This window comes from Lycium barbarum, chromosome 4, assembly GCF_019175385.1.
Source record: "Lycium barbarum isolate Lr01 chromosome 4, ASM1917538v2, whole genome shotgun sequence".
NCBI classification, from domain to species: domain Eukaryota; kingdom Viridiplantae; phylum Streptophyta; class Magnoliopsida; order Solanales; family Solanaceae; genus Lycium; species Lycium barbarum.
The window spans coordinates 9,744,915-9,817,003 of record NC_083340.1 but is presented as its reverse complement, the minus strand read 5'-3'; the positions used below and the strand labels follow the sequence as shown (position 1 = coordinate 9,817,003).

Below are 72,089 nucleotides of genomic sequence, written 5' to 3'. Positions count from 1 at the left end.
AAGAAATAATTTCTCATATACAGAATGATGGATTCTTTTTTCATCAATATATGAAATGTTTGCTCTTACCAATTTAATGAATGTCAAATTGGATCCTCGAGTTCTAATCATGTATTAGATATAATGCAATGTTATCAGAACAACATTTCTTGTCAAATTTAAGAATGTAAATATAGGATGTAAGGTTTTTCAGATAAATAAAAATGTTCTCTCTATTTTTAATTATCAACTGATATGTGATCCTACATATCTTAAATAATTTTTAAGAAGATCAATGCATGAAGAAGAGATTTTATATTAAAAATGATCTTCATCTATTGCTTATTAGAATTGGACAGATTGATACTACCAATTCAATGCATATCATGATAATAATTGGATAGATTAAAATTCATTAATCTCCAAGCTTAACCCATAAAATTAGTCCTGATACAAAAGATGAATCTACTAAGGCCTTCATGGAGCTTGCAGTTGTGAAACTTCAATACACTAAAATTTGACAGTAGCTCAATCTCCTCGTTAATGATCTTCTTGTTCCTCTGCATCAACAGTTGCAAATTTTTAAAAGGATAAAGCAAATTCAATTGTAAAATAGTAAAGTATAAAAATTCAAATAACCGAAGTAATGGACAAAAAGGTGCAAGCTAAAAGCAAAAACAAAAACAAAAATGACAGGCTAGAGTCATTCAATAGTAAAAACATTTGAAGTAATTATGCAACCAAAAATGTATGTGACTGCTAAAAGGAAAGTAATTACCTTGCCTGATAGTGCCTGCACTTGGTATTATACATGAAACACAAGGAAAAAATAAAACTATATTAATATAATAGCTTGAATTAAGTGTTAAAGGTGACAAATTTCAGTAGGCAGAGCAAAACATTTCACCGAGCCAATAATGTTCAGAATATACATGAAAAAAAAAAAAAAAAAAACCTCTAAGAGTAAGTCATCAGATTTAGCACATTGTTTCTTTGTAGCGGAAGCTATTTAAAAGTGCTTATTTTAAAAAAAGTGAGGTGTTTGGTCAAGTTTTTGAGAGAAAATAAGTGCTTCTGCGGAGTAGCAGAAACAATTTTTTAGAAGCTGAAAAAATAGTTTTTGCCCAAAAGTATTTTTTTTGAAAAGTACTTTTGAGAAAAATGCACTTTTAGAAACACTTTTTAAAAGCTTGGCCAAACAATAATTGCTGCTCAAAAGTACTTTTTCAATTAATTGGCCAAACACAATCTGTTTTTAGCCAAAATTATTTTTTTGAAAAGTCCTTTTGAAAAAAACACTTTTTAAAATAAGTTGATTTTAGAAGTTTGGCCAAACATGCCGTTAATCTAGAAGATCTTTATTTTCAATTCAAATTCAAATTCAATTTTTTTACCTTTTAATTGGAATTCAGATTCTTAATCTCAGTGCAAATATTTTTATTAGAATATGTATTCTACATAGCAACAGAAATATTGGAAAAGGAAATTGATATTTATTTCTAAAATTTAGTCCATCAAAGTAGTAAAACTTTCTATTTGATTCCGCTAGCATCCTATCTTGAAAGAAAAAAAAAATCTTCCTTTTAAAAAGGAAGTACAATAATGACTTTGATGCGTTCCATAGTTTTTTAATGTTTAATTCGTATCGGCTTACTTTTAGGAAGGATAGTCATTTGATTAGATTAAAAAAAGATAACTATCTTTCAATTTAATTCAAATTCTATTTTTTATTTCAAGTTTAAATAGTTTCACCTCTATAGTATGAACTTAGTTTAAAATTTAAAATAGTTTTATATTTTGTTTTTCTCTAATTACGTTAATATTGATTCATTCTATTATTAATTAAAAAAAATATCTCAATTTCGTTTAGAGTTATCACTTTTTATATTCCTAACAGATCACTTACATGGTAATATTTAAAGTGCAACTATTAAACAAATGACTTTTAACCAGGATTTTATAAAAACGAATTTTCTTTCAAATCAAATTTAAATATTAATAAATAACTCTTTTTTTAGAAGATATCTTTGAGTTTTCAATTAAAATAGTGATAATTTATATTAAAAATTATCTTTCAAATAAAATTTAAATGCAGTAAATAATATGCAAATTCTATTGATTAGATTTATTACTATTAATAATTGCTATTAGATTGACAACGTAGTACGTATAAGTATTGCTAATAAGACTTTACTCGTGCCTTAGATCCATTCAATAGAATTTGCATATTATTTACTGCATTTAGTACTCTTACTTGATTGACAATCAAGCAACAAACATGGTAAAATAATATTGTCATAAGGGAAAGAATATATTTTACTTTTTATGTTAAATTTAGAAAAATCATTATCATATTTTTGGAAGCTTGAATAATCAAGTCTCATTTTAAATTTGAAAAGCAAATCATACTACATCATTTTTTCCTTATATGTAATAACCTAATTATTTAATGTAGCATTTAGTAAAGAAATCGCATGGGTCGCCAATTTTCCTTTAATAGGCCAAATCTAAATCTTTCTTTCCGAGCATAATTCTTTTTCATAAATATAGATAATATAACTATTTTATTTAAGATCTTATTTGCTACTTGGAATTTTTTAAATTTTCAAAGTCATCAAATTTTTAATATCTTAAGTAAATTTATTTATTTTTATTTTATATTTTAACTTATGCCGAAGTATAAAAAGTCAAAAATTATCTCAATCTAGATTTGATACTCTCCTATAAAATATGAATTTAGTGTCTCAAGTGAAGATTTAATAACATCATATGAGTATTTTTCGTCATATATTATTATTTATTAATGATAATATTTAAATTATATTTTGTATTAAAAAAATTATGTATCATTTTTTAGTTTTTTTTCAATTGTATCATGTAATATTATATCTTACGATTTAAAGGAGTATTCTTGACTATAAATTATAACCAAGAATATCAATTAATTATAATTCTTCAATCAATTTCACTAAATTAGGTGAGTTCATTAATAATGTTAATTAATTTCATTTTAAAATTGATACAAATAGAATTTGTTGCCAAGTGGCTTGTTCATATTACGCCACTTGGCTTAATATTAAGCTAGACTACCCTCTTTTTATTATAATATAGATATAGATATAGATAATATCGCGAAAAAAGAAACATTTTCGATTTTGTTCGGAATTTGAAATAAAATAGTTTTAGACCTCGTTTGGACATGATTTGAAATAATGATATGAAATCGGTGATTTGAAATCAGGATGATTTGAAGACTAAGTTTTGTTTCGACATGCAATTTGGCTTTCTTAAGGGGAAAATAACCCTCTATGACTATTTAGAGAAAATAATTACCCGGAATAACCCATGTTTGTAAAATTACCCCAAATGGCCCGATTTGTACCGTCACGTCAAAAGCCTATTGCATATTTGTACCCTCACTACAATTGAAAAAATGTTGTATATTGTTGTATACAATTGAATTTTCTTGGATATAAACACCTCTTATACATTATTATACACTCTATACATTATTATACACTTTTATACAAGGTTGATACATTGTGTACTCCAGATTTATAAAGTTGTATAATGTTGTATATTGTGAAAAAGTGACTATGCGGGGTGTAATTTAAAAATATGGCTACGCAAAAGTAATTTTGTATGCTAGATTGTACATTATTGAAATTTCTCCTTTCTTAAGTTGTATTTTTCTCATAAACATAAAAGCCATGCAAGTTGTGAAAATCATCAAAACTTTCTCAATTCTTATACAATCTTACCAAATGAGAAAATCATAGTTCATAACAAAGTTAATACATGTCACGCTCCAAATCTGGAGAGGGGTGGCCGGCACCCAGTGTCGTACACAGCCCGAGCGAACCACTCTATAACGGTGACTCTGGAGGGGTAACCCTCAACTTAGGCCGATGAGGCCTACCTGCAAACAGACAATACCAACTAAGACCAACAAGGTCGTATCCTGAATCATCTGTAAGTAACAATTATAATACCTGAAAGGCGTACACACCCAAAACATATATACATAAATGCGCAGGCCGACGAGGCTACCATAAACGTCTACTACCAAAAGTACCAAAATGAATATATACAAGGGCTGGAAAGCCATTGGACTAACATATGTATCATACACGAATATGTCTACAAGCCTCTAAAGAGTAGTGACTGTACTAGGGTCGGGACAGGGCCCCGACCTACCCATCATCTATATATACACAAAATACTGGACTGGGTAACTCCGAATGACATGGAGCTTACCATTCTAGCTGGTACTCACCAATCTACTGAGGCGGTCTCTCTAGCTGCCTATCTGAACCTGCGAGCATGAACACAACTTCCCCAGGCAAAGGGAAGTCAGTACAAAATAATGTATCGAGTATGTAAGGCGACTGAAACTAATACTGAAATGAAACATAAGATAACTGAACATAAACGATAAAGAATCCGCCAGTACTTACCTGCCTCTGACATCTAATAACTAATAATACGACATCAAATTACGTACCCTCGTATAAGGCTTCTAGACATGCATAATTAGCCCCGTAGGCACTCAATGTAGCCCCGAAGGCAATCTGTATGTATAATCATAACCCCGAAAGCAAGCGCGCATCTGCATAGTCCTAAAGGCATGGCCCATAGCCCCGTAGGCAAGCATCATAGCCCCGAAGGCAAATAACATAGCCGTGAAGACAAACATCATATCCCCGAAGGCAAGTATATACTTTTATAGACTCTACAATCTCACTTTTATCTACTAGCTACATGAGCAAAAATGCTAACTGAAAGTGAACTCTTGACGAGGGAAACTACTATACAAATATCACAAAACGACATAGACATGGAATCTCTGTGAGTGACACCTCTTTGTGCACTTGGTCAAGACTCGCTTGATAAGGAATCATGCCAAACAAAGAAAGAAGGATAGCCTTTACATACCTCTTGTCGTCTATACGAACTTAACAACGAAGCTCGCCTCGAATAATACTTCAACCTATAACAATGGTAATACGTTTGTCAACACGATGTATACTAGTATACGCTGTGAATCAAATGATAACTTGTTTCTATAAAGGACCGGACATCATTTCCCCTACTTTATACACATTCACAACTCAACCACAAGATCAACAAGTAACAACTCAAGAACATATCCAAATCAGTCCAATATACATTATATACAACACTGCTATACATTCTTCCTCTCTACATCCACAGAGTATAACAACAACAACTAGTACACCTATTCCTCATTTCAATCCAGCCACTTTAACAATATTAAAACAACCATCAAGAACAGTCCACACTCCGACAATAACAGGAACGCGATACACGGTATATCTTCCGTCTTTTCTCATCAAACAAGTTGGCTAAAGGTTACATAAGATCAAGTACATCTAGGAGGGATGAAACCTTACCTAAAAAAAGTAAGAACAATTTCAAATTCAGATTATTTCACTATAAAGAAAGCTCCAATCTCAACACAAGAGGGACAACTCACTTCAACAATCACTACTAGCTTGCTAACACTTGAATCACCTTATTTATCTTTGGATTTGACTTAGTTTGATATAAGAACTTGGAGAGAGGGTTTGAGAGCTTATAGGAGCTGTGTTAGGATGAAAATGACATAACAATAGAGGGCCACAAAATATATACAACAAGAACAAATTTTAGCTGACCTGGATCTGAGTCGCATATGGCCATTTGCGGTCGCAGATCCCAGTGCATTTCCAGGTAGGAATCCAAAACTTTCTTGGCCTCAAATGCAGCCTCATCTGATAGGCATACTGGGTTCTCCGTCGCAAAACCCAGTATCAGCACACCGAACTTCGACAAAACATATTCTCTTCGATTTGTTTAGCCTCTAAACCTTCCGATACTTACTAAACATGATTTTAAACTCTCGTATACTTAAGGTCAACATGAATCCCTGCTCATAATAAAAAATATACTCACACTCTCCGAGTCTACGTCGATTAACCTACGGGGAAATTCAGCGTACAAAAGTACGAGGTGTAATAATACGCTACTAGAAGACCTTTCTAAAAAATACAACTATTAATCAAACTTTAGTTCAATAAAAAGAAAAATTGAACATAAGTTGTGGTATAACTACTCTTTAAATGAGTTGCTAAATGGTTGATAAATGTAAATTTATTATAAATATACTACCAACTTGCAGATCTTTTTCTATATTTGATATAAATGGTTGGTAAACATGGTTGTTAAATATATCTACAAACTTATGAATTTTTTTTTTACAAAATATAAACTCACGGGTAAATTTTTACATTTCAAAAAAAATAAATTGAAATCATGATATGAAGTTGAAGCTGAAATTTTGTGCTAATTTCATAAGCAACCGCTGATTTGAAATCATAATTTTGTATCGCATGGCCAAACGTCTTCGTAATCGCTCCTTATAAGTTAAATCTTGCTGCTACCTGAAGAAATATGAAATAGACCAACTCCTCCTATTGAGTGACGTAAATTAGGTAGGAAACGAAATGCACCTATATAAGGCATTAACCGTTTTTATTTTGTATTTTTTCTTCATTTGTCAAAAAAATAGACATGCTAATAACGAAAAGTCCCTTTAATAATTAGACATGATTACAATTTCAATTTACAAGGTAACAAATCAAGTAGATTGATGGGATATCCAAAATTAGCAAAATCAAACTCATCCAAAAAAAAAAAAAAAAAAATAGAAAAATTGTTCAAAGACAAATAAAGTAAATTTCAAAATCTATCCCCACACTGATTGCTCCAGAATTGGTAGTATATATATCCAACTTACTAAAGCTAATGGCTTTCACATTTCTCAATTTCTTCTTTGCAAAAGATTTAAACAATTTTTTCCTTTTTCCATTCCTTTCATAGTATTGCATGGTAATCTTTTATTTTTTCAAACATATATTAATCTTTTACCACGTTACGTTTATTCAAAGAAGTATCATTTGCTCATTAAGAATTATAATCAATATGAATTCATGATATCTTTCTATGTCGAATAAGAGATCCAATATCAATAATTGATATGTATTTAACTCAATTTGGCAAATCCCTTGAAAAATTCATCATTAGAATTTAAGATGATTACGTTTATGAAGGGATTAAACTCATGATTTAGGAACTTTTTTGGAAAATCATATACAATATTGAGCCCTTCAATTTAACAAACGCTTAATTAGTTATGAGGATTGGACTGCTAATATTACACATATTGGATATCAGTTCACTTTGACTAATATTTTAATTTGCTTTGGAGGAAGTGGGCATGTGAACAGTAGAGGAGCCAAAAAATAAAATAGTCATTTTAAATATAAACTAAAATAAAAACATTGCGAAAAGAACAAAATGATTATTCAAAACGTGGTTTTAGTTATTAACACAGGTGGCTCAAGGGTAAGGCCACTAAAGCGTTTGCTTTAGGCCCCCATGAGTCAAAGGTCCAAAAAATTTATTGTTATTAACTCATGAGTACGTATTTATAGTTTATAGTTTTGTATGTAAAATAAATCAGTATCGCGTGTCTTGGTATATAATTGGTGAGGATCTTTCAAGTTAATAAAATGTTAGCCATTTGTTGTAATACAATACCTTTATTCTTGTTGTCAAAAAACTTTTTGGTAGATATTAAGATTTAAGTAGTTTAATTCAAAGTTCTAAAATATCAAAGTTCTACTTTCATTTAACTAAAACACTTTAAAAATTGAAAAGAAAATTTACTACATTTGTAATATCATGACTATATAAGGAAACAGTGAAATTTTCTTAATATTAATTGTAACTTTGTTATACATGTAGTAATTTTCGAGTGGTTATAAGAAGAATTTTGCTACCATCAAAGGATGCGGTGCAACAGATGGGGCTCCTCCTCCCTACCAGAGGTCTCGAGTTCAAGTCCTAGGTATGGAAAAATTCTTGGTAGGGAGTGCTTCCCCCCCCCCCCCCCCCCCCCCCCGAATGGGGCCCTACACGACTCGAATCCGAATATAGTCGGGCTCTAATGCGGGTACCGGACACCAGGGGGCCAAAAACAAAAAGAATTTTGCTAAAGATTATAATTAATTGTGACTTCAGATATTGAAATAAAAACTTGCTAATATCGAAGAAAATTATATTTTTTGCATTAAAAAGACTTGAAAATAATTTTTAATTCTATATACTGATTATCATAAATAAAAGGTTTCATTTTTTTAGATTTTAGTTTGGGTTCTTCAAATGAGTGAGCAAATTAAGTAAAATTTCCTTTCTCTCATTGATTAGTACATAAAGTTATCCTGCTGGATCTGATTGTTCCTTCTTTCCGTACATCTATTCTCTTTTTCGTTTATTTCTTTTTTATGACGGTTTTATATATTGCTTTAAACTCAATTTTTTTTAATCAATTGTTTTTATTTGTACATGAAAAGAAATAGTTGAATGAATAATCCTTAAAAGGATAACTTGCATCCAAAAGGGTTAAAACGGGTGAATTTTGAAAAAAATACATGAACTTTATATAATATATTTATGTTATTTTATTAAGTTTTTGCTTTAGGCCACTGATTACATTAAGCCGCCCCTGGTTATTAATAATATCACGAAAAAGGAAACATTTTCAATTTTGTTCGGAATTTGAAATAAAAAAGTTTTAGGCCTCATCTGGACATGCTCTGAAATCATGATATGAAATCAGGATGATTTGAAGTTGAAGTTTTGTTTGGACATGCAATTTGGATTTCTTAAGTTGTATTTTTTTCTCATAAACATAAAAACCGCACAAGTTGTGAAAACCATCGAAACTTCCCCAATTCTTATACAATCTTACCAAATGAGCAAATCATAATTCATAACAAAGCTAATACGCTACTAGAAGACCGTTCTAAAAAATACAACATCTATTAATCGAACGTTAGTTCAACAAAAAGAAAAACTGAACATGAGTTGTCTTATAACTACTCTTTAAATGAGTTGATAAATGGTTGTAAGAGTAAATTTGTTATAAATATACTACTAACTTGCAGTTCTTTATTTATATTTGATATAAATGGTTGAGAAACATGGTTGTTAAATATATTTACAAACTTACGAATAAATATAACTTATGGGTCAACTTTTACATTTAAAAAAAATTGAAATCATGATTTGGAATTCCAAATCATGTCTTTTTTTGAGAATTTGGAATTTGAAATCATAATATGAAATTGTATATGAAGTTGAAGTTAAAGTTGAAATTTTGTACAAATTTCATAAACAAGTCTACTTAATCACTCCTTATAAGTTAAATCTTGCTCCCTGAACAAATTTGAAATAGACCAACCCCTCCTACTGAGTGACGTATATTAGGTAGGAAACGAAATGCATAAGGCATTAAATGTTTTTATTTTGTATTTTTTTTCTTTCATTTGTCAAAAAAAAAATAGACGTGCTAATAACGAAAAGTCCCTTTAATAATAGATATGATTACAATTCCATTTACAAGGTAACAAATCAAGTAGATTGATGGGATATCCAAAATTGGCAAAATCAAACTCATCCAAAAAAATAGAAAAATTGTTCAAAGACAAATAAAGTAAATATCAAAATCTGTCCCCACACTGATTTGCTCCAGAATTGGTAATATATATATCCAACTTACTATAGCTGATGGCTTGCACATTTCTCAATTTCTTCTTTGCAGAAGATTTAGACAAAGAAGAAACAATTATACATTGAGAGAAAAAAAAAAATAAGAGGAAAAAAGAAGCTCAAATGGCTTATTTATGTTCAGAAACTTTCATTCTCTTTATCATTTCAATCTTCTATTCCATATGTTTTTCTTCTTCTACTCCTTTCATAGTATTGCATGGTAATCTTTTATTTTTTCAAACATATTATGCATTTTATTCCTTTTATTTGTTGAGGAAAGGAGAATTATGAGTTTTTTTTTTTTTCATGGCAGGGCTTGGACAGTCTTGCATTGATGCAGGAAGTACATTTTATACGACACAACTCAGCCTCTTGTCAAGATCAAATGGTCAATGCTTGTATGTTACTAATTTGTTTTCCAGATATTCCTTTTCAACTTCAACTTTTAATATTCTTTTTTTTCTTTTTCAATTCGAAGTTGTCCTCTTCTCTTGCATGAAACAATAATCTAAAATCATATTTTCGCAACTCCCCAAATTCGTTATAGCTGTCATTATTATAAGAATTGTACTTATATGCACTGATAGTGTAATTAAGAATACTTGTTATTGTAGCTAATTAACATGTTTGTGCAAGAAAAAAGTTTGATATTTTTTTGGTAAGAAGAAAAATGTTTGACATTGTCAATATCCATAAGTTAAACTTTTGTTATTATGGTTGTTATTGGCATATGATAATCGCTTAATGTCTACTCTATAATAAGTAGTACTAGTACATATTGTTATATTATTAATATTTCTACTATCATTTATGAGTGTATGGATGTTTTTGGTAGAGAAATTGGAAATGGACCGTATGATTCCTACAACATGCCTCTAGAAAATCAGGTAACAGTTGATATAAAGTAGTGATTCATATTGTTTGCTCGTTATTTTTGATTGGATTATTAATTGCATAAAATTCTTGTGAATTGTAATCCGTGCCTTTGTTTTTTTGCCCATGCTGTACTTTGTAGGTTCAAATTGCGTGTGAAAAGGTAATAACCCTTCACTAGATTATTCTTTTCCTTTCTTTTTTTGGTGCCTCTTCAGGATTTAAAAAAGAAAAAAGAAAAAAAAATCTATTGAAAGGGCTGAATTAAATTACAGGTGAAGGGAATGAAGGAACTTCAACAAGGTTACAACTTAGTTGGTCTCTCACAGGTAAATATTCATGATTCATCTATAATAATAAATGTGTCTCTCTTACTTTTTCCTTGTGTTTTTTCATTTAATGTGTGGCAATCTAAATGTTAATTATGGAAAATCCAATAATTCATGTATTTTCAGGGAAATATGGTAGCCAGAGGGCTTATAGAGTTCTGTGATGGAGCACCACCAGTGAGAATTTTATCACTATTATATTTTAACAATAGCTTTTTCTTTTTATATTCATATATTCATGTTTCATCCTTTTTGTGATTTTTTCTTTTTTTGGAACTTAATTGTACCACAGGTCAAGAATTTTATCTCAATTGGTGGACCTAATGCTGGTGTTGCTTCTGCTCCTGTCTGCGCTGTATGTAATTTTGTAACTTCCAAAGTAGTAGTAAGAACAACAATACCAATTGAGGTCTCGGCCTCTTGGGTACCAGCTTTTAGGTTGGAATGTCTTTGTTAGAGAGTACTTTACTCCTAATGTGAAATTTTCGTGCGAATTCAAATTTAATCAAGCCCTAATGCGGATACTAAGAACCGGATAAAAAACAAAACAACAATAAGAATAGAAATTTAAGTCTTATACATCGATGGTGTAAAAATATATTTACAAAACCAGTTATTTAAAAGGTACTCATTACATGTGACTCTTTGTGATAAGTAAATCAGGTAATCTCATTACAATGACAACTAACGTGCTATCATACGTTAAACTACAATAATGGAATAAAAATTATTTACAATACTGTTAGTGTGTATAATTATTTATAACAATAACAATTACGTATTGCAAAAATAATTTGTGTACTTTAATGGATAGGGTGGTCCTTGGTGTGCCGGAGCTGGTGGTGTATCTGGAGTTGGAATATACTCAGACTATGTTCAAGTATACTCTTTCCAAAAGCTCTCTTAATATCTTTTTTTTTTTTTAAGTTTTCAATTTATTTATTATTTTCTAACTTTTGAGTTTTATATGCAAATTTTAGGCTCACTATGCTCCTAGTGGCTATACCAAGCTTCCATATGTGAGTAATTCTTGTTTCTTTCTACATCTTTTTGTTTTTATTTATCTTATTTAAAATTAATTTTTAAACATTTCCTTAAATTGGTCTTTTATTTATTCTCTCAGGATATTGCTGGATATTTAAGAGGTTGTAGGTATCTGCCAAAGCTTAACAATGAAATTCCTAATGCAACTAATCCCATCTATAAGCAACGTTTCACCAGCTTGCAGAACCTTGTTCTTATCATGGTACATTTTACTCTTCTTGTTTATTTATTAAATCAATTAATTTACTTATTAAATAATCCCATTTTATTTTAATATCTTTACAGTTTGAAAATGATGAAGTTATAACTCCAAGAGAAAGTTCTTGGTTTGGCTTTTATCAAGATGGAACCTACCCACAAATTTTGCCACCACAACAGGTAATACTATTTTCCTATTTGTACTTTAATTTAAAATCGATAACCATGTTACATGTAGGAGTAATATTATATTTTACTCTTTTACTTTTTTTGGCAGACTAATCTTTATCTAGAGGATTCGTTTGGATTGCAAACATTGGATAAAGCTGGAAAAGTGAAGTTCATAAAGTTACCAGGATATCATCTTGGAATGGATATTCAAGAAATGCAACAATATGTTGCCCCATATTTGATTGATGGTGCACCAAAGAATAAAGCTGCTGCTCTGTTCCACTGATTAAAACACTCACAAAAGGACAACGGAAAAAAAGACACTACTACTAAAGCGTCTTCAAGTAATCTGATTAGTTTAGGTTTTGGGATATAATATCTTAAATCTCTATCACGTTTTTTGTTAGATATGATGATTAGTAGTGCTTATCAATGTATTAGCAAGTTTGAGATTAATTGATAGCAAGTTGATTGTTCCCTTTGGCCTTTGGGTATTGAAATGTATGGTGAAAATATCATTTACAATTTTCAATGATGGGCGGGCACAAGTTAAAGGAATTCGGAGCCTAAAGGGCATTAAAATACACAAAATAAACCAAAAGGGGTGTTCCATTCCATAATATACCAAAAGGGGGTATAACGTGGAGGGGTCAACGTTATACTTCCCAAAAAAAATTCTATCAGATCAAAAAAAAAATAAAAAAATAACGTGAACTGATCCACGTTTTACAAAATTTATAATTTATAATTTTGTATAACGTGGATCAATCCATGTTATACAATATATATATATATATATATATATTGTAATGGACTGATCCACGTTATACAAAATTTATAACGTGGATCAGTCCACGTTATACAATATATATATTCCCTCCCACCCCCCCTCCCCCCCCAACGTTTTACAAAATAGTTTGTAAGACGTTGGCCAGATTTAAATCATATCCGGTTATTTTTTTAATTAAAAAAATTCAGTAATTTTTAAATTTCTAACTCAAACATACGCCACAAGTCATATAATAATTAACTCAAATAAATATTTTAACTCATACAATAATTAAATATGTGTTATATATGTGAACATAAAAAAAAATACTAAAATATACGTTAAATAAACGTCATACATAAACTGAGTAGTAAATGTTAAATTACATACGCTTGTCACCTCCAGCGCATCTGTGGTTAAAAGCTCTTCCGAAGGAGAAATGGACATTGAATAAGGGCAACGGCCATAGGTGGGGGGCTATGACAACGAATGTCTCTGAGTCTTACAACGGTTTATTGAAGAAAGCTCGTGGATTTCCCATTACTGCCATGGTCCGTTATACGTTTAAAAATCTTGTTGATCGGTTTGTTGAGAGAAGCACCCTTGCTGATTTGTTGATTGCGGATAAAAAGTTTTGGCCGCTTGCTGTTGAAAAAAAGTTTGATGAATACTGGGAGAGGTCCCTAAAGCACACTGACATGAAGCAATACGATACAGCTGAAGGGGTCTTTGAGATTCTGACATTTGCACACGAAGGTAAAGGCGGAAATATCCATAAAGTCTCTGCCGAAGGGAAAAATTGTTCGTGTGGGAAGTGGAGAAACTACCATATGCCATGTTCACATGCCATTAAATTTTGTGATATCTGCGGAATTCAACCAAAGACCTATGTTAACAAGTACTACAGTTGTAGGTATTACAAGAAAACGTATAGTGGAAAATTTTCACCGTTGGGTGATGAGGCATATTGACCACCTTCTCCCTTCAGTTTAATTGCAAACACTGAATACGAGCGGACTTCAGGAGCGCGGAGTACAACTAGAAGGAGGAATGAAATGGATATAGCTCCTGCTCGCATGGCTAGGAAATGCAGCACATGCAAGTAAACAGGTCATAACCAGAATCGTTGCCCCGACAGAAATCAGTAGTTGTTGTTGCTTGTTGGTTCTTATATTTTTTCCTAAGTTGTATGATCGTTGTTTCCTTATGTAATCTTTCAAGAATATATAATATGTCTTGTGCCGTTTAATAACGTATGTAATTTAACATTTACTACTCAATTAATGTGTGAAGTTTATTTAACTTATATTTTAGTATTTTTTTATGTTCGCATATATAACACATATTTAATTACTGTATGAGTTAAAATATTTGTTTGAGTTAATTATTATATGACTTGTGGCGTATGTTTGAGTTAAAAATTAAAAAATCACTGAAATTTTTGTATTAAAAAAACAGCCGGATATGATTTAAATCTGGCCAATGTCTTACAAACTATTTTTGTAAAACGTTGGGAGGGGGGGATAGGGGGGGGGGGGGATATACATATTGTATAACGTGGATCAGTCCATTACAATATATATATATATATATATAATATGTAAGATGAATAAGAGTGAGTTGTATAAATTATTATTTTTTTTCTTTTTGGTCTGACAGGGTGAAATTTTTTTTGGACGTATAACATTGGCCCCTCCACGTTATACCCTTTTTGGTATATTGTGGAATGGAGCATCCCTTTTGGTTTATTTTGTGCATTTTAGTGCCCTTTAGGCTCCGGACTCCAAGTTAAACTCTTACTGTCTAAATATTCCGCATTGGCAATTTGGCATTGTATATAACTTTCTACGGTTTCTCTATAATTAATAAAGAACGATCAACAATGATTTAGATATATATAAAAAGATTTTTTGACCTTTTACTTGTGTGCATAAATTTCATAAAATACCGTAACTAAAGAATCATAATAAATTTCGATAAGAGTTTCTCTTGAAGCAGTAATCAGGGGTGGAGCTACAGCCTTCGAAGGGTGTTCAGATGAACACCCTTCGCCGGAAAATTCTATCGGGTATATAGGTCAAATATCGTTTATAAGCCATGCCAGCCTGGAGTTAATTCTTTCTATGGACAACCTTTTTTTTTTAAGGCGGTCTTCCCTTATCTTCCCTAACGTGAAGACTCATTATGATTTGAGATGAGAAAGGAGATGAAAAAATATAGCAACTGACAAGGAGTAGCTATATAGGTATCAGTTAGGGTGCCAATTGGCTAAGTAATATATCATGAACAACCTTTGCACATCCAACAGTGACAACTCAGCGGTCAAGGGTGGTCAGAACTCCACGGACGCGCGGGTTCTCGAACCTTGGCGGCTTCCAATTTTTTGTCCTTGATTTTTTCCTAAGCAAAATTGAATAAATAGTGGAGCTTTTCCACTAATATAAAAGTATTCTTGTTAAGGGCATATTCTGTGCTATAAAACATCTTGTCAACGTCTTCTTGTGCTGTTATTGCAAGAATACAATAAGAGAAATATTCTAGTGCTATCTAAATAAGAAAAAAAAGAAAATTCTTTTTCAATTTATATGATGCTTTTTATTTCTCGAAATTCATAACTTTGAAAACTTGCATCAATTAAATGTACTTTTTAATCATATTGACATGAGAAGAATTATAATGTAAAGTATTTTCATATAATTTTTAGATATTTAAATTTTAATTTTAGAATATTGAGTTGATTTAATTCAATTTTACTTTAAAAATTAGTCAACTTGAATCTCGAGAACCAAAGAGTGTCACATAAATTGAAACAAAGAGAGTATTAATTAGTAGGAAAAAACTAGGCACAAAATGTAGACGCCTTTTTCATTATTCGTAAATATTTTGGTGAGAATTCCATTAGTGTCTTTGTTATATTTTGCATTTTTTTTTTTGGTTTGGATTATTAAGTCTTGTAATTATTTTTCTAATTAAAATACCTCTTTATACATTTGAAGTTTAGATAGAGAAATATCTTAAGTACCCGAAAAAAAAGTCTTATAGTTAAAATGATCCACAATAAATAATGAAATTTTAGGTGATTTTGTAGTGCCTAATTTAAAAAAGAGCTATTTAGTACTGTTTTTAATGAGTCTATACAAGAATATTTCAAGATATAGATCTTCTCGAGTAGGATTCAATAATATATTTGGATTATGCTTTCAACAGAAGAATTTTTTTTTTCGTCTTTTACGTTTAGTTTTAATATATACAATTGTTAGTACTATAATCAATGCTTTTATGACTTGCTAAATATCATATAGCTTGACTTAAATTTTCGCTCCACATTATCGATTTTTTTTTTATATATTTACCTTCGGTAAAATCCGGGCTCCGCCACTGGCAGTAATGCATTGATCTAACTACCACCGGGAACCAATCTCTTCACTTCAAAAATCTTCTTGTTGAATGGCATGTTCTCCGCGACCCATAACATAGAGAGATTACCTGAAAAGGGAAAGTTCTTTGGAGATAGCGAGACAAGAAGGATGTTGAATTTTACTGTTTTTTTTGGTCTATGAATTTTAATGTTTTTCCATTTACTCTTTTGGTAGACTAATGTTTATCTGGAGGATTTGTTCGGACTGGAAACCTTAGATAAAACTGGGAAAGTGCAATTTGTAAAGTTACAAGGATATCATTGAATGGACATTCAAAACGATGCAACAGTATGTCGATCCATATTTAGTTGATAGAGCACCACCACCAAAAGCATGCACTAAGGAAGTTGTTGCTTTTAAGTCCTCCACTGAGCCTTAAAAGTAACTCAGTCACTTCAGGTTTTGGTATAGGAACAAGTGGTGCTTTTCGTGGGTTTTCCATGTTACAAACTTTCGTACCAATTCGGTTGATCCAGAATGGATCATCAAACATTCCATTAGGGAACCTGGTCTTGATTGTTCTGTATAGTATTCATTCTCATTGAGGTCCACAATTAGAGTGTTGCCCTCTTTTTTAACTGCTTAATGTAATACACCCACAACAGCAACAATACCTCAATAACAAGCAAGTTAAGTTCAATCATATAAGAAGAGAATAGGTTGAAGCACCAAGTATAATGGCAAATGGTTACTTGCAGTTGCTGGAGATGAAACAGAAAAGAAGTAAAAAAGGGTAGTTCTAGCTGAGTGAATAAACAGACCAAGAATTTATATGCAAACCTTAGGCATATCTATACATGATCTAGTAGCAAATTCCCCGTTAAGGAACCACAAAATATTCTAACAGGTGGTAAGCTACATCATGAAAGTTCAAACTTTGCATAAAGCTATATATACATACACTCTTAAACTTCTCATTTGAAACTTGAGATATATCTCATATTTGCATTGAGAACGTCAAGGTTTTTGGTAGAGAAAAAGCTGAAACAGTAGGCGCCTTGTAGCATCTTTATATACTGAAGAAAATATGTACAACTTTTAACTTAAGAGAACACATGTATATCTACAGTAAAACTTTCCAGCTGCTTGCTTTCTGCATTCAGCTTCTGGTTCGGAATCTTCTGGTCGGTGTGGCAGCGAAGCCACATACATGATAGTCTTGCTAAGGCTGCCCCACCAGCAACTCGAACCCTGTAAATCAAATTCAAATCAGCCCAAATCTCAGATCCAGCCACCCTAGAGTCAACGCTCGAATCATATCCATCTAGATCTGCTTCGGTTATCACAACTACAGCACCATCATCGAAGGCTAACAAATTCCGTCTAGCCAAGAACTTTGAGCTCCGTGAGATCAGACTAGTTAACGGGTTTGAACTGTATGTCTTTTTCACCATAAGATGGTAGAATTCTTCGACAGCCTGATTATTAGTGGAAAAACAGAGTCAGCAACAATAGCCAGAAAAATAAAAACCAGGTCAACTGGAGTATCTACCATCAATCTCATTAAGGGAGAAAAATCATGCATCTAAAAGAAAATGGATCAAAATATGAGGCAAATCTCTGAGACACCTGTCGCTGGGTAGAGGCCAAAAGCACCCTTGGACGAATCGACTTCACATAGTTATATGCATCATTTGGTGTCATCTGCTTGTACTTAACCTACAAACCAAAATAAACTTTAGAAAGAAAATGGGTAGTGATCTTTAAATAATCCATTCAAACAAGCCTTAATTTACCAACCAAGTAGCATAAGACAATGGTCGTGCTACGTCCTCGACCAGCCTTGCAGTGCACGTATGTACTTTGTCCATTGGAAGCGTTTTCTTCAAAACAAACAAGAAAAGTTTACTTAAAGGCTTAATCTACTAGTAAATCCTCCTTTGGCGGTACTCTAAACAATCTTTGGATTTTTCTTCAGTTTATGGCGGGGGAAAGGTAAAGTCAATATACAAAGTGACAGATACCTCAAAAGTACTAGATCCAAATAGAAGACAAACAACTTAACAAATGTACTACTTCAGCCCCATTTTTAAGTGACATAATCAGAATTTTGTAAATCAAACAAATATAGACTAGACCACAGTTTTGCTGACTTTTCCTTAACCATGACATGACATTTGAATTTGTAAAATATTTTTTATTTAATAAACACGTAGTTTAAAGTACTATTGTCTAGGCTCTAACATAAAATTTGATTATTGAAAGATCTATATCAACCCAAGAATTGGACACTTCGACCCTCAGACCGTGTGAGTGTCATTTTTGATATGATGGAGACTGCGCTCATAGTTCCAGAGTTTGGACATATTAGATGAATCTCAAGATGGTAAGTGACTGTGATGTCATGACAAAACGGTAAAAGCATCCAGGAAATTAAGGTCAAGAATGTTGACAACAGTGTAAAATCAACAAATTAATAAAAAAGGGAGACCAAGTGATGAGAAAGTACTCACCATGGATGAACTCTACTGCTTGACATATATTGTTCAGTGATGGGGCAAATAAGTAATCTCTTGTGGGGAGAACCAAATGACGAATACCATGAGCCTGCAAGAAGTAACAGATAACACTAATGTGAAAAAAGAAAAGTAACACTTGATTTTTTTATAGATTTAGATAAGGAAAGGCTGACTTATGTTTTAAGTGGAGCATAATAGAAAGATCAAAGCAAAAGGGTACAGAAGAAATAAGGCGAAGGGGCATGAAGGTGAGAATTGAATGAAGGCTGGCTGCCTTTTTTGGGTTTTGTTTTAGATAACTTATCTTTTAAGAGAGCATTAAAAAAAAAAAAAGATTAAAACAAATATCATAAGTTAAAAACCTAACCTCATATAAAGAAGTTGGAACTAAAGTCTCATATGGCTCATTAAGGGTGACAACACCGGAGACACCAAGCTCCCTTAGCCTTTTCACATCAGATTGGAAAGGGACAGCACCTAATAACACAAACTAAAGAGGAGATTAAGTCAGTAATACAATCTTGTTATACAGTAAATATATTGGATTACAAACGATCAACCAATTATTCACTATGAATGAATTGAAAGAACATGAACATCAAATCAACTTATATCTGGTCTTCAAAGATGGTGAACACATACACCACAAACTTAGTCTCCAATATGAAGATAGATGCATATGGAGTTACGAGAAAAGCATTGCAGCTTCTATCATATAAGTTTAAGATGTAAGAGAACATTTCTTAAGATCCCTACAAGCACCTCATTTACCTCATTGCACATATACTAGACATGCTACAACCTTGAACAAATAAAACATGTAACAGATATGAGCAACATCAATATCACTATACGTACTCCCTCCAAAACCAGGCCTCTTCATTCGACCAGGATGGAATTCTGAACATTGAAGTTCTTGTATTCAAGAGGATGTCGCTATAGAGTGGGGATAGAACTAGCATTCTGATCAATTTCAACTTGTACTAGTATGAAGGAGAATCTCAAGTCACCTTTTTGGTGCATGACATTGCAAACTAATTAGAATATTAGAGAAACTTCCAGGCCAAAGAAAGTAAATAAATTTTCAGGAAACCAAGAAATAAATGTGAGAGTAATCTGGGAAGACGATAGTGACAGTAACTAAAATTATAGCAGGGAAAAGAAAAGAAGAGCTGAACATGTTTACTATTGGTCCATCTTCCTGGATAATTAACTATGCTTCTTTTGCCACCTGTCACTGATCAGTGATTAGAGGCAAACTTCTTTAAGCAGATTATAAGAAAACATATTACATCCCAGGTGTCATCGGCTTATCATTCCTAAGACAGACAAGTTTAACCATCTTTCTAATGCATTTGATACAGAGTACTATAAAGATCTATAACATGACTTTTTTTTATTACTGACAAGAATGTCTAACGACATGCTCTTTCAGATAGAAATTGAGCGATTGATATTTCTACAAATTCAGTTCCACCCCTTATTTTCTGAATAATCATGCATATAGTACTATTATTCATTATTCATGACTTCGAAGTTCGGCAAGATGTTATAACAGTTCAGAATCAGCAATCAACCTTAATATAACTGAAATTTCCAGACAAAGCGTCAGATGACAATTAATTAGCATGAATTTCTAATATAAATAGTTCAAAAATTTATCAACACATTACATGAGTTAGCATCCGAATATGCAATATGGATTGGACATTGTAAACAAAAAATCCCAACTTATCTAAACTGTTGAAGCATACTGACATCATTTGCACATCAACATGGATCAAGCTAAAAAGACCACAAAATTCACTACAAGTGTATACATTTAGGTTTGGGGGGTGGGGGGTGGCGCAATAACAATAAGACATTCAATACAAGTGTGTACATTAAGCCAGGCCGCCAAAAAGTGTTCTACCTCATCAATCCAGTCCCACCAGCGAAACTCCACCTGAATCTTGTTCCTAACAACATTATACAGAAGTGTCGGATAAAACAAGGCCCGAGCACCAACTCCAACCATGACCCTCCTTACATCCACAACAATAGAATTCTTTCCACTAGTACACAACACCTTACCATCAGTAGTCACTTGCTCTGCCTTCTCTACCACTCCACCCACCACCTCCTCCTCCTCCCTAGTCTCCAACTCTCCTCCCTTCTCTTCCTCTATATACATGATAATACTTGGAAGATTAAAAAAAATAAAAAAATCTATCCAACCGACTGATCACAAAAAAGAGAGAAAAATCAAGATTCACACCCCACTTACTAAAGAAAATTAAAAAAAAATAAAAAAATCTATACAACCCGCTGATCACAACAAAAGAGGGAAAAACAAGATTCACAACCCACTCACTAAAGGAAATAAAACAAGAAGTTTTTACACAACCCACTGATCACAAAAAAGAGGAAAAACCAAGATTCAAACCCCACTTACTACAAGAAAATAAAAAATAAAAAGATTTTACACAACTTACTGACAAAAAAAAAACACAAACTTTGACCTATAATTCAAACAGAAAACATAAACCCCAATATCACACTCCTGACTATCTTCAAAATCAACACACAAACAAATCAACCCTTTTCTTGAATTTAGGTAAAACTATCTGCCAAAAGGATCAGAAACGCTAAAATTGCAATAAAAATTTGAACTTTGATTGAAATTGATGTAGGGTTTGCAAATTTCAACCATATTCAAAGAAAAAGGTATCAATCAGACGGTCAAGATCTTGTCTAGATGGTTGAGAGATTTGATTTGTAAAAAGTAATTGGATCGGAATTGAGATAACTTGGAATTTAAGAACCCTAGATGATACTCTACTTGAGAATTCAGATTGTTCCCCGTGTGACACGATATTTCAAACTTTTTAAATATAAAATTACTTTAAAGTGAGATTTATTGGAGATGGTGACGTGCAAAACCCAATGGTTTAGATTCACCAATCACGTTTAGCCTAGTATTTTATTTGATTGGATGACCTGCTTGTTGCCACATAATTATTCCAAGTGTCACTTAGGTTCCTCATATACTCCTCTTTTTAAAAAGAGAAAAAAATTATAAATTATTTTCATAAATTTCGGTATTATTATTTAGGTAGTAAAACTTTGTATCAAGATTTTTTGAGCAAATTTTAAATTTTATTACAACAAATTGAGGAATCAAGTTTCGAGTTCGTAAGGTTACTAAAGTCATGGAAATTTTTTATTACCCGTTAATATTGTCCAAATAAGTATTGTAGTGGTAAAAAATTGTCTGAGCTAGACCCATTAAAGATAATAATACGACTCGACGCTCCATTTTTTGACGTATCATCTTGTCCCAATCATACAAAAAGTTAAAAGACATTTTATAATGTTGTCAGTTGGATGGTCGCCCCCCCTATGTACAATGAAAAATCATTAACCTTGATCATCCGCCTTCTTGATTTTCCTATCGACACCGCCCCCAGTTAGTATCACAGAGTATAGACTCTCGTACAATGAACCCTATTATTATCTTTTCTTAAAAAGAAAAAGAGTTGAAAGATTATGCATCGATATTCAATATAGTTCCTCTTGATTTTTTCATACTACTGAGGGATTTGGAAAAAATAAGTCATTATCATCTTATATAAATTGTATTGCTTTTCTGTGTAGCAAACTTGGTTAAAGGTTGAAGAAAATTCACGTTTTAGGAAGTGATCATAAAGATATTATTTAGCTTTAAAGAGGGGTAAATCTACTTACTTGGAAACAACAAAATGTTGGTAATTTGTTTTGTTGCAAAATCTTTTAATATCTTGTTTGCAACATTTGAGAAAGAAAAAAAAATAGATTGCCATTTGACATGGAAATAAGCTTGACTAGGAGTTGAACATGAAGCATGGTATGTTCCAGTATTGTCATAGACAACACTCACTGTCCTACTTCTCAGTCTGTTTGAACGTGACATGGAGAGGATCAAAGTATAATGTGTACTTATGCAGTTGCACTGTTAGGTAAGACTGCGTACAATATACCCTCTGCTAACTGCACCGAGCTACCCTTTATGCAGTTGCACTGTTGCAGATATAAGTTTGGTTCGTAGATTCTCCCTCCAAACAACTATTTTTGTCTATAAATCTACATCAACCTACTTTGGTAATTACGAGGTGCATTTTACAGTAGCAACCGAGTTGTCTTCGACAGTCTTCACATTCTACATTCTCAAAACACGATGAAACCCAAGTTCCAAAACAATAAAAATCAATAATATACATACATAAATTTGGTCTGACAAATAGGAAAGAGGCACCCGAGTACCCGAAAGCAAGGGGCCAAATTTGTCAATACACCTGAGTTACCATCGTGTACACAAGAAATCACAAGCTCAAACTGAAAATAGTCTTTCCACAAAAAATGCAAGGTGAAACTACATATAATAAACTGAATATAGTTTGCCTCTGATTCAACCCCCCGCATGGGAACCTAATATTAGAAAATGTGAAAATGTTTTTTTTTTTAGACTGGTAACATGTATATTTATATGTATATATATTAAACCTGCACCATAACAGTGCAGCCATACTTACAAAAACCCCACCATGCTTAGGACTACTGCTTTACAAGGAACAGTGGCGGAGCCAGGATTTATGCCAAGGAGGTTCAAAAATATAAAGAAGCCATAAATGAAAAAGCTAAGGGGTTCAACGTCTACTATATATACATAAAAAATAATTTTCACCTTGTATATACAGTGTAATTTTTCGCTGAAGGGAATCCCCTGGGCTCTTACTAGGTCTGCCACTGATAAGGAACCTATCATATCAACTAGTGATTCAGCCTCCTCTACATAGTTTTCTTTACACCAAAAGTGAAACAAAATGACACAATTCATCTTGATTTTCTGCACAGAATTGCATTTGTCTTCAAAAACTCGATTGTTCCTCTCCTTCCAAACTATCCACCAAATAACTGCTGGGACAAGTTTCCACCAACTCTTTTGTCTTACTGCTCCCTCATTATAGTTCCAGCACTTCAATAGCTCACAGTTGTTTGCCGGCATAGTCCAACTTAGTCCTACCATGTTCAAGAAAAATTGCCACAATTGTATAGTGAAAGGACAATGTATAAATAAATGGGAGTTACTTTCTCTGGCTGCATCACACAGAACACATCTAGTGCATAGATGAAAACCCCTTCTCCTTAAGTTTTCCTGGGTGAGACATGCTTCTCTTGCTACCAGCCAAGAGAAACATGAAACCTTATACGGGGCCTTAGTCTTCCAAATGGATTTCCATGGCCACTGATCGGATTGTGTATATTGCCTAAGCTGATAATTGTATGCTGATTTGACAGTAAAAACACCATTATTGCCATGGTTCCAGTACAAAGAATCCTCAGATTCTTTAAAACCTTGAAATTGTTCCAAGGTCTTGAATAATTCCACAGCTCTTTCCAATTCCTAGTCATGTAGTAATCTTCTAAAAGTAATATTCCATCCATGTACTCCTTTAGCTTATTCAAATTTTGCATCTGGTAGAGTAACAATATTATAGAACTCAAGAAACAAATCTTTTAAGGATCCATGCCCAAGCCAGTTGTCATGCCACAAGAGAATTTTCCTTCCATTGCCCATTTTTATACTGATATTTTCAGCCAGAGATGGCCACAATGATCTAATAGCTTTCCAAACACCAACTCCAAAGGGGCTATTAACTGTATCAGAGCACCACTCTTCTTCTTGGCCATATTTATCATGCACAAACCTCCTCCATAATGCATTGGCCTCCATGTTACATCTCCACAACCACTTCATAAGTAAGCTTTGATTATGAATTTTGAGATCCCTAATGCCAAGTCCTCCATCCTTCTTACTGGTGATGAGGCAGTCCCATTTAACCAAATGGATTGCTTTCCTTTCTTTGTTGCCTTGCCAAATGAAATTTCTCCTCAATGAATCTATTCTTTTCAGAACATTAAATGGGATAGGAAACAGAGACATGACATATGTTTTCTACCAATAATCTAGTAACAAAGGGGATGAATGAGTTTGGAGATACAAAAACAGCTCGACTCCCATACAAGGATCAGCACAGCCAAGCAATGTGGCGAATTTGAAAAAGCAAAATTACACAGTGCAAGTAACTTAACTCTCTGAGATCATACTTTGCTTTGTCATTTTATAGGGGAAACAGGTAAAAGAATATAAACTCCAACACAGCAGCCCATAGAGTTCACCTAAAGAGAACTTACCCCTTGCCATGCTTAGTAGGAAAAAAGCGTGAAAAAGCTCATAAAGCTAAAGGAGGAGGAAAGTGAGCAAGGAATGAGAACTCAAGAGGGAAGTAAGAACATGTACATATTGTTGTCTATATTTTGATTTCAAAATCAAATACATGCATATATAACAGAAATTTCATAAAAAATATAAAAGATGTAACAAAAGATTAAATTATAAATGAAATGTATAAAGTGCCTCTAACTTTCCAGGTTCCCAATAGGTACAAAACTCCCATTTTTGTCCCTCTGTAACAAATAGTGAACAACCTAATTACAAATAATGTATCCTCACCAGAGCGGGGGAAGAGAGGGCATGGAGATATGCAGAAGATGCTGACATACTTGTGCATCAAACAAAGACTGAACTTGCTTTAGTAGCCCTGTCCTCAACTAAGTTGTTTTGAAGTTCCTTGAAATGCAATTATAGTCTGGTGAAATACAATGATAGTAAAGAGACATTTTGTTCTTGTACGCAAGGATTTAAGCACATACACCATTTTAGTAAGTGAGGCTCAATGGACGAAAGCTGGTTTGGGAGGACAGAATAGGTGAATTTTTTATTTTATTTTTATCAGTAGAATTCTTGATCTTACAGAAGCTGTTGTTTTGATCCTTCTTTGTTAGCTTCATCCTACTTTTCTTTACAACAAATGGGAAGATTTTTGCCTTCAAAATAAAGGTTAAATCGCTTACTCACCCTTATGCAGATTGGTCTGGACGAATCTTCGGATAGGGAGATGATCCAAAAGAGCAGGAGATTACTAGTCATAGTCTCGTAGAAGTAACAATATAAGTAAAAGTTCTCCATTTTCCTCTCCTGGTCTTGCCTGTTCTAAGAGAATCGAGTATGTTCTATAAACAAAATTGGTATACTTGAACAGATACACATCCTTTTATTCAAGCGGACTGACAATATTTCACAAGATAAATTAATATACACTAAGTTTGGCAAAAAAAAAAAACTCAATCCTTTCCAAGTACAGAAACATGATGCACTTGATTTCTATTTCAATAACCAAAATGAGGTGGAGTCAACAAATCCTGCTAGATCTTAAGGAAATCCTCTCCTCGTAGACAACAAGGATGAGGAAGTGCTTAAAACCATAATCTAACCACATACACAACGTGGCATTATCTGCACTTCTGTATAATACGTTAGACCATCTGAAAGTATAGTGCACCCCACATATATTGTCCAGAAGCCCAGATGCATTACGACTATGAAAAATATATGGCAAGATTTGGCGCACTTTAGAGAATACATCTAGCTAGTATAAAGGTCCCAAATATTGCACCTTAACAATCCATAAACAAATATTTGTAACTTCATGATTTCTGTTAACTCCAGACCCCACATTGTGGGATTCCACTGGTATGTTGTTGTTGTATGATTTCTGTTAACTCTAAATAACTGCATCATATGATTGTCAAAAAAATTTATAACAAGAGCAGAAACTAGTATGGGCATACATTCTTTGGAGGACAAGAAACATCACAAGGCAACATGAAACTACATGTTATCTTTTCGACAAAAACTAATAACCGCCCTTCTTATGCAGTATCTAAAAGCAAATAATTTCCAGTAAGTAACTGACTCAAAAGTTATCCTCAAGTCTTATCATGACTCATACAAAATAAAGGAGTATGTACAGAAAGCACATAAATTGTTCACCCTGTGTCATGTGCAGCTCTAGACAAAGACAAATCAGTTGGAGGTCTCCTCCCCCAATACAGGAAGCAACCAGCACCTCCGTTGACACTCGTGGAACTGAAATCAGTTTGTGAACTAATAATGACCCCTGCCCCCAAACAGAGTCTGGAAGCCTGTCAAGCGACATTACGAGGGATCAAATGACAACTGAGCTGAAAATAACAAAATCTATTTATCCATATCTCAAGTTCCCTTCTTTACATATACTAGGTTACCATTGCAACCAAAATCTTTTTAAACATACCTATATGCTACTAATTGAAACAAAATTCCAACATGCTATCCTATTCCCTCTACGTAATTCAATACATTATACCTCTACAATTGAGGCACGAATGCAGGTGAAATTTTCATTTCAGCAATGTTTGTGATTCGTAAGTTCAGACATATATCAGGAATGGGCATTTGAAGCAAGAAAATAGACTAATAGCTTCTACTTGTTTGAGTTACAGCGATAGCAAAGCAAAACCATGCACAAAATTAGACAGAAAATAACCCTTATTGCAAAAAGAAAACAAAGTGGTCACTCCTCTTATTGTATTTAGAACTATGTTTCTTTCAATAAGATTTGGAACAGATATTTTTTTCAAAACAGGTGATCCTCAAAACAGAAAAGAATACAGAAAGCGAAAAACGAAATTTATGATCATGGACTTGAACATAATCTAACATCATGAATTTGAGCTGGACTGCTTAACTGAAGATGCACAACAGGAGAGTCGTCGATTTTGGGATTCTGATTGTGGACTTCGATCAAAGTGCAGAATAGAGCTGCTGCTTTATATGAATTGCTCCCATAAAGCCAGTTTGCAAACCATGTGGGACCCTATTGCCATTGTACTCCCATCCTTGCTTATTTTTTTGAAACTGTACTCCATCCTTGCTTAATGCGCAACCAGTTGGATAGAACTCGTAGTTCAGCCTAAAATTACTGACCAGAAAGGCAGACATTTCAAGATAGGGACTTCAAAATCCAAATTAGTCAGTGCATTCAACTTACCATTAAGTTCTATGCACCAACATCACATATACTATGATACAGTCAAGGTTAAACTGGCCTACACAATAGATAATTGTACATAGAAAGCCTAATATGGTAACCTGAAAAATAGAGTAATAACCTCTTATAGCCGGTCATATTGCACTAATAGTGTAAAACTTCTTTTACAGATCAGTGTTACAGAGGCAGACCCACATGGTGAGGAGGGAGGGCACGTGCACTCAGTATAAAAACTTTGTATATATATGTGATAAACCTTGAAAAAGTAGCTATATATATAACTGTGCACTCGTATTAACATAAATTGCTAGGATAATGGTGCCCCCGCGGTCTTTAAATCCTGAGTCCGCCTCTGTCAGCGTATGTAACTTAAATTCTTTCTTGATTGTTAATGTATTTCACATGTCATTTATTTTGCTCAGAGGGGTGGTTGACAAAGACTGCAAAACTTACATGATAACCAAGATGCCACCGCAAGTAAGGCAGAAAACTCAATCGTCATCACATTACATCTTTTTTTTTTCTTGAAATGGAAAATGCTGCATTGAAGAATTGAACACGAGACACTCGTCTCACATTATATCTCGGATCATGGAAAAACAAATCTCTATCTGTGCAAGGCTACTAAACCCAACGCGAAATAGAACCAAAAGGTTAAACTGAAAAGTATGCTTCAACACATGGACATGAATTGTGGTGACAGATGCTGGAACAAGAAAAATAGATGAAGGCTGTGCTGAGACCACTCTAATATAAATTGAATCACATTGGAAGAAAAAATAAAACTGGGTGGTGGAACAAAACCTTGTAGATAACATACCAAATTTACAACAGAATTCCAGATGAAGATGCAGAGAATCACGGAAGATACCCAATATCATTTAAGTATTCAGGCTCAAGGGCATTCCTCAGTGATTCTCCTGCTGGGATCCAATCATAGCATTTTTTGAATGAATAAGAAGCTAAGTGATGAGTAAATGAGGGCAAGGGATTCGGACAGTAAATGAAGTCTCTGGATACAATATCATATAATTTTAAACACCTACTCATTGTCCATGTCTATAAGAAGCACCAAAACAACTCATGGAAAATGCTGCATGAAAATGGGTGTTAAGCATAAAACAACTGGAACCAGACTGCATCATCCTCCAACACAATTTCTCCAAATAAAATATAGAAGAAAAGGAAAAGCAAAAGAGAAAGAGAGACACGCGAAGAACGGGAGTGAAGGGCATATACTAAAGACACCTGAAACAAGTATATGAGTAAAGATTATGTAGCAGAAAAGGGAAAATAAAGGTAAACGTGAGCTCAGCAACTGGAATTTACTCTACCCTTGAGAAACATTAATGGCCAAATTTCTTACTGCTGTGAATTGTTCGATGAGCTTCAAATGTCAACTCAACTTCATGCATAGAGGTTCAAATAAGCAGTTAGTTTCGACACTTATACAGTTAAAAAGAATATTTCAACTATTTGTGGAGATTTCATCCAAAACACACACACAACATTCATACTGATGTACTGATTCTCTGCTCTTAGTCTCTCACATCCCTGCTTTAAATATTTTTCTTCTAATACTGGTGTATGAATTACATGTCCCCAAGTTCAAGGTCGAGCTATATTCTTTTGGATGTATTGAATGGAAAGACTTGTTACTTTTCTCCTTTAGGTTAGAAGTATCATTACTAGAATGGGTAGCAGAGAAGTATTCCGCGACGGAAAGAACCAGCTTGAAAGGATCAAAGTTACCTCCTTTTCTCTTTATTACATGTGTTTCAAAAAACAAAACAAAAAAAGATACTTACTAACTCATTCAGATAGTTCAATTGGCAAAACTCTGTTGTTCCAAAGAGAGTGAAAACCGTATGAAACAGAACCTATTTTACAGGCTTAGATGCAAATTATCATATAGCTGTTTGACACTTTGCTGCATCTCAAGGTACTTTTCCTCAGAGATGAAAAGGAGTATACTCGTTGAACTTGGAATATACTTTTCCTAAGATGGAAAACCACAAAAATTCCAGGGATAATTGTCAGATATAGTGATGGGGACACATTCTTAGAAGATAGAAAGAAAAAGGCCCACTTGCTTTGCACATCTTATGAACTATACTATATATTTGAAATTTGTGTACTTTGTGCAAGGATAGAGATCACTAAATTAGCACAGGACCATTTATGTAACAGCATATTAGAATGTGATACAGTAAAGCACTTCGTTTGAAATTCAATAGTTGGTTGAGCACCACATTTGCCTATCAGACAATAAGTGATACCTCAACTGAATATTCAAATGAGCACTTAACCTGTTCTTTCCATCTCATCTGGATGAGAATATATGCCCACAATACACAAATCAAAGTACAAAATCCAAAATGAGACGTAAATTGAAATCTGAAAAGAGTTATCATTCCAACCTGACTAGAAGTCCAAATGTGTTTTATTTATTGAACAAAACTGGAGAGAATTCAATTAGGTGGAATATAGAATACAACTGAGGGTTAATCTCAATGGCGAGATTACTGTTTGTTGACAACACAGGGCACAAGTAGGATCAATGTAGTAATGCAATCTTGGTCGTACATCAGCTCTTAATATTACCAATGCTTGAAGCTAAATCCTCTTTCCCACAATGTCTAAGACATTCGATTACATCCTTAACATAAGGACCTTTAAGCCGAATTCCTTTCTCTACCATCAGACTAGCAAGCTTAGCAGCTTGTACAAGATGATTTGCCTTGCATAGTCCAGCCATAAGAATAGAATAAATATCAGAATCCATAGAAGATACACTGGCAGACTGCTCAACCGCATCAATCAAGTGATATCCATCAAGTATCCGACTTTCCTGACAAAGCCATCGTATTATTGTGCTTGAGGTCAAGCCGTCAGGCTTAAGGCCACCAGTCAACATTCGCCTAAAAAACAATTCTGCCTCCTTGAGTTTTCCAATCCGAAACAGCGATAAAACTAGAAAACTGTAGCAAGAATCAAGTGGAATACCACTTTCAGCTACTCTGTTGATAACTTTATGAGCTTCCTCCACATGTCCATCTTTGCAAAGACCTTGAATCAAAGTACAGACAAGTACCCTATTTGGTTTACACCCAAAATCCCTCATTTGGTCCAAAATACTTAATGCATCTATTGACTGGCCTTTCTCAACAAAATTTTGAACCACAGTAGTATAAGTAACGACGTTAGGCTTACACTGCCCACCATCTTTTTCCATTTCTCTCAATAACTCAAGTGCCCTTTCCAAATTCCCGAACCTACAAATCCCGTCAAGAAGAGCTGAATAGGTAACCGTATTTGGCACACATCCATGTCCCCTCATAGCTTTGGTTAATCCACAAGCTTCTTCCAACCTACCCACCTCACACAACCCCTTAATTATCACGACATAAGTGATCATATCAGGATGAAGATCAATCAACTCCATCTCTCTCATCAACCCCATTGCCTCATCCACATCTCCCTTCTCACATAACAATCGAATAACTACATTATACACTGTCGTGTCTGGACGACAATTAACCTCTTTCATTTTCCTCAACACCCACAGGCCCAAGTTTGCATCTTTTCCTTCTCTACACAAATTCAATATAACCTTAAACATCTTAGCACTTGGGACATAATTTTGCACCCTATAAGCCTCAATAACATCTTGAATAATTTGTGGTTTACGATCAACTTCAAGCAATTTATAAGCTCTACTAAACATGTAACTACTATGTCTATAGCTAGAATTAAGACCAGCCCAAATGAAGAATCTGAAACCTATTTGGGGATCATCAACCGCACATTTCTCTAATACTTGATCAACACATCGAGCATCTAGTTTAGCCCTTACTACATTCAGTGTTTTCTCCATACCATACCCATTTTTATTTTTGAATAAATGATTCAAGAATTCTTCAGCTGATGATGATGAAGTGGTAGATAAATGTACAATCTTGAGTAATGAAATTGGCTTATTGGTTGGATTAGTTTCCAAGAAAAGGCGATAGATTGATGGAAGAAACATAATTTTCTCATAAAAAAAAAAAATTGAAATTCAGATATGTTGGATTTGGAATAGTGAGAAAAGTGGAATTAGCTGCTTGAAGAATTAGACAGAGGTTATAAAAATCTCGTCTTTCATATTTTTGTCTAACACTCAAGAGGTGGACTAGTTCACCATCTTATTATAGGAAGCAATAAGAATGCAAAATAATCAACTTGAAAACAAAAATCAAAAGGAACTATGGAAAAATAATCTTTCTGTGTGTCCGAATTCAAAAATATAAGCCTATAGCTTCACTTTCGCCGGAGAAGAGAAGGGGGCAGGCCTAGTCAGCTTAATGGACTTCTCCGAGGAACATAAGTCTGGGCCCAAATTAATCACAATATAATTGTGGGCAACTGCAGGATTAGCCTTCGCTGGGATGGTCTTTAATTTTTGTGCCTTGTCTTTGACTTTTGTCCTTAAGACATAATTTGAGCCTTACAAGAATTTATAAATTTCTGCCTTAAAGCAAAATTTTGCCTTAAAGACTCAAAACCTCGGAGTATTAGGCGAAGGATAAAACTTAAAGAAGACCAAGTTGAAGGATAAAAAATAAAGACCGCCCCAAATAAAGGACAATCCACGCAAAAAAAAAAAGTGTCATTGTAGCAATTCTTCATTTAGAGGGAATTTGGGCCTGTGACTGGAACGGGGCCTAATAGCCCTAATCCTTAAACTTTTATTAACACCATGTTTGGATGGTTGTTTCCCGTGGTTCATTAATGTACAGTATGATATGGTGTGGTATTGTATTGTATTGTATTAATGAATATAAAATTTGGATAGACTGTATCGCTTGTTGTGGTTTAATAATATTTGTATTGTTTGGTTTGACTATATGATATTGTATAATAACTTGTAAGTTTACTAAAATACTCTTAACTCTTAATTAGAAATTAGTTTAAATATATCAATAAAACTCATGTAAAGGATAAAATTGAAACGTTAAAAAATAAGTAGGTGCTAGGTGGGGGTGGTGGAGGGGTGGGGGTGAGTGGCTTTTTGGGGTGGGGTTGGGTGGTGGTGAAGGGTAGGGGGTGGCTATTAGGGTGGAAAGAGTTGGGGTAATTGGGGGTGGGGTAGGGGTCGGGGTGGGTGGTAGGGTGGGGGTGGAGTGGTGGAGGGTGGGAGTATAATGGAGAAATGAAATACGTAACCATGCAAAAATCACCAAATCTGTGGTTATGAACTTTTTCATGGTTTTATAACCACGAAATTACAACAGGTTTACAACACCATACCGCATAATTTTAAGAAGGCATAATACATAACACATGCACTTAAACTTGGTCTCAGCTGACAAGTATGCCCTCCAACTTTGGGTGTGCACAAGTAGGCACCTCAACTTGTAAAAAGTTGAACATATAAACACAATGCTGACATGGCACTGACGTGGTACATAAATTTTAGAGGGCCACGTCAGTGTCACATCAACATTTGTATTTAAGTGTTCAATTTTATACAAGTTGAGGTGTGTACTTGTCAAACACAAAGTTAGATAGCATACTTGTCAACTGAAGCCAAATTTAAGGCCTTTGTGTGTTATCTTTTAAGAACAATAAAAACAATCATAATTTCATAAAAAACTATACATTAGTGAACCACGGGAAACAACCGTCCAAAGAGGGGGTAAGGGGATTCAGTAACAAGATTTCACTGAGTGTTCTCCCTAAGGACTAATGGTTTTTTTGATCCTATTAAAGAAATTTGTGCTATAGTAGCATTGGCGCACGCACACCGCTAAAATTTGGTCTTGCTCTTCTCCGATTTTTTTTTTCCCCCTTTTGCACCTTCGATCATACTTCTTCTTGCAGTACATTATGAGCATCAATGTTTTAAGAGACGGAGGCGTGAGGCGAGACGTTTTCTGTAGCATGGAATGAGGCGTAAATCCCATGGATCTACGGGGCGTATATTTCATGTATCTTCAATTTTATAATTTTATTACTGAAAAATAAAGAAAAGTAAAGTTTTCATTAAAATTCTGAAAATAAATTCAAATAAATCAGCAATAATATAAAAAGAATTATTATAAATATTATTTGAGAAAGATAACAACACAAAAAACAATAATAGCCTAGATAATCTTTAAAATGAAATTTTTATCCACTTCATCATCAATCTCTAGATCTATTAGTCCTTCCCTACCTCAACTAATATTTGCAGTGACTTTTATTTATATATTCAAAGTAGAAAATGGGAAAAAAGTGTAAGGGAAATGACAAGAAATGGATAAAGTTGCTTCAGGAACATAGTGCTATGAAATCTCTATTATATCAATTTCAGGCATAATCATTTAAAAAATTATTTATGACAGTGTTATTTTCTATGAAAGTTGCTTTCTTTATTTGTATATTTTAGAAAAAATCACTACAACATGATAACATAAAGTATAAATATCATTATACCAATAATAAAAATCATAATTTATAGCAAAAATACTTTTAAAACAATAAAAATCAAATTTAACGCCCGGGACGTACGCCTTTACGCCTGGGGCTTATGCTTTTGTGCCCGGGCCCCAAATTCTAGGGAGTACGCCCCATTGATCTGCACCTTTCATTTGCGCCCCAGAATATTTTTGGTACGCCCCGGGACTAGCCCTGAAAACGCCTCTGAAAACACTGATGAGCATACACAACTAAATTTGTTGAGATTGCAAAAAATTGTTAAAGAAGACAGAGATTTAATAGTTTTTTAAGGTTTGGGTTGAATCTAATAGTTCATAATTGTTGTAATTGATATTATAAAGTTGGATATCACTTTGTTTTTTGGCTAAACAGTAAATTCTCATTCAATCAAAATTAGATATCAAATTTGGAGTTAATTTAGAACAATTTGGATTAATTTTGAAGCAAAAACTTGTTAGTGAAATTTTAGTGCCAGTCCTGATGACCCGTCAAGAATTGTGAACAACTTATTCCAAAATTAAGACACAATTTGTACTAAACCCAGGTAATTCGCCAAAAATTGTGGCAATATCAGATTTTCTTATTGATTCCCAAGGAGATTTTTGTACTGAACTTAGGGTGATCTGCCATAAGTCCCAGCAAGCCCATCCATAAGAATATCCAATTTAGATTCAAGACGCATAGAGATCATTAAAGAAGAAAAGCTCCCTGCTATGAGTTTCTTCATTCCCAGACTCGAATATTCTCATGTGTACAAATATATGTATTCCGGGTTTCTCAAACCAATGTAATAGTCTTTTTTTTTTTTCACCAGGTTTTCGGTACCCTCATTGGAGTACGACTAAATTCAGATTCGCTCGTAGTGCCCATTCGAGGGAACCGCTCCCTATCAATAATTTCTCCATAGCACGAGACCTCTGGTTAAGGCAGGAGAAGCCTCATCCACTGCACCACATCCTTTTATGGTAGATAGAGTTATTTGTTATCAACGTTTGCATTTTAGTATTAGCCTATCTATCATAATTATCTTAAGGCCTTCAGTAATAGGACTTGCTTGAATAAAAATTAATACTGAAAGACGGAAGGGAAAAGATTATTAAAAAAATATAAGAGGGGACAATACTCAAGACACAATGAGGATTTCTAAAGACAGTTGTAAAATTCAAAGTTGAAAAGGAGTTTTGATTAAGAGAGAATCCGATCCGTTAACATGTTGTCATTGCCATATCTTTTGAATTTTTTACTTTCGGCCACAATCTTTGATCAAAGAAAGATACCCTATTCTATTAGCATTAGCTACCTTTTACTTAACTTTTGATTTCTCCTGATTACCCTTTGAGCAATCAACTCAAGCCTTTCATAAGGTTTTTAATTACAAAATGAAAGGCTTATACTGCAAAAAAAAGTTTTATTCTGTTTTCTTTAGTTTTTATACCACTATGATAGCTACCTAAAACAAGAACTGCATGTACTAAATTCTTAGGTGGTTGCGTTTTATCAAAATCTAATTGATTCTTTTAGGGGTAAGTTGAATTAAAGAGCTTTCAATATGGAGACTAATATACTTCATAATGTACACAAAGAGCAAACGATTTATAAATATTATTCCTGTTCAAGTCTTGTTCCGCACTTAAATTAATGATTCAAACACTTACCTTGATCAGCTTGTAATGGAAAATCTCACTAACATTATCATTATTTGTTAACTTTAGACAAGTATATGTCCTTTATACACACATGCAGTCATCGCTTTCTGCATTTGTGAACGCTGAAGTTGAGTAAAAACTTTGTTGCTAGAATTTTTTTTAAAAAAATGGTTTCGTTGCTAGCAGAAATACTTCATTTTGATGATTGTGGTGCAAATGAAGAATTATTAAGGTAATTTGATGTGAATACTTTATTTGAATGCTTAATTTGTAAAAAAAAAAAGCTCAACTTATAGGTTCAAAATAAAAAAAATCGACATTCGAACCAAAAGACCAATCATTTGAACTTATTTAAACTGGGGTTTGAATTCTAATTTCTTAAATCCGAAATCCAAAATTCAAATCAAATTTTCATATTCAATACAACCTACCCCAGTGCTCATCTTGAAGTTACTGAAGTCATTGGTAATCAATAGGAGACAAAACTAATTCTGGCAAGGTCATACATAATTTTTTTCTACCCTTTCTTTCTCAGAATGATAATGAAAAGGGATCAGCTTGTGTGGAAAGTGTGTCCGCTGAGGTAACACGCAAAAGAAGGCCAAATCCAAGTGATTTGTCAGCACCAAATCTTAGCTTTTTATTTATTTATATGTTAAAAGTTGAAACGCTAAAAAATTATAGTAATATATGCTCTTGAAAACATAGCAAATGCTCGTGCTGACCAAAAGATTCTTTGAACTTAAATTCGTTTTTTGTTTTGAGGTTTTTTCCTTACGTTATCTGGAATTATCCAGCTGCGGATGAATTGGTACTGCATCAAACTTCAAAGCTTTCTACTAAAGAAAAGAGCAAGATAACAGGGAATACAATTATCCAGAAGACAAAAATATCTTGCATTCACATTAAGAAATGGCCATCATGCATCAAACCTAGAATATTGTCTAAGTTCATGATACGATAATCAAACACTTAACTGATATCAAAATCTCAGAAGGAACATTAAGTCCAAGCTCATGATACTATGATCAGATAACTATTGTTACTTAAAACAGTGGTTTTTTCCTGCGTATCCTTTTAATAGCACAAGAACACTATCCAACAATAACAACAACATATCCAGTGATATCCCACAATGTTGGGTCTGGGAGGATAAAGTGTACGCAGACCTTACCCCAACCTTGGAAGATAGGGAGGTTGTTTCCGAAAGACCCTCGGCTCAAGAGAAAGCAGGCAAAAAAAAAAGTCAGATGAGGACAAGCAATTCAAAGTAGTACGAAAATTAAAATAATGAAAGTGGCAAAAAAAACCATGAGAAAACAATAAAGGAGCAGTAGCTACCACAAATACAGATAACTCTATCCATTCAAACAAATTTCTCAGGGCTTGTTTGGTTGGAGGGATTAAGTGGGTTATTCCAGCATAAATTTGGAATTAAATCTATTTTGTGTTTGGTTGAAACTTGAAAGTTTTAGCTAAAACCAAGAAAAATTGTGTACCACAATCATGTGATTATTTATTCCATACAACGGTTAATCCATGATTTGCAGTTTATGAGTTATGTAGTTTATTGTGTCATATTCAGTGAATTTATCAACAAATATACATAGTTTAGACAAAAATTAATGATTCTACCGAACGTGTTCTTCCGATGCTAGCTCAGCCCCTATTTTCATATAGAAGGGGGAGATATAATTTTAATTATAATTCTGGTTGTAATTTCAAGATAACATGGTTTTGAATCAAACAACTCGAAAGAAATGTAGGGCATAAGACACATATCTTGGTGGGTAACAAAATAAATGTCTTCTCTTTTTGTTTTCAAATAATTTTTAAATGATGATCACCAAGTTTGTCACTTGGTGCTCCGTAACTAAAAAGAACTAAAAGCATCGAGCTTAAACTCCAAACAAAGTATATTGGATGAAAGTGGGGAGGGTACACAAGAAAGAAAGAAAAGCATAGCCCTCCAAATAAAAGTATGCAAAAAGTAAGCAAAGATATTGCAATCATCCCAATTCCCACATACAAAGCTAGCGTACGCACTCCAAAAGAAAGAATCCTAACCATTTCCCACGCAACCTTTTGGTCCCCTCATTTTCCTCTATCGAAAATGCCCTTCTTCACCCCACCCAAATTAAAAAAAAAAAAAAAAAAAAAAACTCGAAACCTGTTTTTTTAAAATTAACTTGTACACATTAATAGCGCAAAAGTTTACCAAGTATATTACTCCTAATATATTCTAACAAGAAAAATGCTTTATTTTTTAGATTACTAAACTCATTTTTACGGACGATTTCATGTTAATATGATTAGATGTTCTAATAGTGTAAAATTCCGTTGTTAGAAGTTAAACTCTAGGTCTAGGCCTTGACATACAAGGGATTAGCATTTTAAATCTCAAAATATGCTATGCTATTTTTCTTAATGGAAATATGAGAAGCTTAACATTCACACTCCAAGGCTCTCTAGTACATTTTCAAAGAAATTAGTACTTATCAAGAACAATGAGTATTTTATGAAAAATTATTCAAGAAGTGTGACGCCGATGATGTACGGCGAGCCGATGAGAGCGGGTCACAAAGAAGCACTGACAAGCTTCTGAATAAGAGTTGCACATACCTTAGATGAATATCACAATTAATATGATAGGAAAGTGAAGAACTTTATGACATAACACAAGTTTACATCGTATGCGTGCTTTTGACAAGAAGAGTATTTCCACCACTTTCACCAACCGGTGAATCTACCAAAATAAAAGGACAAGAATGTCAAAAGAGTGGAATAGTTAAAAGCAAAAGAAATAAAGCATAGCTTGAAATCAGGTCACACCTTCCAAAAACTTTCTTTATCACTCTTCCCTTTTCTATACTTTTCCTTAGCGCTTAAGAATTCTCTCATCCATCTTCTCATTTTCTTTTCACATTTTGCAACATAAAACAACACCCAAAAAAACCAAAGCTTCCTCCTCTCTGTTCTTCAATGGGAGATAACAAAGCTCTTAACACCTCCAAACAAAAGAAAACAGACTCTGAAATTCCACCAAACCATGCAAAACATAGTAAGTTTTATAATCATTTTCTTTTCAAAGCTTCACTTCTTGTGATTTTTATAGTTGTACTTCCACTTTTCACCTCAGAAGCTCCTGATTTCATTAACCAAACTCTTCAAACAAGAAGTTGGGAAGTTCTTCAGCTAATATTTGTTGGCATAGCTGTTTCATATGGACTTTTTAGCAAAAAAAGTGATGAAACAGACAAGGAACATAGCTCAAAGTTTGATAATGCTCAATCATATGTATCTGGATTACTTCAGGTTTCATCTGTTTTTGATGATGAGGCTGAAAGTCATGATGAAAACAAAGTTCGGACTTGGAATAATCAGTACCATAGAGGTGACAATCCTGTTGTAGTAGTTGCTAAAGAACCCCATGGTCTTAATGAACAGAGAGCTATTAATTCGAGAATTGGCGAAAAGCCTTTGCTTTTGCCAATTCGAAGCTTGAAATCTCGTGTTCTTGATGATAAAGTGGAAGAATCTAATGAAATTAGTTCAAATTCTGGTTCTTTAAACAAATCAAGAAATGGGGATTTTGTAGTGTCAAGTCCTAAGAAATTAGTGGACAACATAGAGGAAAATTTTGTCCGTCCATCGCCTATCCCATGGCGATCAAGATCAGCAAGAAACATGGAGGTGAAAGAAGATGATGAGAATAATCATTCCCACTACCCTGAACTTAACAAGATTGAACCATTTTCTTTAAGGTCTCAATCTTTTAGATCACCTAGGCCTAATAATAACTCAACTTCCTCTTTACCAAGAACTCTTTCTCCTTCACAACCTTTTTCATCATCAAGAAAATTGTCCCCTTCATTGTCCATTTCAGCAGAATCGCAATCCAAGATTGTTAATGAAGATGTAGTGACAAAGAAAAGTTTTCGCAGATCGACTCCTCCTCCACCCCCTCCACCCCCACCACCACCACACTTGTTCTACAAGAATTCTCCTTTGATGAAATCAAGCTCTAGTATTACAAACGACAATGTAATTTCTTCTGAGAAAGAACTTAGGAGAAGCATTAGGAGTGTGCCAATGGAACCGACAGGCGCGGAAAAATTCCTAAGGCCATTCATAGGGAGTTCAAGAGCAAAAGAATATGGGGAAGAATTCATAAGCCCTAAACATGACGAGACTTTTAGAGGATCAACTGACAAAATGATGCATGAAAGTTACAACTTTGCATCAAAGCCAAGAGTTATGGAATTTCCAAATGAAGAGAAGAAAGAATATGTTGAGAAATTCCTTGTGGAAAGTGATCAGGAGGATTCAGATAATGAGAGTGAAGATTATGATTATTTCGAAGAAAACTCGGAGAAAAATGAATTTGGAACTCAGAGTGATGAGGGACCAGATGTTGACAAGAAAGCTGATGAGTTTATAGCAAAGTTTAGGGAGCAAATTAGGCTTCAGAGAATTGAATCCATCAGAAGAACAGCTGGGCAATCTGCTAGAAACCTTGTAACATAACCTTGTTCTAATTTGAGGTGATCAAATTCACCTTATTTTAGTTTTATGGTTTACAGTTCATAAGAGAAGTTTTCTTTTCAGTTTCCTATTTATACATCTGAGTTTTCTGGTATACAGAGCTTTTAGCATAATGTAATTTTAATGTAACTACCTCGGCCTCCTCTCCCATAAGTCATTTATTACCATGAGGCTCATTATGATTATTGTTACTGCATGACAATATCTGGTATGAAAAGCTTTTGATTATCCCAGCTTTCTTTCATGTTTAGTTTGATTACATGTAAATCTTTATGACATTTATTTGATAACCTAGTAAAAATGACCAAAGATAACCACTCTCAAAAGGTTTTGCAATGTCGATATATATAACTGAAATCCTTTTTATTTACCTGCTTTCAAGTTTCGAGTCCAGCTTTTAGGATTTTCAATAGTTTATTAATGGTTTCAATGCTAAATTTTTACCAAGACCAACTCAAGACATTTCAAGTGCATGCACTTTCTTTTTAAATATTCAGTGCCCTTAAGTTTCTTTGCACTTGTAGGTTTAAAGGAAGGAAATCTTGGACAAAACTATAATTTGTCAAAGGGTAGTGATATTATCCCTAACCACTGAGCAACTGATGTTATAGAGTTATGTTGAAGTACCCTAAAGCTCTATTCTCTGATATCTGGAAATGGATGGATAGATATTGTGCTGATAAACAAATTTGCTCAAAATTGAGATCAATCTGATTTCTCTAAAATAAAGCTCAGGAATCTGAAAAACTCCAGTGTGTTTCATTATCATAATCTATACATCATTTGGAGTTGCTATTTAAAAAGATGATTTTTGAAGCAATTTAGACGACTATTGAACAAGTTGGTGCAAAGGCTATCAATACATTAACTCATAAACATTGTAGAAAAGGAGAAAGAACCATGTGAGGTTAGTTCAAGAGTCTCTTACGCTGCAGCATAGTGAAGAGATATACCCATAATTTCCTAGCTATATTTGTAGCTTGAATTAAGGCTTCCAATCCCCTTTCCTCTCTCAATAACTAAAGAGGTGCCAAAATATCTTGAAAATTAAGACTTCGAAGCCCCACTACTCTCTCTATTACTGAAGAGGTAGGAAACCTGAGCATAAAGCCACCTCGATGTGGGATGTTCGAAGATCAGCCAGACCGAGGAACAAGGTTGTTCGAGAAGAATTTACATATTAGTGTTGTTATACCCCATTTTAACTGGATCAAAACAGTGTACAACATATTGGTGATTCTCAATTAATTGTGCAAAAGAGTTGCCACCTAATTATTTTTAAGGTAAATTAGGACACCTAAAATAATGATAAATTAACTCTGTTTAAAGGTTCGCTTAACTTATGATTCTAGGTAAGGATTCTAAATATCCTAAAGGGAAGATGTTAAATATCCTTTTAGATCCATTAAATATGGTTAACCGGCCAAACTTAGGTGAATAGAAAAAAAAGTTGTCAACAAAAGTAGACTAGTGAATTATTTAAGGCTAAATGACTCTCTAATATTTTTTAAAAAGAAGTACTCAAATTTACGATACATTCATATGTACAATAGCTACTTATTGGCATAAAACCATTTTTATGAACAAAAGCCTTCCTTAATTTAGGGGGAAAAACAAATCAAAAGAGAACTAAATCCTGTGCGTGTTTCCTTTACAAAAATCATTCACTAACCTTTGTTTAATTCATAAAAATTTGATATCATAATATAAGATGAATTTGCTTAAACACCGTATGACTCAAACCAATTTAAAAACCTGCTAAGTTCCAAATCAAAATGTAACCCTCTACTCTTGCAAGAGAAAATTCCAGTTTTGAATAGCCAAAGAATATCCCCAAAATATCTTACTTGAAGTGAAAAATAAGTACTGAAGGATTTTGAAAACGTCATTTCTTGAACTAGTATGCTAGTAGACTAAATGTTTAACCTTCACGAGAGTTTAAATTAGCAAAACAAGTAAGTGATACAAAACAACATTAACTAATGACGACTCCAGAGTATACAAAGTAACTTCTAACACAATGGTAACTTCTAAAATAAACCGAACAAAATAAGGCAGTTAGTAAATGCAAAGCGAGTGGACAAAATGAATGCAACGGCTATCTTGGTTTTCAGCCGGCTAGAACTCAAAGCGTAATGCCTTAAGAAAATGAAACGAGAGTGGATCCCCGGCAGCATCGGCGTCGTTGAGTCTCAAAGTGAAACTCTTCGGCTCCGGTTATCATGCAAAAGATAAAAAGAAAATGGGATTAGAAGAATAATCAACATTCAAGATATATGAAGATGAAATATATAGAACAAAGATAAATGTAATTTTCTGGTTTTGCAAGGAAACAAGAAACACTAAAACATTTCATATAGCCAGAACATCAAGTATATATATTTTAGAAATCAATAGACAGTAAACACTAGTTACAATTAATTTCGTTGACGTATTAAATGCCTTCCTAGACTTACAGAAAAGGGATATAACAATACAATATGTTTCATGTCCCTTCAAGGTCCTTTAAAATGATTTTCACAACCAGAATGTTCTCATAGGAATAAAATGAGCCAAACCCATGAGTATTTAACTAGCAACAGTGATATGTCTTAGATTTAACACACTACTAGATTTTGTGGTAAACTTTAAACAAACCATCATGTTTGAGACACAAGCATTTTTGTTTCTACTTCAACGGCTCCTAAAGGTATGCATTTCTAAATGATAATGAAAGAAGAACAAAACCAAATATACCCTTTTAATACCCTTTTACTATCATTTTGTTCATTATATCAGCTAAACAAAATGCTCTTAAGGCATAACTCTTTAAATAAAGACGACATTTTTATTACATCGAGATTCGGCTTTTGACTGAAAGTAAATCGAGAGTGAGTGCAAAGCTTCAGAAGTATTTTTTTTAGACGTAGTAGCAGTTAAAACATAGGGTAGAAAGGGGCGGCCCCCAAAAACTTCCTCAAACAGATGCTAATGAGATGTATTTATAGGCGATGGGGAGCTAGGTTAGGGTTTTCGGATTTCAAATTTATGGCTTCAAAATGAAAATCAAAGAGCCGTTTGAATCAAAATCGAATCTCTGAAAGTTGATTTTATCTCAGAGATTTGAAAAGTGTTTTGGTCTTTTGTGTTAGACTAAATTAAAGAGGAGAGATGAGGGGATGTTATAGATCCTGATTCTTTCTCGAAAATGGAAGAACAAAATTCTGCCATGGCTGATAAAGGTTGAATCTTTAGCCAAACATGAGTAGAAGGAAAAAAAACATGATTCTGCCAAAAAAAAAAAAAAAAAAAGAGGCATTGATAGATGTTAGGGCTTAGGGGGGTAAGAAGGTAATTTTGTTATTATAGGTTTTATTTGGAATGGATTTGCTGTTGGCTTCAAAATTTACCATAATTCTTATTTTAATACTAATATGTAATTATAGCAAACATACAGTGATGACAATTGTAACAAGAAATATTAACGACAATAATTAATATTAATAATTATTAATAAAAATAGTTGTAGTAGTAATAGTAATAAAATAGGGGTAAAAATAAGCCACTTTATATTTTACTAACTTAGAAGCTCGAGAAAACAAGTTGGAAGAAAGGAGGGTCAAAATTGGGTGTCAACAAGTGTCACGTCCTTAGTCTTCAACTAAGCGCACGTGCGACACTTGACAACTCGCTCACGTTCTTGCACAACTTGCTCACGATCTTGCTATGCCAAGTCAGCCTAGATTACTAGACTCAAGATCGCTAAGGGAATAGTAATTGAGAAAGACAAGAGAAATTTGCTAGAAGGAAACTTTTTATTATACAAGAGTTGATTGATTTTTGCTTGATGATTTACAAATAAATGACCCTCCTATTTATACTACTCACCTAGGGATTAATATGTAAATAATAATTATTGTACAAGTCCCTACATATTTACAAATAAGCTCCTATTCTAGAAATCTCTACACAACTAGATTATTATAAGGACTTTCCATGCAATTCCATAAGGTTCTAAAGTCTTCCATGACAAATCTCCATACTTCTCTAGAGCCTTCTCACATAAGCTAGTCTACTTTTTCATGTAAGCATCCACATAAGCTTCCTATATGGCAAAAATAGTTCCTCATGGTGCCTAGGTGGCATGATGACGTGGTGGGTCATCACACTCTCCCCCACCTGATGTTGCGACGACCGCGGCGCACTGCTGCTGCTTAAACTCTCGACTCTTATTTTTAAACTGTCACAAGTCTTCGTATCGTTCACATGTGACCTCTTCCGGTGATTGCCCCTTCCAATGGACGGGGAAAATGGCGGTGGCTTCTTGCCCTTGTTTCCGCCTGGCATGGTAGTCAATGATAGCTTCAATCTCTCTATCGTGTGAGGCGGTGATGGTAATCGGTGCACGACTTGACCCCTTTCCGGTTCATGCTCCAACTCAATCTTGTGATCAAGCTTACGCCAAAGAGGCAAACGCTTAGGTAGCTCTTCGGAAATACCATCTTTGTTTTCTTTGAGCAAATTATCTATCCAAGGCGGCAGTGTCTCTTGGGTACCATTATCTTCCTGCAAACTTGTAATGGTTGTCATGAATGTTGGCTCCTCTTTATTGAGCCCCTCGACAAGCTGCATAGCTGAAAGTTGTGCATGGCCCTATTCATGTGACATAGTCACTGTAGGCACCATGCAATCGCCTTTTCCCTCCATGACCAAGAGATGTTGGAGGTAGGGATCGATCATCGCGTGGCAATGTCTAAAGAATTCTTGCCCCAAAACAATGTCAAAGATATCCATAGTAGTGGCGGTAAAGTTTGTTGTACCTTTCCAATCGCCCAATTTGACACCAACTCTATTGGCTACACCGCGAGCATTTTCTGGCTTAGTATTCACGGTCTTGACGAGGGCGTTAATTGAAGGGAGCTTCAACTCTAGTCTCTGCGCTGCGGCCTCGGTCACAAAATTATGAGTCGCCCTAGTGTCTACCAGTGCACGAGTAGGCTTGTTATTGATAATTAGATCCACGTACTGGTTTTTATTATCATTGGTTTGACTATCTTACTTTGCGGCAGCGCCACATAGTCTAATCGTCCCCAACGGTGCGATTCCCGTACTCTGTGTTTGCGTTTGCTCGTGACTTTCACGCACCATAGCTCTAAGGCTCTTCAAGTCAGGGCAATTTTTGAAGCTGTGCGGCCCTCTGCATAAGTAGCATCCCTTCTTCTCATTCTGTGCCTTCTTTTCGGCATAGCCCTAACGACCACTTGACTTCTAGTCGTCGAACTTGTTCGCATTTTGAGTCTTGGAGTACAGTTGTTGCGACTCCTTCCTCTCACCATAGTATCCCCCACTTTTGGCATCGTTACCCCTTGACTCATTGCCTTGGACTTTGTCATGCTTGTCATGCCTAAAGTTTTTCAAAGACTCGGCCTTCACTATAGCTTGGTCTATGTCTGCGACTTGACGGCGTTGCAACTCTTGCTTAGCCCAATTTTGCAACCCGTCTATTGTTGACACCCAATTTTGTCCCGCCTTTCCTTCGAAATACCTATTTACGCTTCTAATATTTTTGACAAATTAAAAAATATATTTATATTTTACTATAATTATTAGCCTCTTATCAATACCGGCGTTTCATTATTCTATTACAGCTACTAGCTATTATTATTATTATTATTATTATTATTATTATTATTATGTTACAGGTACTATTATAATTCACATTTTTATCATTTCAGCACTCTTTTACCAACTTACGCACACGCATCGCATTTATCTTCGCATAATTAAATAATAGTGTTTATTTACTGTGGACTTTCAAAATATTATTGCACGGCTATTACGACGGCATATAATTTTATTATCTGAGCACTAATAATTGCATATTTTATATTAAGTAATATTTTAACACACTTTAGTATAGAGTTATTTAAATAGGTCTTTTATTTAAATGTAGTAGCCCAATCAACTTATAATTATTTTCGGACTAGGCCCTCAATGCCCAGCCCATGTTTTAATTTATCAACCCAATATTTTCGGACCAAACCACCAGCCCAATCCGTATGAGGACATTTTAATACCCAGCCCACATTTTAAAGTCCACAAACCAGTCCAAAATTCGACCCAGCCCACACATCTGACCCGACCCGGGTCAATAAACAAAGAACCACTAGGGTTCATCTTTTTCCTCAGATCGCACTCACCCCCCCCCCCCCCCCCCCCTTCCTCTCTCTTCTCTCCTCTCCACCACGCCGCTCCCCCCCCCCCTAACACTTTCGTTTGTCTCTCCCACGCCACTGTCACCCCCACTTCGTCTTGTCCCCCCGCTCCTCTCTCTCTTCGTCACAAGAAACCCTAAATCGCCTTATAAATAGTCATCTCCAAATCAGTTGAGAGGGGGGGGGGGGGGGGGGGGGTTATTCATGAAATTCCCCAAGAACAGGTTCTGAAATGGCAAGAATCCCCTTACAAAAACAAGTTTCCGGTGGCCAAAAATCCCCTGAAAATTAAAGATCTTGAACCCGAAGATCCACTGAAAAGGGATCTTGAAACCCCAAAATTCTCTAAATATATATATATATATCAAGTTTTCAGTAGTCATAAGAAATTCTAAACGTCGAATCAAGAACATTAAATCAATTTTCTATTATTTTTTTTGCTTGCCTCTGTGTCGCTTTTAATCCGAGCATCGCAAACTCGGATTTAACGAGTGTTCAAGGGTGAATCTGAAGCCCCGCACCCCATTTCGCTGCACCTAAAAAAGGTGATTACCCATTTACTTCTTTTGGTGTTTATTTTGCATTCTTTGTTTGCTCTGTGTTATTGCAGTTGTCACACCCCATTTTAACCAGGTTTAAAATTAGAAGTGCAACATATTGGTGATTCCTATTTATTTTGTTTTAAGGAGTCGCCACCTAATTAATTTAACGATGAATTAGGACATCTAAATGTTAACTAAGGTAAAGTTAAAACTAAACCTCCGTTAATAGTCTGCTTAACCAGGATGATTCTAGGTAAGGGCTCTATATTATCCTAAAGGGAAGGGGTTAGGCATCCTTTAGAATCCGTTAACTTACGGTTATCCGGCCAACTTAGGTTAATTAATAAAAATGGAAATTCATGTAAAAGAGGAATTTGAATGCCATTTTAAATAAACTCGTAAATATTACTAAGGCTTTAAATCAAATGCTATTTAGAAATAAAACTTATAAAAGATAGTTTGCATAAAAGAGGATTTTAGATGCAATTTAAATAAAGCTTAAAATGTTGCTAAGGCTTTATATGAAAGTAATAATGATGTCGTTTGAAATAATACTTGTAGAAAATATGATGTATTGCATAAAAGAAGATTTTAAAGGCTATTTTAAATAAAACTTGGACATGTTAAAACCTTGAATGAAAATGTAATAATGTTCTTGAAAATAAGACTTGCAAAAATATAACTCGCTATAGCAGAATGTGAACTTTAGACAAAATTTGTATTATATCAATATGGTGATGTAAAATACCTAAACTTATTTTCTTTAAAATGTGATGGATAGGGTATGAATTTTCGTTCTTTTATATTAACTATACTTGGCTAAAAGAAGTAGATTATTGGATAAACTTTGAAAAATTATTCATAGAATGTATTTGAACTTATATTTGCATATTAGTGACGTTTTAAAATGTATATGATAGTAAGAATAAAATATGATTCTCTTTACTTAGAACATATAGTCATGTTATTTTACAAATCAATTGTTCCAAATAAAATAAATATTAGACGTTGTAAATAGTTTTAACATGGAAAGAAGAGAATAAAACTTATGAAATTAATTGTTAGTTTCCTTGGACTAACTACCCATTACTAAAACTGACCCCACTAATTTTCTACGGTTCGTCTAAACTAAAGAAACAAAAAGAAGACAAAATGTTCGCCAAGCAATCCAATACATGAGGAAAATAGAATAGCGGGTATGGAATCAAATGGGTCAGCCCATTTTGGGACTGCTGGAAACTGTTTGCTGTTGGGTTTCGGCCCAGCAGATTTCTTTTATACGTTGCTGCGGATCCGTTGCTGCTGTTGGGCTTAGCCCAGAATATTTTTTAATCTACTGCAGGTGTAGATTGACCCGAGAGGAGGTAATGTTGGGCCTTGACCCAACACCGAATGCAGAAAAGGAGGTCAGTCCCTCGGACTCGTATGCGATGGTCATGCAAAAAAAATGAGAGGAAAAGGATCAGCACTAAATAAATACGACTAAACATATACAATGTAGATTTAAAACAGACCAGGGGATTATGTATATACTATGTATAAAATTCAGTGTATACACATTCATAAAAATATATAGAAGGTTAATATTGGAAAGACTTCATACAATTATCACAGGGAACTATCAAAAGTGAAGCTTACACATAGTCACAGAATTCGGATTCGTAGCCTCACTATCACACTTAAACAGAATAGGTAACTTAAGAGATAACACACAACTATGGAAGACGATAATTAGACAACAATATCAAAAAAATGGACAGAGCATGTAGAAACTAGAACAACCAGGGGAAGTACCAGAACAATGGCATTGCATAGGCATAAGGAGAGCAAACTGAGATTATGAGATATGTAGCGAGGCATCACACAACAATATAAAATATGTGTGGCATATAGAGGAAGCCAGCTCGCCTTATTATGTTACCAGTACTATTACAATTCACATTTTTATCATTTCAGCACTCTTTTACCAGCTTACGCACACGCATCGCATTTATCTTCGCATAATTAAATAATAGTGTTTATTTACTGTGGACTTTCAAAATATTATTGCACGGCTATTACGACGGCATATAATTTTATTATCTGAGCACTAATAATTGCATATTTTATATTAAGTAATATTTTAACACACTTTAGTATAGAGTTATTTAAATAGGTCTTTTATTTAAATGAAGTAGCCCAATCAACTTATAATTATTTTCGGACCAGGCCCTCAATGCCCAGCCCATGTTTTAATTTATCAACCCAATCTTTTCGGACCAAACCACCAGCCCAATCCGTATGAGGACATTTTAATACCCAGCCCACATTTTAAAGTCCACAAACCAGTCCAAAATTCGACCCAGCTCACACATCTGACCCGACCCGGGTCAATAAACAAAGAACCACTAGGGTTCATCTTTTTCCTCAGATCGCACTCACCCCCCCTTCCTCTCTCTCTTCTCTCCTCTCCACCACGCCGCTCCCCCCCCACACTTTCGTTTGTCTCTCCCACGCCACTGTCACCCCCACTTCGTCTTGTCCCCCCGCTCCTCTCTCTCTTCGTCACAAGAAACCCTAAATCGCCTTATAAATAGTCATCTCCAAATCAGTTGAGAGGGGTTTTTTTTTTTTTGATTCATGAAATTCCCAAAGAACAGGTTCTGAAATGGCAAGAATCCCCTTACAAAAACAAGTCTCCGGTGGCCAAAAATCCCCTGAAAATTAAAGATCTTGAACTCGAAGATCCACTGAAAAGGGATCTTGAAACCCCAAAATTCTCTAAATATATATATATATATACACACTAGTTATGTGAGGCCCGTGCTAAGCCCGGGCCCAAACTCAAGATATAAAAGTAGATATTTTAACTAAAAAAATATAATCTGTGTTAGTACAAGTGTACAACAACAACCATATACCCATTGTAGTCCCACAAGTGGGTAATTATATAAAAGCAAAATTTTCATTCCACTGCTTTAATATTTTAACTTCCATTTTGATAAAATTATTTACTTCAAATCAAATGCGGTGCCAGAATTTGACATTTATAACTTATGTATCCTAATTTTCTGAAGTTATTTAGTTCTAAATAAATAATCTATACATAGTTAATGAACTTTTAAGACAAATACATAATTTAACTTGTGCAGCGGATGGAGCTGCTCCTCTCTTAATTAAGGATTAGGGGTTCAAACATGGATATGGAAAAAATCTTTGAAGGAAGCGTTCCCTCCGAATAGGCGCGATACAGTGCTAATTATCTAGATTAATTGGGCTTAAATGCGGATATCGAACACGAACCAGAAAATCAAAGAACATGAAAAATGAGGTAGAAGGTTCGATAACTTTTGAAAAGTAGACCTTAAAAATAAAAAATAAAAACATTGACTTAAATAAATAAGATTAGGACCTAAAAGTAATTAATTATTTTTTTTAAAAGAATTAGAAATTATTGTGAGGACTACAAAAGTCCCCAGGTTCGATAGCTTTTGAAAAGTAGACCTTAAAAATAAAAAATAAAAAAAATTACTTAAATAAATAAAATTAGGACATAAAAGTAATTAATTAAAAAGTTTTTAAAAATTTGGGAAACTCTTGTGAGGACTACAAAAGTCTTCACATTCCCTCTTATATTATATAGTAATTATGTGAGGCCCGTGCTAAGCCCGGGCCCAAACTCAAGATATAAAAGTAGATATTTTAACTAAAAAAATATAATCTGTGTTAGTACAAGTGTACAACAACAACCATATACCCATTGTAGTCCCACAAGTGGGTAATTATATAAAAGCAAAATTTTCATTCCACTGCTTTAATATTTTAATTTCCATTTTGATAAAATTATTTACTTCAAATCAAATGCGGTGCCAGAATTTGACATTTATAACTTATGTATCCTAATTTTCTGAAGTTATTTAGTTCTAAATAAATAATCTATACATAGTTAATGAACTTTTAAGACAAATACATAATTTAACTTGTGCAGCGGATGGAGCTGCTCCTCTCTTAATTAGGGATTAGGGGTTCGAACATGGATATGGAAAAAATCTTTGAAGGAAGTGTTCCCTCCGAATAGGCGCGATACAGTGCTAATTATCTAGATTAATTGAGCTTAAATGCGGATATCGAGCACGAACCAGAAAATCAAAGAACATGAAAAATGAGGTAGAAGGTTCGATAACTTTTGAAAAGTAGACCTTAAAAATAAAAAATAAAAAAATTGACTTAAATAAATAAGATTAGGACCTAAAAGTAATTAATTATTTTTTTTTAAAAGAATTAGAAATTATTGTGAGGACTACAAAAGTCCCCAGGTTCAATAGCTTTTGAAAAGTAGACCTTAAAAATAAAAAATAAAAAAAATTACTTAAATAAATAAAATTAGGACATAAAAGTAATTAATTAAAAAGTTTTTAAAAATTTGGGAAACTCTTGTGAGGACTACAAAAGTCCTCACATTCCCTCTTATATTATATAGTAATATATATATATATATCAAGTTTTCAGTAGTCATAAGAAATTCTAAACGTCAAATCAAGAACATTAAATCAATTTTCTATTTTTTTTTTTTTGCTTGCCTCTGTGTCGCTTTTAATCCGAGCATCGCAAACTCGGATTTAACGAGTGTTCAAGGGTGAATCTGAAGCCCCGCACCCCATTTCGCTGCACCTAAAAAAGGTGATTATCCATTTACTTCTTTTGGTGTTTATTTTGCATTCTTTGTTTGCTCTGTGTTATTTCAGTTTGTGATTAAGACATGTTAGTTTAGTCAAGTTAACTTAGTTTGATGGATAAATCTGTTCGTATGTCAGTATTAGTTAGGATTTTTAATTAGCCTTGTATAATAGTTTAGTTAAATATGTTTTCTGTGATAGTCTGTTTGGTTGTTTTAAGCATGTTTCAAGTGTTTGTTCAATTCAATTATTATATGGCATGGGTCAGATGTTTTTATTAAGTATATGTTTGACTTTGAATCACTTGAATCTGGCTGTATGTTCAGTTAAATTGATGAATTGAAACCAACTTGTGTATGGCTTTTGTTGAAATTGTGTGAGCTCATATAAAGTGTAGAAGTGTATGTTGTTTCTACTCCTGCGTTTAGCACACTGTACATCAGGGATTTGTCGATTTGTGTAAGTGAATAGTTTGATTGCATTGTGCTGGCTTGGATGTCTTGATTAGTCAAAATCGCTGAGAATGCTTATTTAGCCTGTTTGAAGGTTTACCTGATCCGTAGTGGTTAAGCATTAGTATGTTTAGTTTATGGGAATGTCGTATGTTTATGCTTATTGGATTAGATTAATTTAACCTCTAGCCTATTTGGGTGTTCTGTTTAGTATTGCTTGTTGTATAATCAAGTATGTGCTAGATTAGCATAATATAGTGGTCATTTAGCCTTGATAAAGGATCTGTTGGTTAGTCTGATGCAATTAGAGTTAAGTTAATCCCCATGTAACTAGCATGCAAGACAAATTAGATGATTTAACATGTGAATTAGTTTATTCAACTCATGAGTTTGTATTACATTTGGTTAATTAGCTTAGCCTTGATGTATTAGTTCATGTATTAGCTTTTTGACTTGAGAAATTGTACCAATGTGAGTGTCACGACCCAACCCCGTGGGCCGCGACCAGTGCCCGAACTGGGCACCTATACGTACCCGATACCCAAATTAGCATATTAACATAATAATAATATAATAATAATATCAGTGGTCGCTACAGAATTTAGCAGAAAAGCAGACTTGGCACACATAGGCCGATAAGGCCATCATAGAACAAAATATCCCAAACATATGTACAGAACCCACACAGATGTATCCACAGACCTCTACAGAACATATCATAATCATAAGACGGGACAGGGCCCCGTCATACCCAGAACAAAGTACATATCCAGATAGCAGTGACAGACTGTACCAAAAGATGGGCTCTGAAGAAGGGAGCGCCCCAAAATAGCAGAAATGGGATCCTAAACGTGTGGATCAGCAAACCTGTCGTCTGTACCTGCGCGGCATGAAAACGCAGCCCCCGAAGAAAGGGGGTCAGTACGAAATATGTACTGAATATGTAAAGCGGTATCACAGAAGTCAAATCATAATGGTTACAGAAAATGAGTACAGAATCCAGAGTGTCAAATGCATATTTCCAAAACAGACAGAATGCGTACAGAAACATATGTCATATCATATCATATCCGGTCCCTGCCACGGGACTCGGCAGACAGAATGTGGCCACCCTCCCGACGCTGGTGCCACTATACAGAGGAATCAGGAAAAGGGGCGTGGCCCCGTATCATATAATGTCATATCAAAATGGCCATAACAGATCAGATCAGAATAGGCGGACATGGCACATCATACTCCACAGACCCATGTACGCGTATACCTGCCCCCTCACATCGGGACGCGGCGAACAATGCAGAGAATTACGCTTGACAACATATCCTGGCCCGGGCTCAGTGTGGGAAACATTGGGACATCCACGAATGGAGTTGTGAGAGACTAATGCAATTTAAAAATATCATAAGTGTTTTCAAAGACTCGATGAAGCGTAGCAAAGACAAACAAATCAAATGGAGTCGGACGGAATCATATTAAATGTATTCCGGATATCATAATAAATTACAGAAGTATAACTTTCCCGAAGTCATTCCGAGTGTCAAAATAATTTATAATATTTAACAGAATATTTAAAATAATATTCGTTAAGTGATTAGTAGGGTAATTAAAACATTTCTTTCAAAAATCGCTTAAAAAGGAAGCTTTAGCATATTAGGGGCAAAACCGTAAATAGCGGGCCCGCCTTGGGACAAACAAGGCGGCGGGCTCAAATTGTGCCCTCTAAGCATATAGTATCACCTAAAAAGGTTATACAGACATTCTATGGCTTTCTGAATAATTTAGAGCAAAATTGCATAATTTCAGAAAAAGCGTATCAAAATGGTTCAATTCTACTGAAGGAAAAACTGAAATTTTGTCTTGCGGATTCCGAGGGCCAAGAGGTCCTTCGAGGCCCGGATCCGACCATAACACACTAGGGGCATGCCAAGGGAAGAATTGGGTTTGCTTTACATACCTTTCACGCTCCTTAAGCCTTTCCAAACTCACTTCCCGTTTCGTCGAAAAACTGCAATTGGTCAAGTTTACCAATTGTAAGCTATGAATACCAAAGTTCCAACTTAATGCATATTTGGCTACCGAAATTTCGGCAGCACTTCCCCTATACATATAGCACCCCGAGAATTCAACTCGGCTATAATTCATCAACAACAACCCAAACGACAACATCAATATCAACAATAAACATTAAAAACACAAATATCCTTCAACTAGTCATTTTTCTCACAAGTTGACATAATCTTCAATTCAACCCAAACTTTCGAACTAACATCATGATTTCACATCCATTATCACTCAAGATCATCACAATATAGATTTAGAGACATTTCATATCATTTTCCTTAAGATATACACTCGATATACATAATATACAACTTTCCGCCAAAATCATAACTTATGCAAAACACCAAATCTTTCGCATACAACTTCATAACAAGTTTCCAACTTCCAAATTCATCAATGATCATCTTAATTCACAACCAAACAACTTCATTTCCTTAATGTCGGAAAATCATACTAAAACGACATAAGTGTTTACATTTCAATTCAATACAAACTTATATCATTCTAACTTCATTTCCATGCCAAGCATTACAACAACACTCCAATACACTAAACAAACTTGATCTATTTCATTCCCAAGCCACATATACCACACGACCATATGCTTATTTTTCCATATCAACTAAATTCATCCAACTTTCAATTCCCATATGCATTTCATCACAATTACAACTAGAATATAACATAAATTCAACACAACTTGGCTATACAACATATATATACACACGGCTACAAGCCATATACCAAACCCACATTGCAAACTTCCATTTTTCCATACAATCAACACATTTCTATATACTACAACACAATCAAAACTTCATAACACAATAAAAAGGTAGAAATTCTTACCTTTTCTTCAAGTCTTCTTCACTTGAACTTGTGTTCACTTTGAGGAATCTAATGCTTCCCACTCCAAACCAACTATACCAAGATGCAAAGGAACCTTGTCTTAGTAGGAAAACAATAAGAATTGAATTTTTAGAACAATATTTATGGTGGCTATTTTTGCACCTCAAACCCGAAATGGTCTTCTTTCTCTCCTTCTATTTTCTTTGTTGTTCTTATCTCTAATTTCTTAAGTCTTCTATGGTATATGTAGTTGAAGTGCTTGGTCACATGACCAAGCACATGACCAACTAAAATTGGGCTTGGATCATGGCCTAATGTGGCCGGCCATACACCCCTTTTTGGGCCTCACTTACAATTCAATTTTTGAGCCCAATAACTTATGGATCGTATTTTATAATTCCCGAAACTAATTTCCAAAATTCCAAAATTACCCTTAACCTTGTCCCACACTTTCATGACTCTATTCTTTCATGCATAACTCCTACGTTCAACAAAATATCAAATTTGACCTTATATCTCAAAAAATCCAATATATGACAAGTTTTTCCAAACGTGTGAAAACACGGGATATAACAGTGAGGATTAACTGATGACAAATATGTGTTATCATTAGCTTGAATGCAACAGGAAAGTATGAGTGTGAGGTTTGAGTATGATAATTGTTTTTGTGGATATGCTAAATATTGATCTATGAGTACAAAGCTTAAAGTAAACTGAAGAAAGTGCATCTCTTATATGTTTTGTCGATTAAAGGGTGAACAACTTATCTCAAGCATGTAGATTTGTAATCAAATGTATTCTTAATTGGCTCAAAACTCAGTTTGCTAGAAATGCTCGTTATGCTGATGTGCTCATGAGTTGATTGGTTTTAGTCCATCAGAATAGCCTAGTGTTTGCAAACACTTACCTTGCCTGATTCAAACATGCTTAATTTATGTATATCCATGTATACTGTGTATGCAAATAAGCTCAAGTATCTGGCAGCAAGTTAATCATTACGAGTATGTGTAAGCCAACCATAGGTTAAACAAAGTGTTTAAATTCAGTCTGTTTCAGCCAACTGTAGGTAATAAACAACTTTGATTTCCTGAAATTTACTTCAACATGGGAAAAAATATGGTTTTACTGATAGTATGTGCGTCTGTTCGATGTCTCGGTGCAACTCGATGTATGCATCAGTGTTGGGTTGTGCTTACTTGGACTGGTCTGTATGTTCGCTAAGCTATTCTCACATGTTATAGGACTTTGTAATCATCCTCTAAGCTAAATGGTGGATCTTGTCTAACATGTGGGCTAGCCAAACCATTATGTAGTTGTGTTCTGCCTTTTATCTGCTTAATGAAATCAGATCTTCGCTGTGTGGAACATGATAGTTAGAGTTTCCAAATCATATGTAGATAAGTGTTGGGATAGTATGAATTGTATTTGATTTGAGTTGTGTTGCATATGCGCAATTGGTGAGTATATGTCTCTGCCAAACAATCTTATGTTTATATTAATATTGGTCAAAACAAAGCTATCATACGATTAAGGATGAATCTGCGGGGTACGTTCAAAACAACTACTTGTTATCTTAAGCTCAGTCTATTTTCTTTCAACGTGATTCATTTCCTGTCTCACATCGACGTTCTTTTCTTTTTATTTACATGTTCATAAAGCTGTTTGTTAAACTGCTTCTGTAGTGAGTTGGCCTCAGTCCACTTCTAAAATGTTATGTTCTAGAAATATATTTGATAGTGAAATATGGTTGTTGAGTCTATGTGCCCGACTGTATTTGGCTAAGGTCCCCCCCCCCCTAAGGCAGTCGTTCTGTTGAATGTTTACCCATAAATTAATTCTCGGTACGTGATGTTACCAATTTCAGTTTGGTTTGCTTAGATTTTGTGCGTTTGTTGCAAGTATATTTCGGTTGAATTATGTATATGAATGTATATTTGAAGTATGTTCATGAAAGATACATCCATAGGGAGGTTAGATCTGGTCATTATGGATCAAGCTTGAGCCCTCCCCGGTGTTAGCCATGCCTGAGATTCATGAAATCCCTTGGAACTTGTGCAACATCGGGAAGACGGGGGCGAAAGCTTTCCGATATTGACCTTCTATACATCCTTATGAATGTATATACATACGATATACCAAAATATACACACTATATACATAATCTATCGATTTGTTTTGAGTTGTATTTTACATGTGTTAACCTCATTCGTTGATTATATACTAATCCTTTTCCTTTCATTTTTATGCATGACCATCATATACGAGTCCGAGGACTCGTTCTTCATCCACATTCGGTGTTGGGCTAAAAGCCCAACGAAATATTTTCCGTGTCCAGCCCATCCGCAGCAGTGTATAAAATCTCTGCTGGGCCGAGGCCCAACAACAGGAAACAGATCGTAGAAGCTTTAAAATGGGCTGAGCCCATGCTCGATTGCAGCAGCTCCTTTTAAAAAAAAATGGGTTGAGCCCATTTAAATTATCTACTCCTCTATTTATTTTGTGCATTTAATTTGTATTATGTAACTAACTCTTTGTTTGTTTTGTTTTCTTAGTTTAGATAAATCCTAATGAATTAGTAGGTTTAGTTTTAGTAATGGGTAGTTTAGTTTGAGGAAGATTAACAATTAATTCCATAAGTTATTCTCTTCTTTTCATGTTTTATGTTATTTGGAATAATTGATTTGCAAAATGGCATGACTATATATTTTAAGTAAAGGGAATCATATTTTTATCATAAACGTCACTAATACGCAAGTATAAACTCAAGTATATTTTATAAACAACTCTTCAAGTTTGAATCAATCATGCATATTTTTAGCTAAGCATAATTAAAAAGAAATAATAAAAAGGAGAAAGAAAACTCACTTCCTTTTGAATCCTATTTATAAGCCTAGATTTTTCTACATTGCTACATTCATATAACATAATTATTCAAAGTTCAAAATTGTTAAATCTTTTTCTCAAAAGCTATTATTTATGGGCAAATTATCATATTTCCTACAAGTCGCATCTTTGAATAGCATTTTTACTATATTTTCATTTAAAGTCTAAGCGACATTTATAAGACTTATTTTAAAGTAGCGTTTAAAGTCCTCTTTTGTACAAATTATTATATTTTTCGTAAATCTTAACTAACATTATTTTCCTTTAAAACCTCAGCAATACTTGTAAGCCATTTCTATATTTAGCCTTAATTAATTAACCTAAGCTTGGCCGGACAACCGTAGTTAACGGATTCTAAAGGATGCCTAACCCCTTCCCTTTAGGATAAGATAGAACCCTTACCTAGAATCACACTGATTAAGCAGACTATTAACGGAGGTTTAGTTAGCTTTACCTTAGTTAATAATTAGGTGCGCTAATTCAGCTTAAAATCAATTAGGTGGCGACTCCTTAAAATAAGCAAAATAGGAATCTCCAATATGTTGTACTCTAAAGTTAACCCGGTTAAAATGGGGTATAACATCTATAAAGTGAAACAATAAGTCATCATTGGTGAGGTTGGGAATTTGAAGCGTAAGGGTGGTGAACTCCTTGACATAGTCTCGTATGCTCCCCGTTTGCTTCAACTCCCTGAGTTTGCGCCTTGCCTCGTACAAGATATTACTTGGTAAGAACTGTCGCTTGAAGTGGTTCTTGAACTGATCCCAGGTGTTGATTGTGTATAGACCTCTGTCAGCATCGGCGACCTTTCTTCTCCACCATAGCATGGCAGTCTCTGTTAGGTACAACACAGCGGTGTTGATCTTGGCCTCATCGTCCCTCACTTTGCCATTCCTGAAATAGTTCTCCAAGTGCCTAAGAAAGTTCTCCACCTCTTGTGCATCACGAACCCCTTTGAACACTGGAGGCTTGGGAGCCTCGACTTAGCCTTCCTCATCACGACAACATTGTTGGCTGCCTCAGTCACACCAACGTTGACCTGCTCTTCAAGTGCCACTATCTTTGCCTTCATGGAATCGATAGTACTCAACGCCTCCATGAGTCTGCACTCTAAGGCAGTGATGGTTTACTTTACCTCAATCTCAGCCTGCATACACCCCTCCAAGTCATTTCGGATGCTTTCAATTTCTTCAAGAGTATGCCCCTCAAGAACGCTAAGAGTGACCTCCACCTTGCCCAAACGTTGGCCAAATATGTCGATGGCGTCCATCCCCACATTAACCTTCATAACCCACTATTTACCGAGCGAGACGTCCTCGGACAGGACCTCCATGTCTTCCTCGCTCGCCTCAGTGGTAGATGTTTCTTGGGATGTAAGCCCTTCATTTGGCACAACCTCTGGCGGCTGGCACAACCTCTGGCGGTACCTCTTGGATCTTGTTGGCGGCATTCCTCTTTTTGTTATGGCACTTCTTTCCAGCAGCATCCTGGATGACGTTGGCTTGGGTTTTATCAGCATTGATTTCTCTGTCGTTTGTCATTCCTTTAGTCGTAACCTTCACTCTGATACCACGTTGTCACGTCCTTAGTCTTCAACTAAGCGCACGTGCGACACTTGACAACTCGCTTACGTTCTTGCAAAACTTGCTCACGATCTTGCTATGCCAAGTCAACCTAGATTACTACACTCAAGATCGCTAAGGGAATTGTAATTGAGAAAGAGAAGAGAAATTTGCTAGAAGAGAGCTTTTTATTATAGAAGAGTTGATTGATTTTTGCTTGATGATTTACAAATAAATTACTCTCTTATTTATACTACTCACCTAGGGACTATATGTAAATAATAATTATTGTACAAGTCTCTACATATTTACAAATAAGCCCCTATTCTAGAAATCTCTACACAACTAGATTATTCTTAGGACTTTCTATGCAATTCCATAAGGTTCTAAAGTCTTTCAGGAGAAATCTCCATATTTCTCTAGAACCTTCTCGCATAAGCTAGTCTCCTTTCCATGTAAGCATCCACATAAGCTTCCTACATGGCAAAAATAGTTCCTCATGGTGCCTAGGTGGCATGATGATGTGGCGAGTCATCACATTAGCCTCTACAATCAGTAAATTAACCACTATATATAGTATTATTACGATGTCATTTTTTCAAATAATCTTAAAGTGTGCGACCATTTCATCTAAAATTTTAAAAGAATACACTTTTATATACTTACTCATGTTCTGCATACACACACTCATTCACTCCCACAAATCTCTCTCTCAGGCGCGCACACAACCTTTACTGTTGAAGTTCTTAAGCTTTTATGGGTAAAAGAAATTTCAAAATACGTGAGATCGCACTTGATGATTTTCAGTATTATTAATATTAAGTATTACACTACTATTGAAACTCTACTTTGGTTATCATTACTATTATATTTTATGTCATTACTTTTTGGTGTTCAATATTTCATCATGACTTTTCTACTTTTGAATTTTTTATTTCAAAACTCTTCTGAAAACGTTTTTCTTGAGCCGAGGATTTATTGAAAACAGCCTTTGTACCCCCCACCCCCGCGTTTATCAAATTTTCTTTGAAATTACACAGGAAAAGGATAAAGGAAAACCAAATCCAACTTTGGAGTAAAGATATGAACTCTCCCAAATATTAGATTTTCATATTTTCTGCTAGAGAAACAAAGGAGTATTACTTATGGGTATGTTGCTTCATAATTACCAAAAAAATAAAAACAAGAAGTGTCTTTTTAAAAAAAAAAAATTGTAAATAATGCCCCATCCATTCAACTTAAGGGAGGATGCTTGGAAGTTTTAGTCTTCCTTTCTTTTCACGTATTAAACTGAATTTATTTGCAGGAATTCCATTCAGTGATCAAAGAAAACATTTTTCTACTACATCATATTATACTAAAAGTAGGAAGATTCTAAGCACAAAGTTGAATTACCAAAATGCCCATAAAAATTGAAGGATCATTTTATCCTTTACTTGAAAATTATTCATCTAATATTTTTGTACAAAACGTAAATGCACCTTTCAATAAATAATAAAGTAAATAGTAAAATTTAATAGAATGAATTAATTCATTCACTACTATTAAAATCTGAAGAATATGAAAAGTTAACGCTGCATTAAAATCACAAATAAAAGAACATATTCATCTAATACATAACCAAACTTATACATAAATGTAATGGTACCAAGGGATAGTAGGGAAGTAAGGAAGACAAAAACTAAGAATTTTGTGGAATAGCTACGTTGGGCAGTAGGTAGAAGAGGATTGATTCTTAATGATACATTAACTACTCATTTATTAAGTTAACTACTATACATTAGTTCATACATACAACGTATATAGACATGAAAAGTCCAAATAAATATTATCATTATGTGGATTATTGCATCTTGTCATCTTGAAGGCTATATCATTTATTTATTTACTGTGATTATTGAGGATAAGTCATATAAAAAGTCATTTTAAGCTCTATATAATGAGAAAAAAAGGGATGACAACAACTTAGAGTTTCTTTTCTTCCTCTATTCTTAAAATTGCTTTGAATAACGTCTCATCGCATTGACAACTGAATTATCATCATCTTCATTATCTAGGTGTGAGGCAATGAGAAATTTAGAAGGCCCTATTCATCATCATATCATCATACACTATTAGAAGTGGGAAGCTCCTATCTTTAAAGTTAGATTATGATTTTGCCCTTGCAATAAATTAAAATGCAACAAAACATCTAATGAAATAATAGTAATATTTTAATTACATAGAGGCTGATTGAATAAGAAGTTCATCAGTCCTACTTTAATGCTCCACGTTTAATTCTTCATGTAATTAATACATCCTCAATTATATCCGTTTTCCCTCTTCTCTCCTTCTAATCAATTTCTTCTCCACGTTTAAATTCTTTATTACATAAAGGTTTAATTAAATCTTTTCTATTCTTTCAGTTATAACTTTATCTCTTCATCACTTGATTACAGAATTTGAAAGGATTTTTTACAATTATATAACAAACACACCATAAGCAGCATTCACCATCTTGCTTTTCATTGTGACCAAATTCGAGCACAGTGCATCCAATGCCATTTGAAATTTTAAAGCATCACCAACACCATTACTATGTTGTAGAATATTTGATTAGCATCATACGATATGATATCAACAATTCTTCCTATACTCTTCAAGTCACTAAACACCGGTCATACGGAATAACAGAAGGAGTCAGTAGGATTTCATTGAGGGGATTAAGAAATTTTATCAAGTGATCGATGAACGAAAAAGAAGAAGAAATGAAGCAGTAATCAGAAATTTTGTAAAAGTTTTGTTCTGAAAATACAACCAATTTGAATATTTTTGCGACAATTCTTGTGTTGTAATTTTTCTCCATGCCCTCTATCATTTTCTCTATTGAAGCATTTTGAATTTATAATAGAAAGTGATCAGAGTGTTTTAAGAAAAATCATATTTATGGCAATTTTGCATAAACTTAGGAGGAGATTATTTTCTTCTAAAGAAAAAATGAGGTAGGAAGTACTTAACTGATATGTGGAGGAACCGGAAAGAAAAATAAAACAACCAAAGTGGAAAATGAAAAAGGACAGAGAAAAATTACAAGAGAAAAAAAGGAAATGGAAGATTTAATATATTACGTACGTGTGAATGTAGTTCATTTTCCTTAGGTCCTTTCCCCCTTTTTCCATTTAAGTACTTTGATTTTGAGGGATTTTGCTTAAATTTAGGAGGAGATTAATTGCATAATTTAGGCATAATGTGGGGAGTAATTGTGGAGTAATAGGAAAAAAACTTAAAAACAAATAAAGTGGGAAAGGGAAAAAAAATGAAAGGATTAATTTGTTCTATGTATAAAATCGGCCGAGCTTCAGTTACTTGAAGCTCTCTTTATCTTTTACTATCTTATCCCCTTTATTTAATTTCTGAAAAATAAGATATAGTCAAGAGAAAAGAAAAGCTATATACAAAAAATAATTACAAGAAAAATATTTATATACTATGATGCATAAAGATATACTATACATTTTGTAAGCCTTTTAATATTCTGTACAAATTGTCTTATTCTCCATTTATACATGACAATCCTTTTCAACTTTTAGTTTACCTCATTTTTAATGTGGTAAATTTTCTTTTCTCATCAAGATCATTGTTTCATTTTATTTGGTGTACTTGCTCTACAACATTTGCAATAAATATGCAAGCAAGAGATCTCTTTGATATGGGTTGATAGTCTTCATCTTTACGAACAACATTTTGAGGATATAATTGAGTTAAATTGTTCCATTTGAGTTATTTTTGTTTAGATGTGTTATTTTTTCCTCTCATGCATGATCTTTTAACTTTCTTGCATCTTACGTATCATATAATTAATTTTAATGTCACTCCCTCTACGAATTAGCTATCCAATCATCTGATTTGTAGTTAAGAAAACTTCGCCAATGAAATTTCAATAAATTGACTGAAACAGAAAGAAAATGTGAAAGATGAAAAAAGTCAACGTTGTAACGCTACAAAAGGAACACATAAGATAGGAAAATGACATTTTTACCCAAATCATTCAAATACTTTTGCATCGGACACACGTGCGTTGCATGTGTCCACAAACTAGTTCATGAATAAATCGTATATATATTAAAAGAGCACTTGCAAATAATTCTTGTAGAAATTGAATAAACTCCATGCGAGAAAATGAAGTAAAATCAAAGTTTAGCTAATACCATCAGTTGAATTGACAGTCGGACTACAGCACTTGCCGTTTGTGAATTCAATTTGATGGATCTTGGGCCTTGATTCTTCAAGATTATTTAAGGGAGAGATTTGCACAAATAGAACCTTTTGGTGCCGCTATTTAAAATTTACTTCGGCAAGAAAAATGGTATAAAAATTATCATTTCTCGCGAGGAGGGAGCAAAATTTTGACGGTTCATCGAAATTTTGTACTTGATACTAGACAAGATTTCCTTAAGAAAATATTATGGCGATCGTCAAGATTTTGACCACAAATCCTAACGATTCACGATAACTTGTTGTGTTGAAATTTCAGCAATACGTTTTTGCTTTGATCCAAATCGACTCCAAATTATTTTAACTATGATCTCCATGCTTGTAATGTCATTTTTAAAATATTATATTCAACTCATACCTTTGAAATCAATAAACCCACTTTATTTTCTTCTACAAAGAAGCCAGTAAAACTCAATAATGGCATTCCTTAAATTTCTTCAACCAATGTCCAAATAATAATAAATAGGTAATAAGTCTTCAGTTATTTAATTGCACATATAAAGAAAATGGAAAAGAAAAAAACAAGAGATTCTTGGCAAGTGTATATACTTGCACAACTTTTTTATTAAGGTCAACAATTAAATTCCAATCTTTCACAAGTCATGTCACATAAACTCCTGGACTTAAGGGCCCCTGCATAGGAATCTCCTTTTGGGCTGTGTCTTAGTAACGGTCTTTACCTATCTTTTTTATGCGCGGATTGTCCTTCATTTTGGGTAGTCTTAAGTTTTGCCCTTCAAATTGATGGTCTTTATGGTCTGTCCTTCGCTAGGGATTCCTTGGTCACGGGTTTGAATCTTCGCTCAGTGAAAATTTTAAAAAAAAAATCGCAAGGCAGAACTTGCATGACAAATTCTGCCCCATGCAAATTCTGAAATGGGCAGAATTCAAATTTTGCCCTTTCTGTCTTAAGGTAGAGTTATAACTCTGTTTTTTTCTGAACTTATGCTTTGGGATTTTTTTATTTTTTTTAATATTCGCCTGAATGAGAGTTTGAACTCTTGACCAAGCGGTCCCTAGCGAAGGGCAACCTTTAAAGACCACCATTGTGAAGGGCAAAATTTAAAGACCACCACGTAATAAGGGCATTCCTGCTAATTGCCCTTTACCTATTGCACATTCCCTTCTTGGGCTTGTTTAGCGACTTCAATTTTAGGGCCCGTTTGGCCATGAGAATTTTTCACTTTTTTCGGAAAACTTTTTCACTTTATTTGAAAATTTTGTTTGGTCATGAAAATTTCAAATACAACTTCCTTTATTTGGAATTTGAAAAACACCAAAAATCTCACTTTTTTCACTTTATTACATTCAAACAACCAAATATTCGTTGCAAAAACAATAACCCAACACAACTCCATCTTCAACTCAAACCTCAAAATTTCAAATAAAGAGAGAATTTTTTTGTTTTCATGGCCAAATGCCTACTTAGTAAATTGATCTCTCTCTCCCTCTACACTTGCTCATTCAATTTGATTCATATATATCACCTGTTGTTGTTGATTTTGTCAGATTATCACCATGATCTGGCCATACACTTTACACCATCTAATAATTTATTATACCTGTGGTTTAAATTTTTCGGATAAGGCTATAAAAAGGAAAATAAAATATTAAGTAAGATTTGAAGTTTGCGCAATTTAGGTACAAGAATAAAGTTATACTAAACTATTAGACTACAATTGCACATTTGCACTCTAATAATTGAACGACAATCATGTTATGAGTTAGTTACCAAAAAAAAAAAAAAAAAAGACAATTATGTTATGCATTGGTTCATTTATTTGCTTTATCTAGTATTCAATATCCGTTAATGTAAGCTCGACCACTTTTGATTCACAAAGAAAATCCTATATCGAGGTAAAGAGTTCCGTACTAAAAATGACTTAACATCTAGAACTCAAACTCAAACTCGTTAATTAAGAATGAAGGACACGTCTTACCTTACCACAATCTTGATAGTCTCAATTTATAATTTTGCTACTCAGCAAAAGAATACGTTTATCATTTCTTATTGTTCTTTCGAGAGTGTTATATCAATTTGATCACATTTATGTAAAAATTATCATAACCTTTGTTGTATAATTTTAAATTAAGATAAAATTTTGAGAAAAAAAAGATAGAAATAAAATTAAGTAAGCATAAATTATTAAATTTGACCTAAATAGTCATATGAATTTACTCCATTTAAATCATTGTGGCCAAAATAATATGACAAAAAGTCTTTATTATTCTTTCTTTTAAAATATTGCTTACCTGTTAAACCAATCATGCGCCATGAAACCAATAGTTAGACACTAATATCTAGACGTCGAACGAAGAAACAGTCAAACAGCTTCGCTAAGCGATAAACAAACACCCCGAAAATGAGGAACCAAAACACCAACAAATATTGTTCCCAGGACATTGTATCCTTGTGCTTTATAACCTAGCCTCTAAGCAAAATCATTTGAAATGACAAGCAATTAACAAAGCATTTAAAAATAAAATATGATTTGAAAAAGGCAAACAATTCAACTCAAGTAAAGTAAATCTATAACAAAATAGTTCATATCCTTCATTACTTTACATCTAAAAGTCCTCTACCTCCTGCCCCATCAGTGACCTTAAAATGGGGAAGAAAGAAACTATTACTGAATAGAGTAAAAAAAGAGTAATCCTAATTTGTAGTACATACAAGAAAATGACGGGTCAATAATAGAAATCAAAGATTCTTTGACCCACCAAATCCCCCATGTTCCCAAGTCCCAACAACCATATCTTAGACCATAATTCATATTTCACACACAAAAACATTATGGTACTCTATTACAAGTTTGTCTTGTCACTTCCATATTTTTCCACAAGAGGGTGTGTTGATGAGTAGTCCATTTGACCAAATTGCCCTTGCATTGATAGATAGTGAAGTCATGATCTTGGGTGCAGTGCATTGGCCCAAAGGTTAAATGGCATAGGCCTGGGTTGGGCCTGGACTAGAGCTGTTGGTGTGGGCCCAGATGAGGATGAGTTTGGTGGGGGCCCAACACGTTCACATGAAGGGCACATGGTGAGGGTGGTGGGAGGGGTCATTTGCATGTAGAATTGAGGTGAAAGCTTGAGTGCCCTCAACTCCTGAACTTCCTTCTGTAATCTCCTGTTTTCCTCTGTCAGATTCTCACAACATCTCTTCAAGAACTCACAGTCAACTTCTGTTTGCTTCAACTTTGTCCTGTTCATATAAATTTGCATTAACCCCATTAGTCAAAAATCCAATAACCATTGGAGAAAAACGACAAAAAAGAACTAGCACTCCTATTTCATATGAATTTAACTTATATGCGACCTCAATCTTGAGTTTAGGAGTCAATAATTTGTTGAGTAGGACGTAAGTGTACTCAATCATTAGATACAGCATGTTTCTACTTTTCCTTTGTACTATTGCATTCTTGCACTATTAATGCAGCTTAATATGTTGTAACAAAGTTACTTAGAGTTATTTTTCAAGTTACCACGTCCTCTTAGTATAGGGAGCTAACCGTTTAAAAAAAAAATCTTAACATTGCAAAGTTAAATTTTTGAATTAGCAAGCTGCCTACCTTTGCTTTTTAAAATTAACTAGTCTCACCTAACATAAAAATTCTTCTAAGAAGTTAAATACCAAATGGATCTAAACAGACAACGACTCCAACAACTAATTGTACTATCAAACATTTTTAGAATGATCCATTCAAATAGATTAACAAGAAAATTTAGTTATATCATTGTAAAACACTAAATATATGACCATAAAAGATAGACAAATGATTGTGGTGGACCAAAAAATGGAGCCAGTCAAAAAAAATATGAGGAAACGGTCTTTCGTTGTAGGGTTCCTAAATACGCAACTAAAGACCAAAATAGCATATATGATTTGGTCTCTCACTCACATAAGACATGCTAGCTTTACTAATCTTTTTAGTCATTGTTATTGTTACTCCATCATTTTCATTAATCATGATGATCATCATCATCATCATTATTATTATTATATACTATTGCAGTGGAGTAAAATCCCATAAGTACCCTTGCAAGAAGACAAAATCACAAAAATGTCTCACCTTGCCCTTCTGTTCTGAAACCACACCTCAACTTGCCTAGGCCTCAATCCCAGTCTTTTAGCCAAAGCCAACTTTTGTTTCTACAAAAAAACAAAAGTACACAAGCAATAAGTCAAATCTGTACAGCAAATGTCCAAAATACCCCTGAAAAAAACAAACTTTTTTTACAAGAAATTACTTCCTACTTACAGGATTGAGGGTGTTGTGTTCTTTGAAACTTTCTTCAAGAACAGCAGATTGGTCTTTAGAAAGCCTTAGTTTCTTTCTAGAAGTTTCTCCATCTTCTTCATCACTCATAGAAGCCCTTCCCATTTCATGTTCTTCACAGTTATTTGTTTCTCTTTCACTTCTCTTATTTCCACTAATACTGGAAATCGTACTGTTCGGCGACGACACGCCGGCTTCCTCATCGGCTTCAGCCGTCGCCGGCAGCCGGTTCACGTCGATTCCCTTAAGGAAAGTCCTCGTCTCCACTCTGCATGCCTCAGAGTTTCGATCTGTAAAAATAAATAAAAGTTTAATATTTATGCACTGACATAGTATATAACAAAGGGAATTTTCGAAAATATACAGCTTATGAAAATTATTAAGCCACGTAGCTAAATATACAATATTACACAACATTATTATAACTGGGAAAGCGTTATGTATATCAATCTTATGAGCTAAATCGGTAACAAACTCAAAATATGGGCTACGTAAATATTTTCAAAAATAGACGTAGAGCGTAACTTTCTCTCGAAAATATTTATAGAATTAGATCATTTATAAAATCAAATTGTAATATTCACGTTAATCGTTGAAAATATAATGCTCTTTAAGGAATGAGACGTAAATGACTTAATTTTTTGCTACAACTTTTTTGGGTAAATGTAAAAAGGGTTGTTAAAAAGGACAAATTATTCAATAAAAAATGAGATTTTAACTAGATCTGAAGATTATAGGAAGAAAATCTGAGATTTAACAAAACATGCATAGATCAAGAGTACTAAAACAAATTAATACCTGAAGAAGGGAATAAGGAATCAGTCCAAGAAGTTTTGTGCATAAGATTAACAGGTGAAGATGAAGGGATGAGATTTAGCTGATGATTATTGGTTGTATTCTTGTTATTATTTGGAAAACTGAGGCTAAGGCTCAACCCCAAATCTTCTTTTTCCACCATCATTTTTTTTTTCAAGGGTCTTAAATTTCTTGAAGAAAATAGAGTTAACAAGTGCAGTGATATGAAATAGAATTTTCAGATTTTCAGGTAAGAAAGATGATGAGAATTAATGGGGAGATGTTTTGAGAGAGAGAGAGAGAGAAAAGAGGAGGAACTTTGCAGTGTGTTATGAGTAGGAAGTGCCAATGAAAGGACTTATATAGAAAGGATACAATGCATCTTTGGCCCTTTTACTTTAACAATAAAATTATTTGGAGAATAGTGAGTAGTAGTAGTAGTAGTGGGTTATTACACAAAGAGTCAAATGATGATGACAAGGAGTGTCAGGGGGTACCAATTATCACAAATCATAGCTTTTGCCTTCTCTAAATTATTACCTCCATCTTCACTGGTCTTTTCTTTTTTAGGGGGACCCGTTTCCTTCTTCCCAATAGACTTTTTTCCACTTACTGTTGTTATTTATGGCTATGGACTGTGGTAAATGTGAAAGGAGCTTGAAACAATCAATGATAGAGGACAACTTATTCTCACTTTATATGCTGCTGCTGCTGCTGCTGTGTAGGAGTAAGAACATAATTAATTGTATCAAAATAATTATACTAAACTGTATCAAAATAATTATAGCCTTTTTTTTAATTAAAAAAAATTATTTAGCAAATTAAGAAAAAATTAACCTTATTTTTTATATTTATCTCTATTAAGTATTATATGATCAAATCTCAATGTCTATTTGTTTAGAGATTATTTAATCAAATTACCTATTTTTATCTAGCAATTAGTATATTTTCTTAATGGATGTGCAAATGGCTAAGTGAACTCTTTTTTATCCAGAGGGAGTACTAAACTATCTTTTTTTTTTTGGTCATTTGAACGCAAACGACATATTTTTATACCTAGTAAACATTTACATACTTCAAATATTTTATTTTACGGTAAGCATATAACTATATAATTTTACAACAACAACAACAATATAACTAATGTAATCCTTTAAATGAGGTCTGAGGAGGGTGGGGGATACACAGCTAGGGGTGTTCACGGTTTAGTTAAAAATCGATCCAAACTGAAAATCAAACCAAACCGACTAAATGAACCGATATTTACTTGGGTTTGGTTTGGTTTGATTTTGAATTTTTAAAAACCGATAATATTTGGTTTGGTTTTGATTTTACTAAAAGTAAACCGAAGAAAACATCGAACCGAACCAATAAAATTTATAAATAATTTTTATAATTATATATATACAACATGTTGATTTTTATAAATGCTTTTAAATAATTTATTTACTTTGTAAGCAAAATTTTATTTATCTCTAATAGAATAATGAACTTTATACCTTTAAGCCGATTTTAAAAAAGCAATTCATGAATTCTAACTCATTTATTCAAAGAAACAACTATGAGATTTACCTAGATTCATTTTTTGTATTTCTTATAAAATTTATTCACTTAAATAAAATCATAAATCCTAAGACATTTTATTTATAATACAAGAAAACTATAGCTACTACAATAAAAAGATAATAATGAATTATAAGTTGAAAAAAGTTCAAAAATTCTCTCCTTATTGTATGAAAAAGAGAAATACCGTTAGTTTTAATTTCTTAAAAACCAACCCAAACCGACTACAACCAAAACGGTGATTATGTATTATATTTGGTTTGGTTTGGTTTTAAAAAATTTAAAAACCAACTTAATTGATTTGGTTTTGGTTTTAACCTAAAACCGACCCATGAACACCCCTATACACAGCCTTACCTCTACCTTGTGAAGTGAGAGAGGTTGTTTCCGATAAACCATCGACTCAAGTAAAACATATCAAATCAAGTATGAAAAGGGTATAAATACATAATTTTATCGACACAAAAATGGCATAATGTATTTAAAGTTATAAGAACGGAGATCGATTCGGGATTTGAATTTTAAGATTCTTACAGCAACCCCAAATTAATATGTAATAATAAATGAGTTTATTATCAAATATTTATAGATATTCAGACTTAAAAAATATAATAATATAAAAGATCTGAACTAAAATTATTGAATTTGGACGCACACACGACACTTTAGATCCGCTCATATACCATGATTATTTCTTAAATTTGTACCTAAGCTAACACCTTTATATAAAAATAAATGGACAAAATAATATAATAAAATAAAAATGCATATTATCTGTTAATTCATTTAGTAAAAATATTGAGTGCCAAGAAATTATTTTGTTATATTACTTAGTTAAGATGAGGTGAGTTTAAGTCTAGTTAAATTTTTTCCATTAGTCTAAATTTTGGTAAACATAGTTATCAGGTACTTCTTGGTGGTAAGAGATACTCGCTCTGTTCTAAAAAGATTGTCTTAGTTTGATTTGACACGAAATTTAAAAAGTAAATGAAGCCTTTTGAAATGTGTGCTTCAAAAAAAGCCTTAAATATTTGTGTAAAAAAAATCTCATAAAGTTAAATTATTTCTAAATAAAAAATATGCCAACTTTTTTAGAAAAAATTAATAAAATTATCCGATGAAAATAAAATAATATTTTTAGGACGGAGAGAGTACACTAAGATTATAAGAGAAAAAATGAAGTGAGTTTAGGCTTGGCTTTGGTAGTTAGATAATTAAGCTGCATGGAGTTCTACTTTTTAGTTACGATTCTCTCGCATTTGACCGTGACTGGGCTCCAACAAAACCATTCAATGGTATTAGCTGATTGCACTTCTTTTTATCTTCTCTTTCAATTTTCACTTTTTATTTTTATTTTTATCTTTTTCTACCTGGGTAAAGGGGCTTTTCTGCATAAAAAGAAAAAGAATCAACTTTATTAAGGTTTTACTGGGGAAATATTTCTTTTTCTACATCACATGGTACTCTTCTTTTACACCTGAGGAATCATTTTTTTTTGTTTAAGCAAAATAAAATAAGTATTTGCTCTTTAGGAGGTTGGGG

The 72,089-nt window shown here is 33.8% G+C and overlaps 5 protein-coding genes across 5 annotated transcripts; 2 read left to right on the top strand and 3 right to left on the bottom strand.

The window, feature by feature from the left end:
• The first annotated feature begins 9,637 nt into the window (after positions 1–9,637).
• Positions 9,638–12,686, top strand: LOC132638171 (uncharacterized). The gene is made up of 12 exons (XM_060355142.1): positions 9,638–9,814; positions 9,908–9,992; positions 10,430–10,481; positions 10,610–10,630; positions 10,743–10,796; positions 10,923–10,973; positions 11,089–11,151; positions 11,611–11,676; positions 11,777–11,815; positions 11,920–12,042; positions 12,126–12,218; positions 12,316–12,686. The coding sequence occupies exons 1-12, from the start codon at positions 9,718–9,720 to the stop codon at positions 12,493–12,495; spliced, it is 924 nt and encodes a 307-aa protein (XP_060211125.1). The 5' UTR covers positions 9,638–9,717; the 3' UTR covers positions 12,496–12,686.
• Positions 12,687–17,145: 4,459 nt separating this feature from the next.
• Positions 17,146–21,735, bottom strand: LOC132635148 (phosphatidylglycerophosphate phosphatase PTPMT1-like). The gene is made up of 6 exons (XM_060351412.1): positions 20,769–21,735; positions 19,224–19,346; positions 18,851–18,944; positions 18,138–18,220; positions 17,967–18,056; positions 17,146–17,815 (listed from the first exon to the last, which is right to left on the bottom strand). Exons 1-6 carry the CDS (start codon positions 21,027–21,029, stop codon positions 17,441–17,443), a joined length of 1,026 nt encoding a protein of 341 aa, XP_060207395.1. The 5' UTR covers positions 21,030–21,735; the 3' UTR covers positions 17,146–17,440.
• Positions 21,736–30,172: 8,437 nt separating this feature from the next.
• Positions 30,173–32,159, bottom strand: LOC132635147 (pentatricopeptide repeat-containing protein At5g47360). Its single transcript, XM_060351410.1, has one exon. The coding sequence runs from the start codon at positions 31,835–31,837 to the stop codon at positions 30,395–30,397; it is 1,443 nt and encodes a 480-aa protein (XP_060207393.1). The 5' UTR covers positions 31,838–32,159; the 3' UTR covers positions 30,173–30,394.
• Positions 32,160–38,731: 6,572 nt separating this feature from the next.
• On the top strand, positions 38,732–40,693 carry LOC132635146 (uncharacterized). The gene has a single exon (XM_060351409.1). It carries the CDS (start codon positions 38,898–38,900, stop codon positions 40,440–40,442), a length of 1,545 nt encoding a protein of 514 aa, XP_060207392.1. The 5' UTR covers positions 38,732–38,897; the 3' UTR covers positions 40,443–40,693.
• A 25,725-nt stretch (positions 40,694–66,418) lies between these two features.
• On the bottom strand, positions 66,419–69,328 carry LOC132635145 (homeobox-leucine zipper protein HAT4-like). The gene is made up of 4 exons (XM_060351408.1): positions 68,988–69,328; positions 68,172–68,479; positions 67,983–68,062; positions 66,419–67,114 (listed from the first exon to the last, which is right to left on the bottom strand). The coding sequence occupies exons 1-4, from the start codon at positions 69,148–69,150 to the stop codon at positions 66,814–66,816; spliced, it is 852 nt and encodes a 283-aa protein (XP_060207391.1). The 5' UTR covers positions 69,151–69,328; the 3' UTR covers positions 66,419–66,813.
• Positions 69,329–72,089: the final 2,761 nt, after the last annotated feature.

Excerpts from the sequence above, each read along its gene's own strand:
- LOC132638171 (XM_060355142.1), top strand. The coding sequence starts at position 9,718 with ATGGCTTATTTATGTTCAGAAACTTTCATTCTCTTTATCATTTCAATC. Across the intron at positions 9,993-10,429 it reads AGATCAAATGGTCAATGCTT|AGAAATTGGAAATGGACCGT; the intron begins GTATGTTACTAA and ends TGTTTTTGGTAG. Across the intron at positions 12,219-12,315 it reads AAATTTTGCCACCACAACAG|ACTAATCTTTATCTAGAGGA; the intron begins GTAATACTATTT and ends TTTTTTTGGCAG.
- LOC132635148 (XM_060351412.1), bottom strand. The coding sequence starts at position 21,029 with ATGTATATAGAGGAAGAGAAGGGAGGAGAGTTGGAGACTAGGGAGGAG. Across the intron at positions 18,057-18,137 it reads CCATTGTCTTATGCTACTTG|GTTAAGTACAAGCAGATGAC; the intron begins GTTGGTAAATTA and ends TTTGGTTTGTAG. Across the intron at positions 17,816-17,966 it reads TGGCCTCTACCCAGCGACAG|GCTGTCGAAGAATTCTACCA; the intron begins GTGTCTCAGAGA and ends ACTAATAATCAG.
- LOC132635147 (XM_060351410.1), bottom strand. The coding sequence starts at position 31,837 with ATGTTTCTTCCATCAATCTATCGCCTTTTCTTGGAAACTAATCCAACC.
- LOC132635146 (XM_060351409.1), top strand. The coding sequence starts at position 38,898 with ATGGGAGATAACAAAGCTCTTAACACCTCCAAACAAAAGAAAACAGAC.
- LOC132635145 (XM_060351408.1), bottom strand. The coding sequence starts at position 69,150 with ATGATGGTGGAAAAAGAAGATTTGGGGTTGAGCCTTAGCCTCAGTTTT. Across the intron at positions 68,480-68,987 it reads TTCCTTATTCCCTTCTTCAG|ATCGAAACTCTGAGGCATGC; the intron begins GTATTAATTTGT and ends TTATTTTTACAG. Across the intron at positions 68,063-68,171 it reads AACACAACACCCTCAATCCT|AAACAAAAGTTGGCTTTGGC; the intron begins GTAAGTAGGAAG and ends GTTTTTTTGTAG.